Source organism: Ranitomeya imitator, chromosome 3 (assembly GCF_032444005.1).
Source record: "Ranitomeya imitator isolate aRanImi1 chromosome 3, aRanImi1.pri, whole genome shotgun sequence".
Classification (NCBI taxonomy): Eukaryota; Metazoa; Chordata; class Amphibia; order Anura; family Dendrobatidae; genus Ranitomeya; species Ranitomeya imitator.
The window spans coordinates 360,675,217-360,747,305 of record NC_091284.1 but is presented as its reverse complement, the minus strand read 5'-3'; positions in this window follow the sequence as shown (position 1 = coordinate 360,747,305).

Here is a 72,089-nt window from a genome sequence, read left to right as displayed (position 1 = left end):
AATCCACGAGTGTCCCACGACGATCTCCCGTGGAGAACGGCAGCATCAGCTGATGCGACCGCTCTCCAGGGGCTCCAGGAACACAATGACGGGGAGGAAGGTATCCTTCCGCACTGTATTCCTCTGCCGCTGTAAAAAAAATAGTCCCTAGTCTCACTTTTAGCATTGCTGTGTGAGAAATTTTCCCACGCAGCAATTACCATAAAGTGAGACTTTGCACTATAGTAACCTCAGTGATGCACTGCAGGAGCCATTGTCTCCTGTCAGTGTGTCACTGAGGGTACTATAGAGCAGTGATATCAACCGATGTCACTGTTCTATAGGGGAGATCATCGTGGGACACTCGTTATTAATTGGACTACGGCGGACAGGTAGTATACTGTTTATTATTTTACGTTTTTTTCAGGCGCTGAAGCATGGTAAGTATGGTTAAATGAAGAATATTAAAATAGTTTTTTCCTGATGTGTGTGTTTTACTTCACAACGTGCGTCGGTACGTCGGCCCGACGCATATCGACGGACCCGTACTGACGCAAGTGTGAAAGAGGCCTTAATGAGCTTTGAATTTAAAAAAAAAAACGGCGTGGGCTCCCACGCAATTTTCTCCCGCAAAGAGGGGGAAAGTGGACGGCCGGAGGCCAATATTTGTAGCCTGCTATGGCATCAATAGCCTGCTATAGTTTTAGGCGCTCGCTCAAAACTCATTTGTTCAGAGCGGCCTATCACGTTCCCTTATCAAACTCATTTTATGTTTGTGTGTGTGTAGCCAATTCAGTATCTCCATCTACCCCCCACTCCCTGAAGATGGCTGGACCATCATTGTAAATGCATCATTGTAAATACACACCTGTACTTTGTATCTCCCCACCTCATTGTAGATTTTAAGCTCTCACGAGCAGGGTTGTCTTATTTTGTCTTATTTTACTTTATTACTGTATTGTTAACATTGTTACCTATGACTGTTGTGTTTGAAACTGTTAAACTGTAAAGCGCTGCGGAATATGTTGGTGCTATATAAATAAAGATTATTATTATTATTATTAATATCAGCCTGCAGCTGTCTGCATAGCCTTTACTGGCTATTAAAATAGGGGGGACCCCCCAAAAAAATGACGTGGGGTCTCCCTATATTTTATAGCCAGAAAGACTACGCAGACAGCTGGGCTGATATTCATAGCCTAGAGAGGGGTCATGGATATTGGCCTCCCCCCCCGCTACAAATACCAGTCCGCAGTCACCCCAGAAATGGCACATCTGTAAGATGCGCCAATTCCGGCACTTAGCCCCTCTCTTCCCACTCCCGTGTAGCAGTGGGATGTGGTTTAATAAGGGGTTAATGTCACCTTGCTATTGTAAGGTGACACTAAGCCGGGTTAATAATGGAGAGGCGTTAATAAGACGCCTCTCCATTATTAATACAATAGTAATAAAGGGTTAATAAAACAGACACACATTAGGAAAAAAGTATTTTAATATTTTTCATTTAACCAAACTTACCATACTTCAGCGCCTGCAAAAAAAGTAAAATAATAAACCGTATACTACCTGTCCGCCGTTGTCCAATTAATAACGAGTGTCCCACGACAATCTCCCCTATAGAACAGTGACATCGGGTGATGTCACTGCTCTGTAGGATCCTCAGTGACACACTGACAGGAGACAATGGCTCCTGCAGTGCATCACTGAGTTTACTATAGTTCAAAGTCTCACTTTATGGCAATTGCTGCGTGGGAAATTTTCTCAGACAGCAATGCCAAAAGTGAGACTAAAGACTATTTTTTTTACAGCAGCAGAGGAATAGAGTGCGGAAGGATACCTTCCTCCCATGATTGAGTTCCTGGAGCGCCTGGAGAGCGGTCGCATCAGCTGATGCTGCCGTTCTCCATGGGAGATCGACGTGGGACACTCGTGGACTTCTGCAGACAGGGAGTATATTGGTTGTTTGTTATTTTAATATTTTTTACAGGTGACACTGGCTTCGGGGATCAAAATGACAAGTAATGGTGAGTATGTACTCTATGTTTAATATACTGTATATGTATGTATTGTATGTAATGTATGAATGTACTGTATGTAGTATGCATGTAGTATGTATGTAGTATGTATGTATGTTGTATGTATGTATGTATGTATGTAGTATGCATGCAGTATGTATGTAGTATGCATGTTTTTCTTATTTTTTTTTCATTCAACACATTAGCCGGATGATGGGACTACTACTGTCCCATAATTGGCTAATGAGTCAATCACTGTCACTGTAGCAGGCATCGTCCGATGGGACTTGTAGTCCCATCGGACGATGCCTGCACACACGCACAGACCCCCGGCAGCCTGCACAGACCCCCGGCAGCCCGACAAAGCCCCGGCAGGCCCACACAGACCTCCGGCAGGCCAGTACAGACCCCCGGCAGGCCAGTACAGACTCCCGGCAGGCCCGCACAGACCCCCGACAGGCCTGCACAGACCCCTGGCAGCCCGCACAGACCCCCGGCAGCCCGCACAGACCCCCGGCAGGCCCGCTCAGACCCCTGGAAGCCTGCACAGAGCCCCGGCAGGCACGCACAGACCCCCGGCAGCCCACACACCCCCCGCAGCCCACACAGACCCCAGGCAGGCCCGTATAGACCCCTGGCAGCCCGCACAGACCCACGGCAGGCACACACAGTCCCCTGGCAGCCCGAACAGACCCCCGAGAGGCCCAGACAGATCACCGGCAGGTCCGCACAGATCCCGACCACACACACAGACACGCACAGTGTTCGCCCACACACCGCCCACACTCTTCCCCCCTCCGGAACAGGATGTAGAAGGACAGAAAGGGCTTATTTACATTCCGATATTTGTGTCCCATTGACTTGCATTGGTATCGGGTATCGGTATCGGCGATATCCGATATTTTTTGGATATCGGCCGATCCAATCCGATATTTTTTGGATATCGGCCGATCCAATCCGATACCGATACTTCTGGATATCGGAAGGTATCGCTCAACAGTAATATTGATAGAACTTTGTAAGAACCATTGAGATCATGGCTCTGTTAAAGTCCCCCGAGATTACAGTTAACAAGTTTGGGTGCTTTGTCTGAATGCGGTCTAACACCCCAGACAATACTTCCCCAGCCGCCTCTTGGTTTGCGGATGGAGGTATACACACGACTACTGTAATGCAAATGGAGAATTCCCTAGGTAGATAATAGGGCCTGAGGCCAACTGCTAAGAGTTCAATGTTTTGACTGCAGTGACTTTCCTTAACAGTAATATGACGCTTATTGCACAACCTGTTATTAATGTATAATATCACCTCACCACCCTTTTTCCTACCACACTTAGCTTCGTCTATATCAGCCCGGACCATATGAAACCCTGGAATCGAGACACTTGAATCAGGGACCTCCCCATGTAACCAGGTTTCTGTAAAGCACATGAGACTGCATTATTTGAACTCCATCTGGGTTTTACACAGAGCTAGCAGTTCATCCGTCTTATTTCCCAGTGGGGGTACATTACTCATGATAATGGATGGGACTGCTGATTTAAACCTTCTCCTGGACTTCACCTTTTTTCCTGCTTGGCAGCCTCTGAAAGGTCTCCACACTTCACGGGGTACAAGTGGTATGGCCACGGCTGGAGTAGCCTTCATCCTGCTCAGCTCCAGAAGTCGATCCCTTGAATACACAACACATTTAGTGACAGACTTAAGGGCAACCAGCAGAACAGTGTCCCTGTCCTTTGCTCCACTCCGCGCTATATCTGACTGTTTCTAGTGTTCTCCTCTGTACATGGATGGCTGCATCAGTAGCTGTGTGTATTATGGAACTGTAGCTGGTAGTGGTTGCATTAGACACATGTCCATGGGTGCGTCGCATTACTGGTATCCATTTAGGAGTTGCATGTACCTGTAGGGAGATGTACGTAGTAGTGGCATATCCAGGTGGTGATCCAGCGCTGCGTGTCCAGAGGCAGTTGGTTGCATGGGTGAATGGTTTCCAACTTCCCACAATGGTCCGTCATACAGGAACAGTGCGATCCACAGAGTATAATCCATTCATCAATCTGTGGTTACAAATTAGGAGTCCATAAAGGTACCAAAGCCAGTAGAAAGTCCAAAAGAATGTCCAAAACAACAGACAACATACAGAAACAAAAGAGTAGCTGCTGTTGCAATGGGCTGCCAGTAGCACGGCGCAGCGAGACTGCAAACACTCTTGAATTGGAAGAATGCTTCCCGCTCGTTTATTTTAAACCTTTCCATGGGAATATTATATACATTTTAGAACTGTAATATGGAATAGAGAAAGGTGGTGAGGTGAGAAAAATCAGAAACAAGGTAATAATGATGATTTTTGAAATGCTCATAAATTAGTTTCTTTCTTTCTTCTCCTCTTTATCCCTTAGATGAACAGAAGATTGATTATGTCTTCTTCCTGATTTAGGCTCCCATCAGTTTTGGAATAGCTAAAAGCTTAGAATACCAGCAGAACATTTACCCTGACACCCTGGGTCTGTTGAAGACACTAATTCCACGCACTCTGAAAAGGTCTTGTGGAAAGATACAACTAATTAATTTCCATGCAGCAACATTGAAAAGGTTAACCTGATTTATTGAATGAGATTCCATCTCAAATGTGTTATGTGTATTGTTAAAAAGCTCCAATTACAGACTTTAATTTGTATCCCTCATGGAACTGTTATTTTAAAGACACCAGGCAGACCAGTACATATATTGTGAAACACAATAGTCCGTCACTGTGATTTAGACTTTCTTTGTTCATTTTGGGAAGGATAGTTATTATCCTTATTACTATAGTTCTACCCTGATTTAACTGTATGGTGTCACAAAAATGAGATGTACAAAGAAAAATGCATGGTTGTTACAGTGAAATATGTTGGTTGCCGTGTCGTTATGCGGGGGCTGCATGAATACTGCAGGGGTGGGTTAAGAGTAACCAGGACCCCGAGCAGTTTTAAAGGCATAGGCCCCCCAGGGACCTGATGTGTGACGTGACATGTCATGTGATCCCCAATTAGGCTACTTTCACACTAGCGTCGGAGGTTCCGACGCTAGCGGTGAATGCGCCACACAACGGAGGCAGCGGATGCATTTTTCCTGCGCATCCGCTGCCCCATTGTAAGGTGCGCGGAGGTGGGGGCGGAGTTCCAGCCGCGCATGCGCGGTCGGAAAAAGCAGTCCATCGGCAGCAAAAAACGTTACATGTAACGTTTTTTGCTCCCGGCGGTCCGCCACAACACGGCGCAACCGTCGCACGATGATTGCGACGTGTGTCAATGCTTCGCTAATGTTAGTCTATGGGGCAAAAACGCATCCTGCAAACAACTTTGCAGGATGCGTTTTTTTCCCCTAAACGATGCATTGCGACGTATTGAAAAAAACGCCAGTGTGAAAGTAGCTTAAATCATGTGATAGGTCATGCAAAATAAAGCAGGGGTGGAGGATTAATTTCCCCAGGGGCCAAATGACAAACTGTGACTATTGTGGAGTCCGAACCAATAGGCTGAAATTAATTCTGCTCAATATTATTATAATATTACAAAAAATATTAATAACTGTATGACTTATTATTGCGCAGAATTAAGTATGTTGACATCCCCCTATATACAGTATAATTCACCACATAGCCTTCTACATGCAATATGAACCCCCTCATAGCCCTCTCAATCAACAGCCAAAGCGATCAACCTATGCGACCCTTATACATGTAAACTATAACAAAAAAAACTTTAAAAAGTTCTCTGCTTGGCAAACTTCTTAATAACATTGCACACTGTTGAATCTGGGATATCAAGGTCTTTGGAGATGGCCTTATTCCCTTTGAAAGTCTTGAGTTTAAAAGATACCAAGATCTTCTGATCCAAAATGTCTTCAAACCCCACTATGAAGTGACAGTACTCGCATGGGTCTTAGGGCCTCTCCCTATATGCTGAACCCTGCCTATGCCGCAGAGGTTGGCACCCTAAGGTCATGACATGATAGTGCCACCCACGCTCAACATAAGCTATCCTTATATTTCCCTGGCCTGTCTAATGACATCAAGAGGGACATCAAGAGGGGGATCAGCCAGAATCCCGGTGCTCAGTATTTTAAACCACACATGTGTGGGGGACAAATCATCACTCCTGCCCCTGATACATGTACTCGGTGATGCACTGTACAAGCACTTAAGGTCGTACACAACACTTCCCCCTGTGCCTGCGCAGACCTGTAAAGATAGGGGTATTACCAACTTCTACTCATATTTTGCAGTGGGATAGGGCTATTCTAGCTATATGTATTACCCCTAAGTCATGAAGGTCATAAGATTATACATCAGCTCTAAGGATCTACTATAGAAAATGAACAACTGAGTCTTATGGTTTATTCTTAGTGACTAAATAAACATTTGATTGTTATTGTGCCCCTTTGATGTCATTAGACAGGCCAGGGAAATATAGAAATAGTCAACGTGGAGCCCCACTATCGTGACCCTAGGGCAGAGTTCAGCATAGAGGCAGAGGCCCTGTTTTCTAAACACCCATGCGGGTACCGTTACCTCGTAGTGGGATTTGTATCCCTAACAGACTGGAAAGTATTGGTATCTTTTAAAAGAGATCTTTTTGTGTGTTTACTTAGGGTATTTTTTTAACCCCTTTCTGACATATGATGTACTATCCCGTCGAGGTGGGGTGGGCCCATATGCCCACCGACGGGATAGTACGTCATACGCGATCGGCCGCGCTCACGGGGGGAGCGTGGCAGATCGCGGCCGGGTGTCAGCTGCCTATCGCAGCTGACATCTGGCACTATGTGCCAGGAGCACTCACGGACCGCCCTCGGCACATTAACCCCCGGCACACCACGATCAAACATGATCGCGGTGTGTCGGCGGTATAGGAAGCATCGCGCAGGGAGGGGGCTCCCTGCGGGCTTCCCTGAGACCACCGCAGCATCGCGTTGCTGCGGGGGTCTCTTACCTCTCGTCCCTGCTGCAAGCCCGGATCCAAAATGGCCACGGCATCCGGGTCCTGCAGGGAGGGAGGTGGCTTACCAAGTGCCTGCTCAGAGCAGGCGCTTGGTAAGCCTGCACTGCTGTAAGTCAGATCACTGATCTGACAGAGTGCTGTGCAAACTGTCAGATCAGCGATCTGTGATGTCCTCCCCTGGAAAAAAGTAAAAAAGTAAAAAAAAAAATTTCCACATGTGTAAAACAAACAAACAAAAAAAAAATTCCTAAATAAAGAAAAAAAAATATATTATTCCCATAAATACATTTCTTTATCTAAATAAAAAAAAAACAATAAAATACACATATTTAGTATCGCCGTGTCCGTAATGACCCAAGCTATAAAACTGTCCCACTAATTAACCCCTTCAGTAAACACCATAAGAAAAAAAAAAAAAAAACGAGGCAAAAAAACCCTCTTAATTATCATACCGCCGACCAAAAAGTGTAATAACACGTGATAAAAAAGACATATATAAATAACCATCGTACTGCTGAAAACGATATCTTCTCCCGCAAAAAACGAGCCACCATACAGCATCATCAGCAAAAAAATAAAAAAGTTATAGTCCTGAGAATAAAGCGATGCCAAAATAATTATTTTTTCTATAAAATAGTTTTTATCGTATAAAAGCGCCAAAACATAAAAAAGATATAAATGAGGTATCACTGTAAACGTACTGACCCGAAGAATAAAATTGCTTTATCAATTTTACCAAATGCGGAACGGTATAAACACCTCCCCCAAAAGAAATTCATGAATAGCTGGTTTTTGGTCATTCTGCCTCACAAAAATCGGAATAAAAAGCGAACAAAAAACGTCATGTGCCCAAAAATATTACCAATAAAAACGACAACTCGTCCCGCAAAAAACAAGACCTCACATGACTCTGTGGACTCAAATATGGAAAAATTATAGCTCTCAAAATGTGGTAACGCAAAAAATATTTTTTGCAATAGAAAGCGTCTTTCAGTGTGTGACGGCTGCCAATCATAAAAATCCGCTAAATAACCCACTATAAAAGTAAATCAAACCCCCCTTCATCACCCCCTTAGTTAGGGAAAAATTAAAAAATTAAAAAAATGTATTTATTTCCATTTTCCCTTTAGGGTTAGGGTTAGGGTTAGGGCTAGGGTTAGGGCTTGGGTTAGGGCTAAGGTTAGGGCTAGGGTTAGGGTTAGGGCTAGGGTTAGGGTTTGGGATAGGGTTAGGGCTAGGGTTAGGGCTAGGGTTAGGGTTGGGTCTAGGGTGAAGGCTACAGTTAGGGTTGAGGCTAAATGTAGGGTTGGGGCTAAAGTTAGAGTTAGGGTTTGGATTACATTTACGGTTGGGAATAGGGTTGGGATTAGGGTAGGGGTGTGTCTGGGTTAGAGGTGTGGTTAGGGTTACCATTGGGATTAGGGTTAGGGGTGTGTTTGGATTAGGGTTTCAGTTATAATTGGTGGGTTTCCACTGTTTAGGCACATCAGGGGCTCTCCAAACGCGACATGGCGTCCGATCTCAATTCCAGCCAATTCTGCATTGAAAAAGTAAAACAGTGCTCCTTCCTTTCCAAGCTCTCCCATGTGCCCAAACAGGGGTTCACCCCAACATATGGGGTATCAGCGTACTCAGGACAAATTGGACAACAACTTTTGGGGTCCAATTTCTCCTGTTACCCTTGGGAAAATACAAAACTGGGGGCTAAAAAATAATTTTTGTGGGAATAAAACAGCTCTGCGTTATAAACTGTAGTGAAACACTTGGGGGTTCAAAGTTCTCACAGCACATCTAGATAAGTTTCTTGGGGGATCTAGTTTCTAATATGGGGTCACTTGTGGGGGGTTTCTACTGTTTAGGTACATTAGGGGCTCGGCAAACTCAATGTGACGCCTGCAGACCATGCCATCTAAGTCTGCATTTCAAATGGCGCTCCTTCCCTTCCAAGCCCTCCCATGCGCCCAAACGATGGTTCCCCCCCACATATGGGGTATCATCGTACTCAGGACAAATTGGACAACAGCATTTAGGGTCCAATTTCTCCTGTTACCCTGGCAAAAATACAAAACTGCGGGCTAAAAAATAATTTTTTGGGGAACATTTTTAATTATATTTTCATGGCTCTGTGTTATAAACTGTAGTGAAACACTTGGGGCTTCCAAGTTCTCACAACACATCTAGATAAGTTCCATAGGGGGTCCAGTTTCCAATATGGGGTCACTTGTAGGGGGTTTCTACTGTTTAGGTACATAAGGGGCTCTGCAAACGCAATGTGACGCCTGCAGACCAATCCATCTAAGTTTGCATTCCAAATGATGCTCCTTCCCTTTCCGAGCTCCGCCATGCGCTCAAACGGTGGTTCCCCGCCACATATCGGGTATCAGCGTACTCAGGACAAACTGGACAACAACATTTAGGGTCCAATTTCTCCTGTTACCCTTGGAAAAATACAAAACTGGGGGCTAAAAAATAATTTTTGTGGAAAAAAAATATTTTTTATTTGCACGGCTCTGCTTTACAAACTTCTGTGAAGCACTTGGTGGGTCAAAGTGCTCACCACACATCTAGATAAGTTCCTTAGGGGGTCTACTTTCCAAAATGGTGTCACTCGTGGGGGGTTTCTACTGTTTAGGTACATTAGAGGCTCTGCAAACGCAATGTGATGCCTGCAGACCATTCCATCTAAGTCTGCATTACAAATGGCGCTCCTTCCCTTCCGAGCCCTCCCATGCACCCAAACGGTGGTCCCCCCCACATATGGGGTATCAGCGTATTCAGGACAAATTGCACAACAACTTTTGGGGTCCAATTTCTCCTGTTGCCCTCAGGAAAATACAAAACTGGGGGCTAAAAAATAATTTTTGTGGGAAAAAATTTCTGTTTTATTTTTATGGCTCTACTTTACAAACTTCTGTAAAGCCCTTGGTGGGTCAAAGTGCTCACCACACATCTAGATAAGTTCCTTAGGGGGTCTACTTTCCAAAATGGTTTCACTTGTGGGGGGTTTCAATGTTTAGGCACATCAGTGGCTCTCCAAATGCAACATGGAGTCCCATCTCAATTCCTGTCAATTTTGCATTGAAAAGTCAAACGGTGCTCCTTCCCTTCCGAGCTCTCCCATGCACCCAAACAGTGGCTTACCCCCACATATGGTGTATCATCATACTCAGGACAAATTGTACAACAACTTTTGGGGTTCAATTTCTTCTCTTACCCTTGGGAAAATAAAGAATTGGGGGGAAAAGATAATTTATGTGAAAAAATATGATTTTTTACTTTAACGGTTCTGCATTATAAACTTCTGTGAAGCACTTGGTTGTTCAAGGTGCTCACCACACATCTAGATAAGTTCCTTAGGGGGTCTAGTTTCCAAAATGGTGTCACTTGTGGGGGATTTCAATGTTTAGGCATATCAGTGGCTCTCCAAACGCAACATGGCGTCCCATCTCAATTCCTGTCAATTTTGCATTTAAAAGTCAAATGGCGCTCCTTCGCTTCCGAGCTCTGTCATACGCCCAAACAGTGGTTTACTATCACATATGGGGTATCGGCGTACTCCGGACAAATTGTACAACAACTTTTGGGGTCCATTTTCTCCTGTTACCCTTGGTAAAAAAAAAACAAATTGGAGCTGAATAAATGTTTTGAGAAAAAAATTTAAATGTTCATTTTTATTTAAACATTCCAAAAATTCCTGTGAAACACCTGAAGGGTTAATAAACTTCTTGAATGTGGTTTTGAGCATCTTGTGGGGTGCAGTTTTTAGAATGGTGTCACACTTGGGTATTTTCTATCATATAGACCCCTCAAAATGACTTCAAATGAGATGTGGTCCCTAAAAAAAAAATGGTGTTGTAAAAATGAGAAATTGCTGGTCAACTTTTAACCCTTATAACTCCCTAACAAAAAAAATTTTGGTTCCAAAATTGTGCTGATGTAAAGTAGACATGTGGGAAATGTTACTTATTAAGTATTATGTGTGACATATCTCTGTCATTTAATTGCATAAAAATTTAAATTTGGAAAATTGTAAAATTTTCAAAATTTTCGCCAAATTTCTGCTTTTTTTTCACAAATAAACGCAGGTAATATCAAAGAAATTTTTTTCAACTATCATGAAGTACAATATGTCATGAGAAAACGATGTCAGAATCACTGGGATCCGTTGAAGCGTTCCAGAGTTATAACCTCATAAAGGGACAGTGGTCAGAATTGTAAACATTGGCCTGGTCATTAACGTGCAAACCACCCTTGGGGGTAAAGGGGTTAAATATAACTATTACAGATAATATTTTATAAGGGGAAACATCAGTCTTTTATGTCCTCTTACTGAATCTATACTGGAAGTTATGTACTGATAAGTTTAGAAACATGGCAAGCTTTCTGGTAGGCCCCATCAATACTTCACCTTAGCTAGAAGATGCAGGCTTGGTATTCTCCACCAGCAATAATCCCCTGGGTAATAGCAATACCACATCCTTAAAAAAATCTTTTCAGTGATTTATTTATACAGTACAAAAACAATGTGAGAGCATGGGGGAAATACATGCATTACTAAACTACATCAAAAATAATATAGTACCTTCATACCTTTGACTAAATATTAACATGTCTCCCAGGGTGAATAATCAAACATTTCTAGCCACATGGTTAAAAGAATCCATTGCCTAATCAGTGAGAATTATGAGGATTGTCATTGAGGAAGAAAAGGTAAATCTAGAGAGCTCATATAAACATTTGAATGAACTAATTGAGGAGATTCTGAAATTCAAATCAGACCTTGAATTTAGGTGTGAAGGAATTCTCCTGGGTTCAGTGAAAAAATACCAAAAACACACTTAAAGAAAAGAAAGCAATTAGTTCCTCAGGGATCTGGGTGAGGTTAAAAATAATACAGCATATCATTTTGGGTCAAAAGAAATGGATAATTATAACATGACGTATCACCATCTGATATCGGTACATCTGAAACAGAAAGGTCGGAACCCAATAGAAGGTGGAAACCAAGGGCAAGAGGAGATGGATGGACAGAATGAAATGGGAGTTGTTCCAGAAACCACCATTACAGTACCTCTATGCAAAATGGCTCAGAAGGTGCGTCTACTCCTCCATTTTCCTTTGGACCATCCTCATCATCTTTTTTAGAACAGACAGGACGAGGGGGGTACAACCTGAGTAGGAGATAATGGGATCTAATAGGATTATCAATCTTAACGCACATATGTTGACTTCCGATGAGTTGTGAGTTCTCCAAAAAGGTCTGCATTTTGTTCCCACAGTGAACTATAATCTTTTCAGTGGGTGAAGGACATTAATCTATTTGGCAGCAGACTTAAATGCCATTAATTTTTAAAAAATCACAACAAGGAATAATGTCAAAAATTGGGTATTGAAGAGGAGGACTCGGAGGAAGGCCAGACCCTTGTGGATTTGATGAATGTGGATATCAAGGATAGGGGGAATGTTCTGTTCATGTATCTACAAAAGAAGATTGTCAAAATGCCTTATTTTCTTGGATCTAAACAGTATTGATATTTTTTTAAAGTAGTCGAAGAAGAACTGATTAAGATCCAATCACCAAATCAATTTTTTGAATCGAGCCCCACTGTTTGTGAGACAGACGCCGTAAGAGAGGTAGAAAATAACAACATTCTGATCATTAAACCATCAGATAAAGGGGGCAGTTTGGTCATCCTTTCACAACACAAACTATCTTGAGATGTGTAGTTTTATCCTCCTTGATAAATCTACCAATGAGACCCTAATTAAAGATCCAACTCCAATTTTTTCTGATATACTTATGGAAATACTTGAAGGGGGTTTGAATCTCAGTGTCGTCTCAAAGAACGAGTTTGAATTCATGGCCCCAAGGACAACAACAATTCCTACCTTTTACTCTCTGCCTAAGAACCACAAGGGTCTGGAATGGTTAAGAGACAGACTCATAGTGTCAGGGGTGAACTCAGTTTCTCAGAACACAGGTGTCTATATTGACAGGATATTCCTACCATTCTTGACTTCACTGCTCTCCTACATGAGAGACAAATCAGATCCATTATCAAAGATAAAGGGTATTACAGTGGAACCAGATACTTTGTGGACATTAACTACATTCACTAATCAGAAGGCAACCAATAACTTACTCCGATGGGACAGCCACCAACCTGCCCCTCTTAAAAAAGGAATACCTAAGGGACAGTACCTCCGAATTAAGGAGAAACTGCTCAACAACAGAGTGTGATTTTCATAGACAAACATGAGACTAGAAAGACAGATTCATGGATAGGAGTTGTTCCAGAGAGACACTTGATCCAGCATTCCGGCATGCCCTAGGCCAGAAAAGACAGTCACTACTACAACATGAAAAGAAGAATGAAACTAAGGAATTAATGCATATTGTGGGCACCTTTGACAATCAGACAGATATAATATACCGGATTATTAAAAAACATTGAGGCATTCTGGGAGCAGAATCTAAACAATAACACAAACACGAACAATACAAACGTGCTCAAGTGAACCAGTGCTCAAGATAAAAAATTAGATCAGTCTTACCAATTTGGACGGACACATGAGAGGAGTTGAAACGCGTAGGAAGAAGATATACATTTAGGGCTACATTGTTTGGTTGGTGGATCCCCATAGCAGGGCACACTTGGGGACTGTCCTTGTTAGGACAGGAGCTCTTCTAAGGGTTTACAGGGAATACAGTGGTATTGTATCCTTCCCTACCCTTGGCCTTTAGCACTGGGAACTACTACCCTTGTGAACTTTGAGGGATCCTCTCATGTGTCCGTCCAAATTGGTAAGACTGATCCAATTTTTTATCTTGAGCACTGGTTCACTTGAGCACGTTTGTATTGTTCGTGTATGTGTTATTGTTTAGATTCGAGTTTTTACCCATGTTCATTAAAGGTTATGTTTTAACTTAGTGGATATCCTCCATAGCTATTTGCAATATTTGTCCTGAGGGTACAGACAGGGCTGTTTTTTGTATACAGGCCTTTGCTTGTCTTGCATTCTGGGAGCAGATCCAGACTTGAAAGATATTTTCCCTGTGAATCCAAATTTCACATATAGGAAGGGGCAATCTATAAAAGATCGGTTGGTGCATAGTCTCTATACAAGACTGAAAAGAAAAGGAACCTGGTTAGATCAAAAAGTTAGTAGGACAATTTAGGTATGGTGACTGCTCTTTCTGCAGCTGGGATAGGCTGTGCAAGAGATTCACCGGTAGGTCTCCTGAAAGAACTTACCTTATGAATGATTTTTGCTAACTGTATAACAACGGGGGTGGTACACATGGCTACCTGCGGCATTGTAGGGAAACAAATTCCAGATGATTTCACTGCATTCAAACAGGCAATGCTCTCTTTCAAATCTGCCCTCACCTCTGCTAAACAGGCCTACTTAACAACCCTTGTATCTTCCCTATCCTCCAACCCCAAACAGTTATTCAAAACTTTTAACTCCCTCTTCCATCCACCACTTCTCTCTCCAACCTCCCTCATCTCTGCTGAGGACTTTGCCACACACTTCAAAAATAAGATTGACGAAACAAGGCAAGCCCTTTATTGTTCAACCACCACAACCCCTTTGTATACAGACCAATGCCCAAAACCCACCTCCCTGTCCAACATCACTGAAGGGGAGCTTAATGGTATCCTCTCCAAATCACACCTCACCACTTTTGCACTAGACCCATCTCATCCCACCTCCCCCCAACCTCACCTCCACACTTATCCCAACCTTAACCCATCTCTTCCACCTATCACTAACTTCTGGTACCTTCTCTTCTGCTTTCAAACATGCCACAATCATGCCTATCCTTAAAAAGCCAACCCTAGACCCATGTCGAGTTATCGCCCGATATCGCTGCTCCCTCTCGCTTCCAAACTCTTGGAGCAGCACATTCACGCTGAACTTTCCTCCCACCTCTCCTCTAACTTGCTCTTTGACAATCTACAATCTAGTTTCAGTCCCCATCATTCCACTGAGACTGCCCTGACCAAAATTACTAACGACCTTCTTACTGCCAAAGCTAATGGACAATACTCTATACTCCTCCATCTAGACCTGTCCTCTGCTTTCGACACAGTTGACCACGGCCTTCTACTGCAAATCCTCTAATCCTTAGGAATCAAAGTCCTCGCCCTATCCTGGATCTCCTCATACCTTTCGAACCGCATATTCAGCATCTCCCACTCCCACACTACCTCCTCATCCCACACCCTCTCTGTTGGAGTCTCCCAAGGCTCTGTTCTAGGACCTTTACTCTTCTCAATCTATACACTTGGCCTGGGACAACTCATAAACTCCCATGGATTCCAATACCACCTCTATGCTGATGACACTCAGATCTACCTCTCTGGCCCAGACATCACATCTCTGCTATCCAGAATCCCAGAGTGTCTATCAGCCATAACCTCCTTCTTCTCCTCTCACTTCTTCAAACTCAATGTGGACAAATCTGAACTCATCATATTTCCTCCATCTCACAGATCTTCCTCACCTGATATATCTATCACCATTAATGACATCACACTTTCCCCCCGTACCGGAAGTCCGCTGCCTCGGAGAAACCATTGACTCTGCCCTGTCCCTCAAACCGAACATCCAAGCTCTTTCCACTTCCTGTGGCCTCATGCTCAAAATTATCTCCAGAATCTGTCCTTTCCTCAATCCTTAATCTACTAAAATGCTTGTGCATGCCCTCATCATCTTCCGCCTCGACTACTGCAATATCCTTTTCTGTTGCCTCTCTGCTAACACTCTCGCATCTCTCCAGTCCATCCTTATCTCTGCTGCCCGGCTAATTCATCTCTCTCCTCGCTACTCCACCGCTTCTCCCCTCTGCAAATCTCTTCACTGGCTTACATTCCCTCAGCATATTCAGTTCAAATTACTAATAATGACCTACAAAGCCATCCATAACCAGTCTCCTCCATATATCTCTGAACTAATCTCCCGATATCTTCCCTCACATAATCTCTGGTCCCCCAAGACCTCCTTCTCTCCTCCACACTTATTTGCGCCTCACCTCATCGCCTCCAAGACTTCTCCCGAATATTCCCTACCCTATGATGGCTGGACCATCATTGTAAATACATCATTGTAAATACACACCTGTGCTTTGTATCTCCCCCACCTCATTGTAGATTGTAAGCTCTCACGAGCAGGGTCGTCTTATTTTGCTTTATTGTATTGTTAACGTTGTTACCTATGACTGTTGTGTTTGAAACTGTTAAACTGTAAAGTGCTGCGGAATATGTTGGCGCTATATAAATAAAGATTATTATTATTATTATTATTATTATTATTATCCTCTGGAATTCTGTGCCCCAACACTTTCGACTATCAACCACATTCGGATCCTTCAGACGAAACCTGAAAACCCACATCTTCAAAAGATACTACAGCCTGCAAAGACCCCACTGCCTCCTCACTACCACTGGAGCTACCCCCTCACCAACACCGGAGCTGCCGCAACCCCCAGCCTATTGTCTCCTTCCCTACCATCCTGTAGAATGTAAGCCCACAAGGGCAGGGTCCTTGCCCTCTGTATCAGTTTGTCATTGTTATGTTCACATTACGTTATAGGCATCCGTTAGATGGACTACGTTACACCACGGCATAACGTGGTGTAACATAGTCCGTTAACTCCGCCATTAAGTCCTATGTCGGACGCATCGCTAGCGCATGCCCACAATGGTCATGCGCTATTGATGTACCGTCATTGAGTGACGGACCCTGGAACACGGGCTGCAGAATTTCCGGGTCCATCACTGTTAATGCAGATAGAGCATCTACTAAGAAAGGTAAGAGAAGAGACTATGCATATTGGCCGCACATCCAAAAATACAATTAAGTTACAAAAGTGCAAAAATTTATTGAAAAAAAGACAGAATACACAATAAGAATAAAAACATGTTAAAATACAATAAACACACCACTGGTCCCATAGTGAATAATTATATACATATGACCCAAAATATGATGACAAATAACAAAGAGGCAAATATGCACCACTCATATATTGTTGAAACTGTATAAATCAGTGTATGAAAACGACCCAGGGTGTAGAAAATAAAACACCAAAAATACTGCACACATGTATGGGTGAAGCATGGCTCAATACTTGTATAACCAGGACATGGCAATATGTAAATGTAAATAAATCAATCAAATCTGGACGTCCCCAGGGAACAGAGTGCCCCTATATAAATGAAGAGGCAAATACTAACTGTGGGGCCCCAATAAGCCTATTAGAGAGCAAAAAGAGGTGAGTATAACACTCCCAAAGCGACAAATATCAGAAGGAGCGTTTGCTGTTAAGAAAGCAGCGCTATCAGAGCGGTAAAAGAATGAGCCTGTTAAACAATGTGAGGGACATTTAGAAGCACATGCCCCGCATGTACTGATAGAATAGAGGCCTATAGCACAAAGATAGGCCAAGAGGCCAAAGGTGTATCACCCAGTAAGGTCGTCCAGTATGTGGCACCGTCGGCCGTCAGGAAGTCAGCGGGTAAGGAAAATAGTCCTGGGACCCAGGAGGTGTGGGAAGAGCCCCACGCGTATCGCTGCTAGGCGCAGCTTAGTCAGGGGAAGTGTTTTATTTTCTACACCCTGGGTCGTCTTCATACACTGATTTATACAGTTTCAACAATATATGAGTGGTGCATATTTGCCTCTTTGTTATTTGTCATCATATTTTGGGTCGTATGTATATAATTATTCACTATGGGACCAGTGGTGTGTTTATTGTATTTTTATTCTTATTGTGTATTCTGTCTTTTTTTCAATACATTTTTGCACTTTTGTAACTTAATTGTATTTTTGGGTGTGCGCCCTATATGCATAGTCTCGTCTCTTACCTTTCTTACATGTTCCCTTGCTATGCATTGAGTGGCAATATTTGTTGTTTTGAATACTATTGGTTTTTCGCCCAGTTGTGGTGCTCCCTGGCTCAAATCCTTCTCTCTGATAGAGCATCTACTAACGCTATCTGTGCTAGCGCGATGACATGTCGGCACTTGCGTTAACAGCAGCCAGTTAATGCATGTGTTGAACAGGCTGCTGTTAACGCAATGTGAACATAGCCTTAGTTTGCTTTCTGTAAGGGATGTCTGTAATTTGTATGTAACCCCTCCTCATGCACAGCACCATGGAATCAATGGTGTTATATAAATAAATAAAAATAATAATAATAATAATAATAATAATAATATTAATAATAATAAATGCTCATTGATTTATGTAAGGAAAGCCAAGAGGGAATTCAGGAAGCATATCAGTGAACATATTGATGACATTTGGAACTGTAGTGAAACCCCTAGTGCAAGACATGCAATGGAATTCCATGGATGAGAAATAAGAACATTTATTTTTTGTGTATTGCAGCTTTTCAGACAAAATGTAAGAAAAGGGGATTAGAATAGACTGATACTACAGAAGGAGTGTCAGTGGATTTTTCAACAGGGTTCTTTGACACCTAAAGGACCTAATGAACAGTTATCCTTTGGCTGTTTTATATGAACAGCCACCTTGCCATCAGTGGCGTAGGAAGGGGGGTGCGGGGGGGGCGGTCCGCCCCGGGCGGCACAATGCAGGGGGCGGCCGGCGCTGCAGGGGAAGAAAGAAAAAAAAAAAAAAAAAAGACGCCCCTTTAAATCTTCGGGCGGCGCCGTCCGCCGCCACGACCAGGCTCCCCCCACCCCCGGGCCCCCGCCCCCCGCCCCCCGCCCCCCGCTCTAATACTCACCTCTCCTGGTTCCTGCGGCAGCTGCAGTGTCCTCTGACTCTGCGACGTCTCAGAGCAGAGGGCGCGATGACGTCACTACTGTGCGCGCCGCTCAGCCTCTCTGTCCTGAGCGTCGCAGAGCCGGAGAGACGCTGACTGCACCGGACCTGCGCTAGGAACGGTAGAGGTGAGGATTTTACTTTTTTTTTTTTTTCTTTATGTCTGACTCTGTCTGGGGGCAATGCTGGACACACTGGGGCAATACTGGAGACCATGGGGCAGATTGCTGGACACACTGGGGCAATACTGGAGACCATGGGGCAGAATGCTGGACACACTGGGGCAATACTGGAGACCATGGGGCAGATTGCTGGACACACTGGGGCAATACTGGAGACCATGGGGCAGATTGCTGGACACACTGGGGCAATACTGGAGACCATGGGGCAGAATGCTGGACACACTGGGGCAATACAGGAGACTATGGGGCAGATTGCTGGACACACTGGGGCAATACTGGAGACCATGGGGCAGAATGCTGGACACACTGGGGCAATACTGGAGACCATGGGGCAGAATGCTGGACACACTGGGGCAATACTGGAGACCATGGGGCAGATTGCTGGACACACTGGGGCAATACTGGAGACCATGGGGCAGAATGCTGGACACACTGGGGCAATGCAGGAGACTATGGGGCAGATTGCTGGACACACTGGGGCAATACTGGAGACCATGGGGCAGAATGCTGGACACACTGGGGCAATATTGGAGACCATGGGGCAGAATGCTGGACACACTGGGGCAATACAGGGGACTATGGGGCAGATTGCTGGACACACTGGGGCAATACTGGAGACCATGGGGCAGAATGCTGGACACACTGGGGCAATACTGGAGACCATGGGGCAGAATGCTGGACACACTGGGGCAATACAGGAGACTATGGGGCAGATTGCTGGACACACTGGGGCAATACTGGAGACCATGGGGCAGAATGCTGGACACACTGGGGCAATACTGGAGACCATGGGGCAGAATGCTGGACACACTGGGGCAATACAGGAGACTATGGGGCAGATTGCTGGACACACTGAATACTGGAGACCATGGGGCAGATTTCAGGACACATTGAGGCAATGCTGGAGACCCTGGGGCAGACTTCTGGACATACTGGGGCAATACTGGAGACCATGGGGCAGATTGCTGGACACACCGGGGCAATACTGGAGACCATGGGGCAGATTGCTGGACACACTGGGGCAATACTGGAGACCATGGGGCAGATTGCTGGACACACTGGGGCAATACTGGAGACCATGGGGCAGAATGCTGGACACACTGGGGCAATACAGGAGACTATGGGGCAGATTTCTGGACACACTGGGGCAATACTGGAGACCATGGGGCAGAATGCTGGACACACTGGGGCAATACTGGAGACCATGGGGCAGAATGCTGGACACACTGGGGCAATACAGGAGACTATGGGGCAGATTGCTGGACACACTGAATACTGGAGACCATGGGGCAGATTTCAGGACACATTGAGGCAATGCTGGAGACCCTGGGGCAGACTTCTGGACATACTGGGGCAATACTGGAGACCATGGGGCAGATTGCTGGACACACCGGGGCAATACTGGAGACCATGGGGCAGATTGCTGGACACACTGGGGCAATACTGGAGACCATGGGGCAGATTGCTGGACACACTGGGGCAATACTGGAGACCATGGGGCAGAATGCTGGACACACTGGGGCAATACTGGAGACCATGGGGCAGAATGCTGGACACACTGGGGCAATACAGGAGACCATGGGGCAGATTGCTGGACACACTGGGGCAATACTGGAGACCCTGGGGCAGATTTCTGGACACATTGAGGCAATGCTGGAGACCCTGGGGCAGACTTCTGGACACACTGGGGCAATGCTGGACACTGGGGCAGATTGCTGGACACACTGGGGGTAATATGCTGGACACACTGGGGCAATGCTGGACACTGGGGGTAATATGCTGGACACACTGGGGGTAATATGCTGGACACACTGGGGAAGACTGCTGGACACTGGGGCAGATTGCTGGACACACTGGGGGCAGTGCTGGACATACTGGGGCAGATTGCTGGACACACTGGGGGTAATATGCTGGACACACTGGGGCAGATTGCTGGACAACATGGGGGTAATATGCTGGACACACTGGGGCAGATTGCTGGACACACTGGGGGCAGGACTTGAGGCATGGGCAGAATGTAGATACGGGGCATGATTGGAGACATGGGGCAGGATTGGATCATGGGGCAGGACGGATACGATGGAGGCTGGTGGGGCAGGATGGGGAGATCATATGGGGTAGAATGGATACTCATGAGGGCAGGATGCGAGAACATATGGCTGGAGCCAGGAATGAGATAAACGGGGGTAGGGTGAGGAATAGTGTTACCATAGGGGCTAATTAAGGGATATTATTACTGCAGTGATGTATTTATTTTATTTTTTGAGTATACTGTTTTAAATGGGGGGCAGGCCTGTTACTGTGCAGAGTGACACTATATCACCTTTTTTCCTTCATGTAATGTAATGTAGAAGTTGTGAAAAATTAAGTAATGTGTTCTGCAAGTGGAGCTCGAGATAACTGTGTTATTTCCTGCAGAAACGAGTCCTGGCTGGAAGGAATGATGGCGGTCTGTGCTGGATGAAAGATGAAGGACTTCACCTAGAGACGTCACTGGTGAGTCAGTGTTGCCTATACACTGACACTATACACTGTATACTATATAGAGGTCCTGTGTATAATGTCACCAGTGATCTCTGTATTACCTCTACACAGACACTGCATACTAAGTACAGATCTCCTGTGAATACTGGCATTATGGTGATAGTATTGTGGGTTTTTTTTTATTACTGATCAGTATTGTAGTATTCAGTCACTATGTGGTGGTAATATGTGGTCTGGAAATGGTGTTGTGGTATTTGTCCCTTGTATGTAGTATTATTCGGTCACTATGTGGCCTGGTCATGATGTGGTGGTATTAAGTCACAGGTTTGGCATGTGGGGGTGACACCATTAGGCCCAGTTTAAGTTCTACAAAACAGGAAAACCATTTTTGGTAACCTTTGTGTGTATTGAGCCGGGGGAGGGGGGGGGGGGGGCGCCAAACTCGGGAACAGCCCCGGGCGGCAAAAGCTCTAGCTACGCCTCTGCTTGCCATACTAGATCTCTATTCTTGTGGGATCAAATAATTCTGTCCTAGATTAATCTCATTCACTGTATCTTTAAGGAGGTTTTCCGTTATCAATATACTCGCAATTAAACCATCTTGCTGTAGTCATGTACCTTAAAGACTATAGGAGATTATTCGACATCTGCCTATAATTAAAAACAATAAATTAATAATTATGTAAATATGGAAAACCATAGTATGTTTGGATAAAGTTTAATCCCATGATGGTTTGGAAAGCTCTAATAAACATTGCTGATCCTATATTAGACTTATGACCTTCATGATTTAGGGGTAACACATATATACTTGAACTGTGCAGGAAATACCTCAATCTGTATGTAGGAGTTCACTTCATGTCTGCGCAGGCATGGGGGGAAGTGTTGTTTATGAACTTAAGGCTGCCGTCACACTAGCAGCATTTGGTCAGTATTTTACATCAGTATTTGTAAGCCAAAACCAGGAGTGGGTGATAAATACAGAAGTGGTGACATGTTTCTATTATACTTTTCCTCTAATTGTTCAACTCCTGGTTTTGGCTTACAAAAACTGATGGAAAATACTGACCAAATACTGCTAGTGTGACGGCAGTCTAAGTGCTACATACAGTTTGAGCCGCCCACATAGCTACCTATATACAGTATAAACCCCACATAGCTCCATATATAGTATGAGCCCCCATATAGCTACCTAGATCTAGTATGAGCACTGACATAACCTCCTATATACAGTATAAGCCTCACGTAGGTCCCTATATACAAATGAGCCCCCATATAGTCTCCTATACACAGTATGAGCCCCCACATAGCCTCCTATATACAGTATGAGCCCCCACATAGCTTCCTATATGCAGTATAAGCTCGCCCATAGCCTCCTATATGCAATATGAGCCTGCACATAGCCTCCCATATGCAGTATGAGCCTGCACGTAGCCACCTATAAACAGTTTGAGCCCCTATATAGCCTCCTGTATACAGTGTGATCCCCCATATAGCCTCCTAAATATAGTATAAACCCACACATAGGCTCCTGTATACAGTATGAACCCCCATATAGTCTCCTAAATAGCCCCCCGTGGAAGCATTGACAGCAAAACGTGCGTCGGGGCCTCTTCTATGCTCGGTATCTAGGTCGGTATTACCTCCATTATCATTTAATATTTGCTGGTATACCTATTCTGGGTGTTGGGGATTTTTGTATATTTATTATAAATTCTATCTATTACATACAGTGGGGCAAAAAAGTATTTAGTCAGTCAGCAATAGTGCAAGTTCCACCACTTAAAAAAATGAGAGGCGTCTGTAATTTACATCATAGGTAGACCTCAACTATGGGAGACAAACTGAGAAAAAAAAATCCAGAAAATCACATTGTCTGTTTTTTTAACAATTTATTTGCATATTATGGTGGAAAATAAGTATTTGGTCAGAAACAAAATTTCATCTCAATACTTTGTAATATATCCTTTGTTGGCAATGACAGAGGTCAAACGTTTTCTGTAAGTCTTCACAAGGTTGCCACACACTGTTGTTGGTATGTTGGCCCATTCCTCCATGCAGATCTCCTCTAGAGCAGTGATGTTTTTGGCTTTTCGCTTGGCAACACGGACTTTCAACTCCCTCCAAAGGTTTTCTATAGGGTTGAGATCTGGAGACTGGCTAGGCCACTCCAGGACCTTGAAATGCTTCTTACGAAGCCACTCCTTCGTTGCCCTGGCGGTGTGCTTTGGATCATTGTCATGTTGAAAGACCCAGCCACGTTTCATCTTCAATGCCCTTGCTGATGGAAGGAGGTTTGCACTCAAAATCTCACGATACATGGCCCCATTCATTCTTTCATGTACCCGGATCAGTCGTCCTGGCCCCTTTGCAGAGAAACAGCCCCAAAGCATGATGTTTCCACCACCATGCTTTACAGTAGGTATGGTGTTTGATGGATGCAACTCAGTATTCTTTTTCCTCCAAACACGACAAGTTGTGTTTCTACCAAACAGTTCCAGTTTGGTTTCATCAGACCATAGGACATTCTCCCAAAACTCCTCTGGATCATCCAAATGCTCTCTAGCAAACTTCAGATGGGCCAGGTCATGTACTGGCTTAAGCAGTGGGACACGTCTGGCACTGCAGGATCTGAGTCCATGGTGGCGTAGTGTGTTACTTATGGTAGGCCTTGTTACATTGGTCCCAGCTCTCTGCAGTTCATTCACTAGGTCCCCCCGCGTGGTTCTGGGATTTTTGCTCACCGTTCTTGTGATCATTCTGACCCCACGGGGTGGGATTTTGCATGGAGCCCCAGATCGAGGGAGATTATCAGTGGTCTTGTATGTCTTCCATTTTCTAATTATTGCTCCCACTGTTGATTTCTTCACTCCAAGCTGGTTGGCTATTGCAGATTCAGTCTTCCCAGCCTGGTGCAGGGCTACAATTTTGTTTCTGGTGTCCTTTGACAGCTCTTTGGTCTTCACCATAGTGGAGTTTGGAGTCAGACTGTTTGAGGGTGTGCACAGGTGTCTTTTTATACTGATAACAAGTTTAAACAGGTGCCATTACTACAGGTAATGAGTGGAGGAAAGAGGAGACTCTTAAAGAAGAAGTTACAGGTCTGTGAGAGCCAGAAATCTTGATTGTTTGTTTCTGACCAAATACTTATTTTCCACCATAATATGCAAATAAATTGTTAAAAAAACAGACAATGTGATTTTCTGGATTTTTTTTTCTCAGTTTGTCTCCCATAGTTGAGGTCTACCTATGATGTAAATTTCAAACGCCTCTCATCTTTTTAAGTGGTGGAACTTGCACTATTGCTGACTGACTAAATACTTTTTTGCCCCACTGTAGGTGTGTTATGGATTGGTTCTATATATTATGAGCATATTGATTGACGCTATATACTATTATCAATTACCCACAGTGGTTGTGCATTTGCGTATCCTTATAGGCCACCACATTTAACCCTTGTACATATCAAACTTTGTTTCCCCTCGCCTTTTTGGTTTATCTGTTTTGAACGTATATTATGTGTATACCCCCTTATACTTGTATTGTATATTATATATTTTGCTGAGCATAGCACATTGGTGTCACTATCCCTGCCATTATTGCTTTTTGTTATAGGTTTTAATGGTTACTATTTGTATTAATTCTTAATAAAGATATTATATTTTATCATACTTCGCTCTGTGATTCACTTTTTTGTTTTTGGGAAACATATTGCATATGATGTGATAGTGCTATATATATATTTTTGGCCGTTGTTTGGTAAATATAGTAAGAGACTGCACATAGTGTTAGGGCTAGCGGAAAGCACCAAATAATAAGATAGATTAAGGTGTGTTCGCAGCCCGGGGTTCACCGTGCAGAGATGGAACCTGCTGCCAAGTAATGACGGACTATATGGCGGTACAATGTGAATACAAATACGGGTTAACTTCACCCTGTGTGAAGGAAGCGAACCCTGTTAAGTCACAGGGCCACGGTACCGCACACAAGAGCGCAAGCAAGGAGTCACCAAGCTCAGTCCCAAGACTTGGGATCCGAGTCCGACTAGACTACTTGCTCTCGACACCGCTAAGGGGGTGTCAGCGTAACCAAAGTAATAATAACAGATGCACGAGAGTGCATGCGGTGCCGCACTGGTGGACGCCACTAACCACCCAGGCTTGGGTCAGGAAAGCGCTGTAAAAGCGCACGGTGCCGCACTGGCGGTCACAGCAATAAGACGCTGTATGGTGTGTAACGTGCTGGTAGCGGAGTCGGGCGCTAGGTAGCAATCACCCACCTTCCGCGAACAGTCATCCAATAGGGAGGGGATTTTAATGAAAGATTTTCACTCACAACACACGCACGTTTACAAATGTACACTAGCGCATGGCCGTGCGGTCATTCGCAGCTTATATAGCTGCAGCACGTTGAGGACCTTCCAATAAAGGACCAATGGGAACTGCTGCAGCATCTGAGCATGTGACCCTCGATCTCCAATGGGAGATCTCACCCTGGGCATGCTCAGAAGGGAAAAAGCAGGACTTAGATCCCAAAAGCGTCTGCTCGCGGCAGCCCAGCACTGGCTTCAATGGCAGAAGCAGGCAAAGCAGCAGTAATCCTATGCACAGAGTGAGACTGAGCAAGACGCTGGGAACGACGTCTCCGCTGAGCAGACTCCATTGCGGCTGGAGAAGAATGGGAGACCGCAGCAGAGATGGTTCGAGATTGCCCCTGTGCAGAGGTGGGAACTCGACACCTAACACATTGCCTCCTTTATACACATCAAAGAAGGAAAGGTATCCAGCAGTAGATACATCGGTGAAAAATTATTTAAAAACAAAATTCTTTAATAAATAGCATGGTAAAAATGATGGCATAAAACCAATAACTTAGAAAAAAAAGCAAGTAACCCGGGAAACTCATCGTCTTACGCGTTTCAAACATACGGGTTGTTAATCATAGTTCAGAGTGTTCAACAGAAAATACCCAAAAGTGACACCATTCCAAAAACTGCACCCCTCAAGGTGTGCAAATCCACATTCAAGAAGTTTATTAACCCTTCAGGTGCTTCACGAGAACTAAAGCAATGTGGAAGGAAAAATTTAACATTTAACTTTTTTCACAAAAAAATTAATTTGGAACCAATCTTTTTTAATTTTCACAAGTGTGTCAGGAGAAAATGAACCACAAAATTTGTTGTGCAATTTCTCCTGAGTACGAAAATACCCTGTGTGTGCGGGAAAGCCACTGTTTGGGTGCATGGCAGTGCTCAGAAAGGACCGTTTGACTTTTTGAATTGGCTGGAATCAATGGTGGCGCCATTTCGCATTTGGAGACCACCTGATATACCTAAACAGTGGAACCCACCAATTCTAACTTCAATCCTGACCGCAACACACCCCTAACACTAATCCCAACCCTAACCACAACCCTAACCACAAACCTGACATTAACACAACCCTAACCTTAATCCCAACTATAACCGTAATCCCAACCATAACCACAACCCTGACTTTAGCCCAACCCTGACTTTAGCCCAACCCTAACCCTAGCCCCAGCCCTAATCCTAGTCCAACCCTAACCTTAACTTTTGCCCAACCCTAATTTTAGCCCAACCCTATCTTTAGTCCAACTCTAACTTTAGCCCAACTCTAACCCTAATGGAAAAAAATGGAAATAAATACTTTTTTTAGTTTATTATTTTTACCTAACTAAGGGGGTGATAAAGAGGGGTTTGATTTAGTATTTTTTTTATTTGATCACTGTGAAAGGGTCTATCACAATAATCAAAATGAAGTAATAGGAAACATTTCCTATTGTTGCCAGGTGCCGGCCGGCAGATCTCATTGGGCACACTGCGCATGCGCCCACCATTTTCTTCCCGGAAGAAGATGCCAGTGGCTCAGGGGACTTCAAAGGGGGATGCAGGGTCTCCAGAGGTACTGGAGGTCGATCGGGGGACCCGATTTCTCTTTCCTCTGATGTGCGATCTCATCAGAGGAGTAGAAACTAAATGGGAAATCTGACTTTTTTTTGCGGTCACGGTTATTCCAGTAATAACGGCGATCGCAACACTGGGTAAGGCGTTGAAAAGCAGTTGCTGAAGCATAATTACCCTTAACTGTCACCATTAAAAGGCTCAGTGGTTGTTAAGGAGTCAAATACAGTATAGGGGAACACGCATAAAAGAAATTCAGCAAACATGCAATAATCAGAGAACATGTATGTCTATGTCTCAGAATAACCTACTTGTGGGGATAGTGAAAAAAAAAACCTGTTTACAATGTATCTCTATGTAGAGTTGTGCTCATAAGTTTACATACCCCGGCAGAATTTTTGCTTTCTTCGCCTTTTTCGGAGAATATTAATGATAACAACAAAACTTTTCTCCACTCATGGTTAGTGGTTGGGTGAAGCCATTTATTGTCAAACTACTGTTTTCTCTTTTAAAATTACGATGACAACTCAAAACATCCAAATGACCCTGATCAAATGTTTACATACCCTGATGATTTTGGCCTGATAACATGCACAGAAGTTGACACAAATGGGTTTGAATGGCTTCTAAAGGTAACATCCTCACCTGTGACCGGTTTACGTGTAATCAGTGTGTGTGCATAAAGGCTGAGTGAGATTCTAGGATCCAGACAGACTCTTGAACAAAGTTACTTCTGAAAGATATATTGTCAGTTTGCTTCAGTGTTCTGTACATAATGATCTCCCTAATCACAAATGAAAAAATTAAGTTTGTCAGTGTGCTGTCTTATTAAATGCATTGTTGGTTGCTACTGGGTTACCATACATTTTTCTGGCTAGCTCCAAAGGGATTCTATTACGTACACATTTCTCAGCACGTGACATGGAGTGCGCCTGCAAGGGTCAATTTATTTCCTCTCAATCAATCCATCACTTTACCTCTGTTCTAGGCAATAGAGTGAGCATAAATCACACCCCAACACATTCAGCATACCACGTTTTCTTACGCTGCCCCCACTCATCAAAAACATGGAGTGATGAGTCCCCCAAATCTATGTTACTGTCAGACAATCAAAAAAGGTTACACACTCTCTTAAAGGGCTATTGCATTCTACTAGAGCCTACCAGGTCAAACTTATTAAAGATTTTAAACTTTAATATAAATATATGCAGTGCATACAATAAATATATATAAAAAAGGAGAAATAAAACGACACACAAATATGCAAGACTGTTATCAAATAAAAAGGAAGAAGCATCAGAAATGTCTTAACGTTTCCATCTACAGTAATCGTCTGTTTTCCCGAGGGGGAGAAATGAATCATGTATTGCATCAGCCCTTAGGCTGCCTTCACATGTGAAGACTTCTTCTTTGTGTAACCCAGCTTTTTATAGCCCTGATCATAGGCTCATATTTCCAGGATGACTTAGATTGGACTATTTAATCGATGCTGTCTGTGAATGGGCAATGAGCAATGTTGTGCCTTTTCAAATACTTGTGTCTTACTGTACAGACAATAGGAAATCTTAATTTCTAGTGCAGACCATTTACTAATCCCCCTCTAAGCTCAGAATCCAGGAGCTAAAGTGTCAAGATTGACAATGACCTCCAGCAAAAGCCCCTTTGTGCTTACAATACTGGTATCTGCAGTTTGACCGTTTTGTCAACTAAATGTAACGCTACTGCTGTTGTGATATTCCTTAATGATTCACTGGTCAACAGCATTTTTGGTGCCAAAGATATTTCATCGAATTTAGGGTAACTTTGGGGTGCTGATTCTGAATATGTCATCAGTTTTGCCAGATTGGCTCAAGTTTTTGAGATTTTTCGTAAAATGTGTAAAAAAAAAAGACGTAATTTGCTACACGCGCATTAACTTTATTGATATTGTCATGAATACAATAAATTTAACAAAGTAAATGTTGATTTTAGTTTATTTTAACTAGTTTTAGAAAGTAATCTTCAAAAATAAACAAGACATGAAAGATAGGAGTCATTTAATCGCTGGAAAAGCGCTTTTTATATGATTTTCTTCTATGTGAGCTATTCGGGCAGTCACGCTGTAGATTCCAGCAGTAATCAGCCATCATATGTCTGTCCCATCTGCCTTGGTACCTTTCCTCCATCACCATAATATCCTGATGAAATCTCTCCCCTTGTTCTTCGCTAAAATCTCCAAGGTTTTCTGGAAATCTGTCCAAGTGACTGTGAAGATAATGCAATTTAATGCTCATGTGTACACCCAGATTTCTAAATCTCAATAGCATGTTTTGTACCAGTTCTTCATAATTGTCTGCCTTTTGATTTCCCAAGAAGTTCTTCACTACCAACACAAAACTACACCACGCAGCAGCTTCAATGTCATTCATTTCCTTAGGAAAATTTGAATCTTTAATGAGTTTCCGAATTTGAGGACCATCAAAGATTCCTGCCTTCAGTTTTTCGCTACTAAGACCAGGGAAAGATCTGCAGATGTACATGAAGCAATTACCATCTTTGTCTAATGCCTTGACGAACTGCTTCATTAATCCTAACTTTATGTGAAGTGGTGGTAGAATGATTTTTTTCCCTGTCCACCAAAGGTTCGTTCACTATGTTTGATGCTCCTACTGTCAAGGTGTCCCTTGAAGGCCAATTCAGTTTCTCCCAGTGCTGATGTTTTGCTCTACTATCCCACATGCAGATGAAGCAAGGATACTTTGTGCATCCACTTTGCTGTCCAAGTAAAAAGTTGACCATTTTTAAATCAACACATATCAGCCACGAATGTTCATGGTAGCACAGTTTCTCCAAGACCATTTTGACATTTTTGTATTGTTCTGCAAGTTTAGTTGAGTGAGCTACTGGAAGAGATGCACACTGATTGCCATTGTTCAACAAAACACATTTCAAACTCCTTTTAGAACTATCTATGAAAAGCCTCCAGTCTTCAGGACGATATACTTGTAAACCCATTTGCAGCATCAGGCCAGGAATATCCTTACAATATACAAGTAGGTCATCTTCACAGAAAAATTGAAGAAGTGCTTCTTCTCTGGTCCTGTAAGATGTAATTTTAGTTCCAGGCGTCAGACAATTTTTTTCACTTAGCCTTGAAGCTAAAAGTTCGGATGCACTTTTTGAGAGGTTGAGGTCTCTTATTAGATCGTTGAGCTCTCCTTGGGTAAATTGCGTAGGTGTTCTGAAACTTCCTTCATATTCTAGTTCACTTCCAGAACTGATGTTTAGCTCCATACCCTGCATTTCATCATCATCAGGTGGGGGAAGGTCAGGTAACATGGTAAACACAGGTACAGGCACATCTTCACAATGAGGGACAGGCCTTCTTGCAGATTCCATGTTAGGATACTCCCATTTTCGTTTCTTATGCTTATTGAATCCTTGCACTTGCACTGCACAGAAATAACAGTCATCATGATGATTTTTTTGCTCTCTCCACACCATTGGAACACCAAATTTGAAGCTTTTTCTTTGTCCTTTGCTCCATTTTCGTAATAATTCGATACATGCTTTGCACACTATGTGTGGTGCCCAAAACTTGTCTTGGTCCCCAAGCATAACCCCAAAATAGGCAAAATACACTTTTTTTTATGAAGTCTGTTATGTTTCTTCTATGTTTTGGCAGTGTGTATTCACCACAAATGTAACAGAATGAGTCTGGATCGTTAAGACAACTTCTTCTTGATGAGTTCATGCTTTTCACTGGAAAACAGACAACAACATAAAGTTAGTGCAAAAATCAAGCTATGAACAAACTTTTAGAACACTAATTAACACAAAACTATATTGAGAACTGCTCAGTTCAAGTACTAATCCAAAGAAATTAATGAGATGATGCGTCGCATTTACCAACAAGTGCTATAAATAAGATACCAAAAATCTCAAAAACTTGAGCCAATCTGGCAAAACTGATAGCATATTCAGAATCAGCACCCCAAAAATACCCCAAATTCATTAAAATATTTTGGACACCAGAAAAAAAAAATTTTTTTGTTGACCTGTGATATATTTCCTTCACAGGTTGGATACAGTCCTACAAGACCTTCGTGTTAAAAATTACTTTTCAGGGCAATTGGCGGCTTTACAGTATTGCAATTTGTTGCATATTGATTAGCTGTGAAGAAATGTGTTGAGCCGCATGAATTTGAATGATCTCTAATCCTAATAATGACCAAAACACAGTTAATTGTCTGGATGCAGTTTTTACATTTGGAAACTTTAGGACCCAAATGTGGGTTAAATCTATGTAAAAATTCAGATTTAAGACAAAAATCTAGGCAGTGATTTAAAGTTATATAAAATGTACGAATATGCCTAACGTACAACCTAGAAATGCAATGTCACAGTTATCTCGGAGACCTAGTGCTCTCATGTAAAATACATGGGCTCTGAAACTTTTCTAATGATCTCTCATTTGCTCTTTTTACACCTCAACTCCCATGTTAGGGATGTATATAGCACACGGATGGAAGGTACAGGACGAATAATATACTAATAGGCTGGCAAACTGCATTGAAAGGTGTTCTACACACATCTCTTGCTGAAAAACTATACATTATTTAGCAAAAGTTTAAAATAAATACTTATTTCAGTGAATCAGAGCAGGTTTAACGCCAAGGCATTCTATATCAGTGTATGACCTTGGTTCACAATTATACAGACTAGAAATGGTATAAAATGGCCTGCATACATTTTTAATGCTTAACCCCTTCATAAATATATATATATATCTATATGTATAATTGCCTAAGGGTTTTTCCGTCTGTCTGTCTTTCTGTCTGTCTTTCTGTCTGTCTGTCTGTCCTGGAAATCCCGCCTCTCTGATTGGTCGAGGCCGCCAGGCCTCGACCAATCAGCGATGGGCACAGCATCGACGTAGAAATCCAGTGTCTCTGATTCAGCGTCGGGCACAGTATCGACGTAGATGTCATAATGGTTGCCATGGCGACGATGAAGTCATAAAGGTTGCCTCGACCAATCAGCGACGGGCACAGTCTGACGCGAATTCTGGAATCATCATTGTCCATATACTACGGGGACATGCATATTCTAGAATACCCGATGCGTTAGAATCGGGCCACAGTCTAGTATATATCTATAATTGTCTAAGGGTTTTTCCGTCTGTCTGTCTGTCTGTCTGTCTTCCTGTCTGTCTGTCTTTCTGTCTGTCTGTCTGTCCTGGAAATCCCGCCTCTCTGATCGGTCGAGGCCGCCAGGCCTCGACCAATCAGCAACGAGCACAGCAACGATGATGTCATAAAGGATGTAGATATCCCGCGTCTCTGATTGGTCGAGGCCGCCAGGCTTCGACCAATCAGCAACGGGCACAGCGACGATGATGTCATAAAGGACTTGGAAATCCCACGTTTCTGATTCAGCGACGGGCACAGTATCGACGTAGATGTCATAATGGTTGCCATGGCGACGATGATGTCATAAAGGTTGCCTCGACCAATCAGCGATGGGCACAGTCTGCCGCGAATTCTGGAATCATCATTGTCCATATACTACGGGGACATGCATATTCTAGAATACCCGATGCGTTAGAATCGGGCCACAATCTAGTATATATATATATATATCATGGAAGGAAAGGACTTCCCGACCGATGCAGTATATATACATCATGTCAATCATGCAAATTAATAAACACATGATAACATGAAGCTGCCTGCTGTTTCTGACTTCTGACAGCAGGGCATCAGGACTCAGCCATAAGGGGTTTAGCCGCCCCCCCAAAACTAGGATCTCTGTGATTGGCAGTTAAATTATGAACTGCAAATCACAATGATTTCAGCGTTGCAGCCAATAAAATCACCTGAAGCACTGAGGTCCACATATGATTGGTGCTGCAACAGCAATGTTAATAGGTTGGAGCCTAGCAATGGCAGCGACACCAGGCCCATCGCTGATTGGTGCGACCGGACGATGACGCCGATCGCACCAGTCAGTGTGCAGAAATGTGATCTGAACTCACAGTGACCACGCTACACTTCCTAATTCCAGATTGGGGATGAGAAGAGAGCAGACACTGTGCTGTTCTACTGCTGGATCTGCTGGGACTTGTGGTGCCACAGAAAAATTTTGCCTGTGCCATCACTGCTACCTATAAGAAGAAAGAAGACGGTCCTGATGGTTTCCTGACTTCAACTTTTTCCTCATCCACCAAAATCCCCTTCTCATCCCTTTTTTCCCCCTTTTCCTCTTCTTCTTCTCTCCCTAACCCCTTCCCCACCCTCCTTCTGCCAACAAGCGCTTATCAATACATGATTTCTGATCAGTACCTGATATTAGCAGTTTTTTTTGTTCGTGCATTCTGAAGCTGCCTAGCCTGATCAGTGATGCAAATTACTGATCAGCACTCATGCTCACTTTTTCCAGGATTTTTTTTTTTCACCTGCTCCCCTTAAACCACCTCTATGTGTCATTCTACAACCGCCGAGCTGCTGATAAGATGCACAAAACTGATCGGCACCTGGGCTGGCTTTTGGTTAGGAGATTTTTTATTCCTGTCTAATTTTTTAGCCCCTTTTTGAACCACATTCGTGATTGCGTCCTACAACTGTTGAGCGCTGGTTGGTGACGGACTTCACTGTTTCGTATCCGGTTGTTTTATTTTTTGTGTGAATTGAATAAAAAGTAATTTAGGTTAGCTGATATAGCTAGATTAGGGACAATAAAAATATACCATAGTAATCAGTGTCTATTACAGTATTTTTTACTGAACTTAGTTGAGGGCACTCAGTAATTGTTTTTTCTATTTCACCAAATTTTTATGTTCTCCCTTGTATATTTTCCTAGATTATAATTCTCTACTCTTTTTATTCTTTTTCAGATTTATTTTTCTATTCTTTCTCCTTTCTTCTGTTCTAAATTTAATTAAAAAAGTTTACACCAAACATTGACACACAAAAACCTAAATAAAATTTGATACACACACCTCACACGTGAAAAGATGTCTTGATCATCCCAATCACGGTATTCAGCCGAGGAGGTAAGCGCCTTTTTTGCCTCTGACGCTGATAGTGATGAAGAGAATCCCACTTTCATTTATTTTTCCTCCTCCTCCTCCTCTTCCTCTCGTGATACCGAACCACCACGCAGACTTCCTTAGGCTGGGTTCCCATTGGGTTATGGGACCGCGTTTAACGGACAGCGTTGCACGGCGAAATTAACGCCGTGCAACGCGTCCGTTAACGCGCCCATTGAAGGCAATGGGAACACGCTTCACTAGCGCGTGTCATGTTCGGCACGCGCTAGCGACGCGCCGGTGATTCCTGGCGCGCCGCGGACGCTGCTTGCAGCGTCCAAGGCGCGCCCGCGGTCCGTTCCCCGCTCTCGCAGATCGGGGATCTGCGAGAGCGGGGACGTTACCGCGACCCCGACCGCAGCCCCATAGAAAACATTGCGTTAGCGCAATCCGCTAGCGCTAGCGCTAAACGGATTGCACTAACGCAATGTGACCCTAGCCTTAGACAGAAAATTATCCAGCTCCCACCGTTAGTGAGCCTTTATGGACGTCACCTCCTGAAAATTACAGGCCACAGAATCCTGATTTTGTGGTGCAATATTGAATCTAATTTGCCACTACTGGCCTAACAGAAATTTACTTTTTCAAAGTCTTTTTCTCTGAAAATTTTTGTAGATCTTAGTGTCCCAGACAAATTTGTACTTGCAACAATTTTTATCCCAAAATCTCACTGCATCATTTGCCAGTTTGATCCCTGTACACTCAGTGGAAATTATGACGATTTGGGGCTTTGTTCTTCACATGGGGATAGTAAAGAAGCCAGAAATTTGGCAATATTGGAGTGTGGATGTTTCTTGCGACATTCATGTTATTCTTCTAATGTGTTGTACTTAATTCTGTGCACTATGTGTTCTATTGGGGCCTCTATGTGGGAGAAACAGGACAGAAAATGAGAGCAAGGATGAGATCTCATTGTACACACAATTACAGATTAAAAAAAACATTTACCCGTGACCAAACATTTCTGTGGTCCAGGACACAAGGTAAACAATATGAAAGTTGTCATATTAAAAAAGGCACTTTTAAATCACAAAAACATTGCAGGGTTTGGAATACAAGCTGAATAGAGTTTTTAATTCTCTCCATGTAAGCAGGTTACGGGATGCAGTGACGCAAGAACTTCAGAGCAAAGTTAACAATTTAATTAAATAGTAAAGATACTCCTCACAGGGAGATGAACAGTTAAATTTCAAATGATAAAGCAATAAGCAACAACAATGTGATAGCAGTCCATTCAATAAACTTATCGTGTTCGTGGCATCCTCGGCCGCAGATGATCCAATGAGGGTTGTAGTCCCAATGACGGCCGGTGCAATGTCCTCAGGGGGATCCTACACCTCACGGTTCGGTAATGGGCGGTCTCCAGTTTTACCCGTTCAGCCAATAGTCCATAAACTTGTGCAGTCAAAGTGAAGGGAGCTGCGTACAGTCTATTATCGAGGGGGGTCTGCGGTGTGCTGACTGGCAAAGAGGGCTACAACGAACAGTCCTGAACATGGCCCCCGTTCCTATGCCCGTGCATGGCACTGAGCTTAATGGAACCTATGGCTGTTCCTCTGCTGCTGGGCTCAGTGGCGTGCTCGTGTTTGGCCGACCGTGGTACATTGCGGTGCTGCTGCACACCAAGCGGAGCACACTGCGCACACACTTGCGCTGTCATTGCTGGTGGGAAACTGCCTGTCACTGCGTGCGCTTTTCTGATTTCCCTTGCTTCTGGGTGAAGAGGTCTGTCCAATCCCCTATTCTCTCCCCCAGGAAACCTGGGACGCAGCCTCAACAGTTCTGGACCCGGCAAAGTACAGATGCCTGCAGCCCAGTCTTCCTCCTTACATCCACACAGGATTAAATCTGTCAGGAGGATTTACGACTCACTTCAGAATCTGAGGAATCTGCTCCAAAAAAGTTGAGGGCACCAGGCCTCTGATCTTAATTGGATATTGGCACTATAAAACTTTCACACGACTAATCTAATCCAATTAAAGATTCATTCTCTGAGCTCAGTTTGTTTGTTTATTTACATGTTCATTTATTATATCATGCCTCTCTGTTTTTTATATTGTTTGTACATATATTTGTGTCTTCAGAAACTTTGTTATACCATGCCTGAGGAAGGAACCTAAGAAGTCCAAAATGCTTGCTTTGTAATATCATTTATTTTATTTTTGTTAGCCATTAAAAGGTATCATAAATACAAGATTATTTTCTTTTTCTCACTGAGAGCATTATTTTTTCAACTGACTAACACGGTACCAAACCACTTTTTTCTATTGACATTTTATATAACACTCCATGTTCTGCATGGCAATGCCCCGGAACCACTTTGATGCCATCCACAAATTTTTGCATTACAGTGATAATGCACAATGTTCTTTGCAGGATGACCCCAAATTTGACCGACTTTTCAAAGTTCAGATGGCCATTGATGACTTCAGCAACATGTTTCCTGAGGGGTATGTTCCTCAATGGGATATCTGTGTAGATGAGTCCCTAATACACGTCAAGACGTGGCTCAAATTCTGGCAATACCTGCCGAGTAAGAGGCCCAGTTACAAAATTAAACTCTATATTCTGTGCGAAGGTACCTTTAGGGTACACTCACAGGTTTAGGGTTTATGAAGGGAAGGACAACCTCCTGAATGCCCCCCTGTCTAGGGACTGAGTGGGAGAATTATGTGGGAATTGGTGCATCCACTGCTGGATCAAGGTTATCACATCTACGTAGATAACTTTAATACAAGCATTCCACTCTTCAAGTCCCTTTCTGCACGAGCTACCACAGAATGTGGTACTGTTCGTGAAAATCAGAGAGTCCTTTCTAAGACGTTAATTTGCTTAATCTGCCCCAGTGTCTCCAGCAATCATCTGCCCCAGTGTGTCCTCCAGCATTTCCCCCAGTGTGTCCAGCAATCTGCCCCAGTGTCTCCAGCATTGCCCCAGTGTCTACAGCATTACCTCAGTGTCTCCAGCAATCTGCCCCAGTGTGTCCTCCAGCATTGCCCCAGTGTCTCCAGCATTGCCCCAGTGTCTCCAGCATTGCCCCAGTGTCTCCAGCATTGCCCCAGTGTCTCCAGCAATCTGCCCCAGTGTGTCCTTCAGCCATTGCCCCAGTGTGTCCAGCAATCTGCCCCAGTGTCTCCAGCATTGCCCCAGTGTCTCCAGCATTGCCCCAGTGTCTCCAGCAATCATCTGCCCCAGTGTGTCCTCCAGCATTGCCCCATTGTCTCCAGCATTGCCCCAGTGTCTCCAGCATTGCCACAGTGTCTCCAGCAATCTGCCCCAGTGTGTCATCCAGCATTGCCCCAGTGTGTCCAGCAATCTGGCCCAGTGTGTCCAGCAATCTGCCCCAGTGTGTCCAGCATTGCCCCAGTGTGTCCAGCATTGCCCCAGTGTGTCCAGCATTGCCCCAGTCTGTCCTCCAGCATTGCCCCCAGTGTGTCCACCATTAGCTTATCAAAAAACAAAACAAAACAAAAAAAACAAACAGAGTCTCCTCACCTGACCAGCGCTCCAGGCGGCGAGCTCCCTCCATCAGCGCACACTCGCCGGTGACTGAAAATGACGTCAGACGCCGGCAACGTGTGCACTGCGGCCGACTTCAGCTGCCAGCCTCCAATTGGCTGGTGGCTGTTAACTATTGACGTGCAGGCGTGCGCCCGCACGTCAATAGGAAACTGCCACAGCACCGGATGGGGCCCGGTGAGCAGATGAGAAGGGGCCCGATGCAGCTCCCTCTCTCTGCCCACCAGGTCCGGGGGCACATAAATGCCGGCGGGCATTCACAGTCACACTCGGGCGGATTAGCAGAGGGTCAATCTGTGCGGTAGAGGTTGACCCTCTGATAATCCGCCCCTGGTTGTACCAGGGCAACATTTCCCCATTGAGGGCCATTAAACTGGAGAGAGAAGACACAAATAAGGTGCAAAATGTGTTACAGAAGGGGGTTATGAAAGGACACCATTTATCAGTGTGTTACATGCCCTGACAAACCTGTTCTGTGTATGAAAGACTGTTTCAGAGTACTCATCCATGGACTAATACACTTATTTCTGACTTTATCAACTCACATATGCCAACCCGAAGTACTGTACACAACTCATATAGCAACCTGATGTACTCTACACAACTCAGAAAGCCAACCTAATGCAATCTACACAACTCGTGTATGCCAACTTTATGCACTCTACACAATTCACAAATGTAACCTGATGCACTCTAAACAATTTATGCAAGCCAATCTGATGCCCTCTATACAACTCACGTAAGCAACCTGATGCAATCTACACAGCACATGTAAGCCAACATGATGCACTCTACACAACTCATGTAAGCCAAAGTGATGCACTTTACACAATAGAAAATTGCCACATTATAAAATTCATAATCCAGGAAAACACTAGATCAATTCCAACAAAGGGTCATTTGTGGGCGGTTTCTACTGTTTCGGTTCATCAAAGGCTCTCCAAATGTGACATAATGCCTGCAGACCATTACATCAAAGTCTGTGTTCCAAAACCTCAATCCCCCCTTTCTGTACCCAAACAGTAGTTTTCTGCCACATATGGGGAATCAGCGTATTCAGAATTGCACAATAATTTTTGTAGTTCATTTTCTCTTGTTACCCTTGTGAAAATAATAAAAATTGGGGGTAAAAGAACATATTTGTGTGAATGTGATTTCATATTTTCACGGCTTAATATTATTAGTGATGATCGAATAGTAAAAAATTTGGATTTGAGAAAATCAGCATGAAAATCCGTGTATTTGTACTGAATAACGAATCCAATGCAAGTCAATGGGAAAACCGAATATTTTTCTGCTGGACCCAACAAACAGATCTGGTGGTGTGAGAAAAAACCTGAAATGGATGGGAAAAAAGTTAAAACTAAATTGGAACAGCATCATAGATTTTTAAAAAGACCTACCAAAACCAAACAAAAAAACATTTTTTAAATAGAAAAATGCTAAGAAATAATATTTCCTTCATAATCATGTGTAAATATTGCAAAATGAAAAAAAAAAATTATATCTCCTCTTTATCAGTTCTCATGGAGCGATTTGGCTTTATTTTTTACTTTAACACTTGTGAGGGCTCTCACCCCTACATTTGGGAGGACCCTCCCTTATGCCAAATAGTTAGCAAGATAGTGGAATACCTATCACTTTACAATGCCATTTCAAACATGACCATTTGAATTTTGGGCATCACCCATCACACCACCATGTCCACCGCCATGTCTTTATGAGGCCCTCACTGACAATTCGCAGATTGTCAGGAGGTGCCATGAAACCTGAGTTTGGTAAGGGTCCTCAGGTGATCCTGTATCATACATTTGGGAGAGCTCTCACTCCAACATTCAGGAGGTCACTCCCTCATGCCAAAAAGTTAGCCAGATAGTGAAATACATATTCCCCATCACTTTACAATGCCAGCTAATACATGCCCATTTGAATTTTGGGCTTTGCCTGCCACAACCACCATGTCCACAGCCATATCAGTATGCAACCCCCACTGGCAATTAGCAGAGTGCCAGCAGGTGCTGTGAAACCTGAGTTTGGTAAGGGCCCTCAGGTGGCCCTGTATCATATATTTGGGAGAGCTCTCACTCCTACTTTCGGGAGGTCCCTCTTTCATGCTAAATGCACAGATAGTGGAATACATATTCCCCATCAATTTACAATGCCAACTAAAACTTGCCAATTTGAATTTTGGGCTTTGTTCACCACCACTATGTCCACCGCCATGTCCATCATCATGTCATTATGTGGCCCACACTAACAATTAGCAGAGTATAAGCAGTTGCCTTGAAACCTGAGTTTGGTAAGGGCCCTCAGGTGGTCGTGTATCATACCTTTGGAAGAGCTCTCACTCCCACATTCGGGAAGTCCCTTGCTCATGCCAAATAGTTAGCCAGATAGTGGAATACATATTTGCCATCACTTTACAATGCCAGCTAAAACATGCCCATTTGAATTTTGTGCTTTGCCCGCCACCACCACTATGTCCACCACCATGTCATTATGCGTCCCTCACTGACAATTTGCAGAGGGCCAGCAGATGCTGTGAAACCTACATTTTGTAAGCTCCACAGTTTCTTTTTGCCACCAAATCCCAGTGGAACAACTGTCAAAGTGGTTGAAACCACTGTAAGGGGAATACACAATGATAATAATAATAATGATACAGGAGTTGGGGGTGCTGTATGATCATTGTCAGTAAATTGTATTCTACCAGAAACCAAAAGCATTAGAATTAAATTGCGAATACAGTGTATGCAAGAGAGGGCCTGTATTGTGGTCAGTTTGTCAGGCCTAAAACCCATTTCAGGAACATGTACTGTAAAAGCCCCATTTTACTTGAAAGCAGTCTAAGGGGAAAGAGACAGGAGTGCCATTGTCCAATCTGCACAAGCCTATGCATTTTCTATTGGTTTCATAAATATCGTATTTTTATCTTGCGGTTGTGAGACTGGCACTAAGCCTGCAGAGATACACAAACGAGACTATCTCTAATTTTCATGAATCTACTGTTGTTGTGTGTAATAAAGCTGATATCTCAAAAAAAAAAAAAATATATATATATATATATATATTGCTAGATATATTGAATTTGTACATAACACCTCTGTGAGGGTACTTATCAAAAATAAAGCCAGGACATTTTTGTTCATAAACATAAAGCATTCAATATGAGAAGGGTTGATGTTAAGGGACGTGGATGTGGTGGTGTCTGCCAAGGCTGTGCTACAGATCAGAAGGTGACTGGATCTCATTCTAGCTTCCTGTCAAAATGTGGTCAGAGCGGTACACCACTGACAAACTGTGAAAAATTCTCACTGTGATCTGCTGTGAAGACACTGAGCTTGAACTGCAGTGACCTCGTCAATGACTTTTCCCATGGTCCAGAGGTAACTGTAGTTCAGCCCGGCAGGGAGCGCAGCCTCAGTGACGTCATTGAGGCTGTGCTCACAGCATCTCATTCACAAGTGGTTCTCAGCTTGGACAGTCACATCTTGGCACCGTCCAGGTTGAAAACTAATTCTCCCCCAGACATGGATTACAGCGTGGGACAGAACAACTGACAGGTATGGTATATTGTTGTTTTTTTATTTTTGTTTTATTACAGGAGATTGAGGGCTTTGGTAGAAATAGTCAAGTTCATAAGTGTGGTTTAATTGAGATTGTTAAAGGAGTCTGTGTCTTTCTTTCAATTAAAGGACTTTTTTCTGGGTGTCTGTGTTTCTGCCAATGTGACTATTGGGTTTGTAATGGGTGTCTTATTGACGCCTCTCCATTACTAACCTTGGGGTTTGATGTCACCAGACAAAGCAAAGGTTACATCAACGCCCCCAACTATTACCCCACTTGCCACCGCTACAGGGAAAGTGGGAAGAGTGAGGCTAAGTGCCAGAATTGGCGCATCTTAGAGATGCGCCTTTTCTGGGGCAGCTGATAGCTGATGTTTTTAGCCGGGGAGGAAGTATCCATGCCCCCTTCCTAGGCTAATAATATGAGCCCACAGCTGTCTGCATAGCTTTTGCTGGTTATTAATTATAGGGGGATCCAACGTTATTTTTATTGGGGGGTCTCCCTTTTTAGTAGCCAGTAAAGGCTAAGTATACAGTTGTGAGCTGATTTTAATAGCCTGGGAAGCCCCATGGGTATTATCCCCTTCCCAAGCTATAAACATCTACCCCCAGTCGTTGGCTTTCCCTCTGCTGGTTACGAAAATTGCACTGGGGCCCACGCACTTTTTTTCCAAAAAATAATCTTTTATTAATTAAATACATGTACAGTATTTTTCACACAAACTGTAGTAATTGTATTTATCACTGACATCTATATACTGTATCTACCCATTATATTTGTAGTTACTGTATGTAATCCATTTCTTCTATCTTTCTTCGGCTCCTGAAGTGATTTTACAGAACACGGAATTACCAGCTTTTCTTCTATCTATCTCTCTTTGCAATATAAATACATATACATGCTATATGTGTGTGTTACTGATATATATATATATATATATATATATATATATATATATATATATATATATATATATATATATATATATATATATATATATATATATATAGTGCCTGGCGAAACTATTCGGCCCCCTGGAACTTTTCAACCTTTTCCCACAATCATGCTTCACACATAAAGATACCAGATGCAAATTTTTGGTGTAGAAACAACAAGTGGAACACAATTGTTAAGTTGAATGAAATTTATTGGTTACTTGAAATTTTTCTTGAAAATCAAAAATTTAAAAGTGGGTCGTGCAATATTATTTGGCCCCTTTAACGTAATACTTTATTGCGCCACCTTTTGCTGCGATTACAGCTGCAAGTCGCTTGGGGTATGTCTCTATCAGTTTTGTACATCGAGAGACTGAAATTCTTACCCATGCTTCCTTGGCAAACAGATCGAGCTCAGTGAGGTTTGATGGAGATGGTTTGTGAGCAGCAGTTTTCAGCTCTTTCCACAGATTCTTGATTGGATTGGGGTCTGGACTTTGACTTGGCCATTCTAACACCTGAATATGTTTATTTGTGAACCATTCCATTGTAGATTTTGCTTTATGTTTGGAATCATTGTCTTGTTAGAAGACAAATCTCCGTCCCAGTCTCAGGTCTTTTGCAGACTCCAAGAATCGTCCTGAATTTGGCTCCATCCATCTTCCCATCAATTTTAACCATCTTCCCTGTCCCTGCTGAAGAAAAGCAGGCCCAACCCATGATGCTGCCACCACCATGTTTGACAGTGGGGATGGTGTGTTCAGGGTGATGAGCTGTGCTGCCTTTATGCCAAACATATTGTTTGGCATTGTTGCCAAAAAGTTCAATTTTGGTTTCATCTGACCAGAGCACCTTCTTCCACTTGTTTGGTGTGTCTCCCAGGTGGCTTGTTGCAAAGTTTAAACAACATTTTTATGGATATCTTTGAGAAATGGCTTTCTTCTTGCCACTCTTCCATAAAGGCTAGATTTGTGCAGTGTACGACTAATTGTTGTCCTATGCACAGACTGTTCCACCTCAGCTGTAGATTTCTGTAGTTCATCCAGAGTGATCATGTGCATCTTGGCTGCATCTCTGATCAGTCTTCTCCTTGTTTGAGATGAAAGTTTCGAGGGACGGCCGGGTCTTGGTAGATTTGCAGTGGTATGATACTCCTATTTCAATATGATGGCTTGCACAGTGCTCCTTGGGATGTTTAAAGTTTTGGAAATCATTTTGTATCCAAATCCGGCTTTAAAGGGAAGGTGCCATAAAAAAAAAATTTTTTTCAGAAATTGTAAAAATGTAAAGAATTAATGATTACATTTTCTTAAAAAATATTATCATTTGTTTATAATTTAGTAAAATATGAAAAATAATTTGAAAAGTTTTGGAATTTCCACTTTTCAACACTAGGGGGAGCAGCTGCTGAAATTTCAGAAAAACCTAGTGTACAAATAGCTCACATTACAGCACTGCAGTAATTATGGGCGGAGTCTGCTGACCTGTGTGATGTCTCCTCCCCTTCTGGGTGTTTGCTAAGGGATTAGAGAGGATGAGATTCAGGGACCCAGTGAGCAGCCATTTTGTTGGTGACTACAGAGTATGGCTGCCGTCACACTATCAGTATTTGGTCAGTATTTTACCTCAGTATTTGTAAGCCAAAACCAGGAGTGGAACAAATAGAGGAAAAGTATAATAGAAACATATGCACCACTTCTGCATTTATCACCCACTCCTGGATTTGGCTTACAAATACTGAGGTAAAATACTGACCAAATACTGAGCGTGGACGGCAAACCTTAGGCTACTTTCACACTAGCGATTTTGGCTGTACGGTGCAATGCGTCATTCAGGAGAAAAAACGCATCCTGCAAAGTTGTCTGCAGGATGCGTTTTTCCCCATAGACTAACATTACCGACGCATGTAACGTTTGTGCGTCGAGTCCACCATTTTCGACCGCGCATGCACGGCCGAAACTCCGCCCCCTCATGCCCAGACCTTACAATGGGGCAACGGAAGCGTCGCAAGACTGCTTCCGCTGCCCACGTCGGGCATTTCTTTCACAGCATGCGTCAGTACGACGCACTGTGAAAGGCCCGTACCGACGCTAGTGTGAAAGCAGCCTTATACTGACAAGTAGACAGTCACCATGGCAGGCAGCAAGGATTCTGGGAGATATGTGGTGGAGGGAGCAGGGTGACAGCAGCACAGAGTATTTCAGGAGAGCAGTGTGCTGGTCTATAGGGGCCCCCTGTTTGGTGCGCGGAGCAGCCAGGGATTATACATAGAGCGCTGTCTTATACACACCTGGATGGACCGTCTGCTCCACAGAAATCCAGGAAACATTTCTGAGGATTGATGGCCTGTTCTGATCCAGACTTTGCATGCAGACCCCATTCCCCTCCTCAGATCCTGTCCTGGCGATGTGTGAAAGCGAAGTGACAGGCACAGTCGGGGTGACGCTGGGAAGGAAATGTAGCCATATAGTAACAATAAAAATGAGACCCCTCTCTTCAGCTACCTCACCAGCCTTCCCCTGACTACACCTAACTGGAGGTCATGCTATCCCCTCTATTACCCCAGACCCGCGTGCAGGTGCTCAGCCAGAACCACCCTAGAATGGGTCCGCTTTCTGAATATAATACTGACATACAGATCACACATAATACTGCCATGTAGATCACACATAAAACCACCATATAATTCTCACATAATACTGCCACATAGATAGATCACACATAATCCCACAATACAGTTCTCATATAATCCCGTCATATAGTTCTTATATTATTGCACCATACTGATCAAACATAATACAACCATACATATTACATATAATACTGTCATATAGATCACACATAATGCCATCATACAGGTCACACATAATAATTAGCGTCATCAAGTGTGGTCTATATGGCAGCATTATGTAAAAAATATACATTATATGGTGGCATCATGTTTGATCTATATGGCAGCAGTATGCAAAAAATATATATATGGCAACATTACGTTCCGTCCATATTACAGTATTATGTAATAGATATATCTGGCGGCATTATGTATGACCTATATGGCAGTATTATGTAATAAATATATATGGCGGTATATTTATTATGTAAAGGCAGGAAAGTTGTGAGCTGTGCCCTTCTGTGACCCCCACAATTATTTATTTATTTTTTTTTTTTTGGGGGGGGGCAATTAGACCTTATGCTATGTCGCCCTATGATTTGTATGTACGCCCCTGGTGACGATCCTCACAGCTTGTCCTGAAAGACAGCAGGCTTGGGGTGTCGGTGAGATTGAGGTGGGTTTCAGGGAGCAGGAGATGGGTGTCAGGGGGCATGGGGTGGGTCAGTGAGCTTAGGGTGGGTGTCAGGGCTCAGTCTCAGTCTTTCCTCTTCTGCTCCCTGGATCACTAGTCTCAGACCACCTGCCCTCTGCTCTGCACTGTATAGTAGGACGATCAGGCAGGAGACCTGAGGAGCTGCAGGACTACAACACTTAGGAGCTCAGTCCTGGCATGCTGGGACTTGTAGTGACACAGCAGCTAGAGCTTGCTGAGTGTCATCACCCCCTGGGTCTGCTTCCTTGTGCCAACCATAGCCCAAATGTTAGAACACTATTACTGTGCCAACCATAGCCCACCTCTTTACACTGTGCAGACCTCCCACCTGATCCATAGGTGAAGCCCCCAGGCTGCTGCCTGCCTGCACACTGATCCCCCTGCACCATGCACAGCTGCAGGCAGGGAAGGGTTAACCATTACAGGCCAGCCTGGGTGCCGCCCCTTGTAACCAGGAGGGATCCCCTGCTGCAGAGAATCATGGGGCTTCAGACTCCAGGCTGCAATCTACAGGGACAGTCACTGTGTGGGGTGATGAAGTGTTGCCACAGATCAGTGCTGCACACATAACGCTCCATGTACAGGGAGACACACTGCTGCTGCTGGGGGATTTCCTGCCCCTGGACTGAGGGAGGAAGCTTTCAGCAACACAGGGCAGGTCGGCAGTGATCGCAGCCTATACTGTAATAAGTACAGGCTGTGATCACTGCTAATGCTGCAGATACTTACCCCAAACCCTCGCTCCCAGCAGCTTCTCCTCAACATCTTCTGTCCTCGCAGCCCACAGCAAACAAAATGGCCGCGATCTCCTCTCACAGCTCCTCTCACAGCTGTGACGTAGCAGCCCAGTGGGCGTCTCCAGGTCACAGCTGAGAGGCAAGAGAAGCGGCCTCAATGTAAGAGATGCGGTCGGGGTCCAACTGTTGGCTCCTATGTCCATGTGTGCCGTAAGTGAGGAGTGCAAGTGTCGTTCCCAGACACACACACCCCCACTAGTCAAAATGGCAGCCCCCAGTGGCACACACAAATGTCAATAAATAAAAAACTATTAAAGTAGTTAATTTAATTTTGTATTAAAAATAATTGATTGTATAATTATTAATACAAAAAGTAAAATCACGGCACCTTCCCTTTAAACTTCTCCACCACAGTATCACGGACCTGCCAGTTGTGTTCCTTGGTCTTCATGATGCTCTCTGTGCTTCAAACAGAACCCTGAGACTATCACAGAGCAGGTGCATTTATACGGAGACTTGATTACACACAGGTGGATTATATTTATCATCATTAGGCATTTAGGACAACATTGGATCATTCAGAGATCCACAATGAACTTCTGGAGTGAGTTTGCTGCACTGAAAGTAAAGGGGACGAATAATATTGCATGCCCCACTTTTCAGTTTTTGAATTTCCACAAAGATTTCAAATAACCAATAAATTTCATTCAACTGCACAATTGTGTTTCACTTGTTGATTCTTCCCCAAAAATTTACATTTGGCATCTTTATGTTTGAAGCATGATATGTGGGAAAAGGTTGAAAAGTTCCAGGGGGCCGAATACTTTCGCAAGGCACTGTATACACAGGTATTCTATGTGTATATATCTATTCTATCTTTTCTACTCTAACTTGTCACTCTGTAATTACACTGTACACAGCAGATGATTTGCCGGCTTTTAATCTATCTATCTATCTTATACAGCTATGGCAAAAATTAAGAGACCACTGCAAAATTTTCAGTTTTTCAGATTTTTCTCGTTATAGGTATATTTTTGAGTTAAAATGTGAATTGTTCTTTTATTCTATAAACTACTGACAACATGTCTCCGAAGTTCCAAGCAATACATTTTTTTGTTATTTTGACCATTTCTCATTTTCAAAAAAAAAAAAAAAAATGCTTCCAGACCTCCAATAATGCAAAAAAACAACCAACAAGTTCATAATTGTTTAGAAACAACAATGCTAATATTTTAGCTCAGAAACAGTTCAGAAATCAATATTTTGTGGAATAACCATGATTTTTAATCACAGCTTTCATGCGTCTTGGCATGCTTTCCACCAGTCTTTCACACTGCTTTTGGGTGACCTTATGCCACTCTTGGTACAAAAATGTAAGCAGTTCTTCTTTGTTTGATGACTTGTGACTATTCATCTTCCTCTTGATTACATTCCAGAGGTTTTCAATGGGGTTCAAGTCTGGAGATTGGGCTGCCCATGACAGAGATTTGATTTCATCCACACCTTGATTGACCAAGCTGTGTGCGCATTGTCCTGCTGGGAAATTCAGTCCTCAGAGAAGAAGAAGGGAAGCAAAAAAACGAAAACGCAAAAATGAAAATAGCTCTGATCATGAAGTGGCTAAACTCCTGATGTGAGATGAGGACATTTGAGGTTCACTGTAAGTTGATATTTAGATATAAATATTTTGATTGTAAAATAACATTTTTTGAATAAACCACTGCAATTGCTATTAATACAAAACTGATATTACAAACTATAGCAGCCAAAAATATAAAATATTTAAAAAGGATTTTAAATGTAAGCATTTATTGATGAGATTATCTGTTTGCAGAGAATAGCAGCTCAGTGGAGAATCCTTTTTGATACTACACATCTTAGAATGCTGACCTGGTTGTTATATGGAAGTGATTCTCTTCCTATATTTGTCATTTTGTTTTACTATTGACTTTTGCTGATGAGATTCTGTCATGCCCTATTACAATCCATGAGACTGTGTTGTGGGAGCATAATGCTTCAGAATTCTTTTATTAGAGAATGTAATTATTTAACTACCTGTGGAACCTTAATAGATTGTATCAGTAAATTAAAGCAACAAGCAAAACATGAAAGAGTTAAGCTGAAATCTACCATCCATAAGGTTTTTCTGCGTCAGCCATGGTGGAGTTGATGATGCTTATCTCATGACATTAATATGGCTCATTAAATTGTTAGCCCTACATCAAAAGGGTCAAATTTTCACAATGCTGCACAAAGCATATAGAAAAAATAACTGCACTGCATAATAAACATGGTCATCATTAATCTGAATTGGCATTTATGCTACATGTAATATGCTATTGATTATTCATTAAAATATAACTGATTTTAGGGCGGTTTTCTGAGCGTAAACAAATATTGTACAGTCTAAGGCTCATAATAAAAGTAAGGTATGTATCAATCTTCTTCATGGACAACTTAGCAGCAATCCCTGCTGCGGGATTCACACTTTATAGAACAAGATAGGTCTTCCATTTCTATATTGTCAGATCACTACATCTATGGCTTGAGGCTCTACAGTTTATATATACACATGCACAGAACCTTTAGCACACATGTATGCTAAGTATCCTATGCCACTATCAGTTTTTGGCGAATTATTGATGTTGCAGATTTTCTGCGCCATTTCTGCACCCATTAAATAAAATGGATTACTTGCATTTTTGTAAAAAATATGCAGCGTAAAAGCTCACCAAAACCTCATCGTGGAAGCATAGCCTTAATACTAACAAAACAGTCTGCTCACCTACAGTTGTGCTCAAAAGTTTACAAACCCCGGCAGAATTTTTGCTTTCTTGGTCTTTTTTCAGAGAATATGAATGATAATTCAAACACTTTTTCTCCACTCATGGTTAGTGGTTGGGTGAAGCCATTTATTGTCAAACGACTGTGTTTTCTCTTTTTAAATCATAATGACAACCCAAATGACCCCGATCAAAAGTTTACATACCATGGTGATTTTGGCCTGACAGCATGCACAGAAGTTGACAGAAATGAGTTTGAATGGCTACTAAAGGTAACATCCTCACCTGTGACCTGATTGCTTGTAATCAGTGAATGTGCATAAAAGCTGAGTGAGTTTCTGGGATCCAGACAGACTCTTGCATCTTTCATCCAGCCACTGATGTTTCTGGATTGTGAGTGATGAGGAAAGCAAAAAAATTTTCAACGGATCTATGGGAAAAGATAGTTGAACTGTATAAAACAGGAAAGGGATACAAAAAGATATCCAAGGAATTGATAATGCCAGTCAGCAGCGTTCAAACTGTGACTAACAAATGGAAAATCAGGGGCTTTGAAAAAACAAAACCACGGTCTAGCAGACCAGCAAAAATGTCATCCACAACTGCCAGGAAAATTATTCGGGATGCAAAGAAATATCCACAAATAACTTCAGCTGAAATACAAGACTCTGAAAACTAGTGGTGTGTCTGTTTCAAGATGCACAATAAGGAGGCACTTGAATAAAAATGTGCTGCATGGTTGAGTCGCCAGAAAAATGCCATTACTGTGCAAATGCCACAAAGTATCTCACCTACAATATGCAAAAAAAACAGACACAAGCCTCAAAACTTCTTGAGTAAGGTAATTTGGAGTAATGAGACCAAAATTGAACTTTTTGGCCAAAACCATAAACGTCACATTCAACAAGGCCTATGATGAAAGGAACACCATTCCTACTGTAAAGCACGGAGATGGATCACTGATGTTTTGGGGATGTGTGAGCTACAAAGGCACAGGAAACTTGGTCAATGTTGAAGGAAAGATGAATGCAGCATGTTATCAGCAAATACTGGAGGCAAATTTGTACTTATCAGCCCGAAAGCTGCGAATGGAACGTGCTTTGACGTTTTAATATGACAACGATCCAAAACACAGGGCCAAGTAGACCTGTCATTGGCTACAGCAGAACAAAGTGAAGGTTCTGGATTGACCATCTCAGTCTCCTGACCTCAATATCATTGAACCACAATGAGGAGATTCCAAGCGCGCAGTTCATGCTAGACAGCCTAGGAATTTACAGGAACTGGAGGCTTTCTGCCAAGAACAGTTGGAAGCTTTACCATCTGAAAAAATAAAGAACCTTATCCACAACTATCACAAAAGATTTCATTGTCATTGATGTTAGAGGGGGAAATACACGGTATTAAGAAATGGGGTATGTAAACTTTTGATCAGGGTCATTTGGATGTTTTGGATTGTCATTATGATTTAAAAAGATAAAACACAGTAGTTTGACAATAAATGGCTTCACCCAGCAACTAACCATGAATGGAGAAGAAAATGTTTGTTTTATCATTCATATTCTCTGAAAAAAGGCCAAGAAAGCAAAAATTCTGCTGGGGTATGTAAACTTTTGAGCACAACTGTATCTTCAATTAGTCCACATGGTTTCAGTCCTCAATAAATAGAAAAAGTACATAGCCAGAACCAGGACATAATAAAATCTTATTCAACCTTCAATAAAAACTTTTTAAAGTACACGGAGATACATATCTTCCTTTTGGCAAACAATTCATAGGGGAAAAACACTAACTTGGTTTATTCGTTTGTTACTCCAAATCATGTATAGCACCAAATAGGAAGGAGTCATGTATTTTTTCCCATAATCACGAGCAGTAAACAAACACAATATGATAATGTATACAATATTATAACATTGCAAAGTATGTAAACTTTCTCAGGATATGCTAAATATTAAAGACAAAGTAAATAAAACTTATAACAAAGAATTAAATCTCTTTAACCCCTTCATGACCCAGCCTATTTTGAATTTAAAGACCTTGCTGTTTTTTGCAATTCTGACCAGTGTCCATTTATGAGGTAATAACTCAGGAACGCTTCAACGGATCCTAGCGGTTCTGAGATTGTTTTTTCGTGACATATTGGGCTTCATGTTAGTGGTAAATTTAGGTCAATAAATTCTGCGTTTATTTGTGATAAAAACGGAAATTTGGCGAAAATTTCAAAAATTTCGCAATTTTCACATTTTGAATTTTTATTCTGTTAAACCAGAGAGTTATGTGACACAAAATAGTTAATAAATAACATTTCCCACATGTATACTTTACATCAGCACAATTTTGGAAACAAAATTTTTTTTTGCTAGGAAGTTATAAGGGTTAAAATTTGACCAGCGATTTCTCATTTTTACAATGAAATTTACAAAACCATTTTTTTTAGGGACCACCTCCCATTTGAAGTCAGTTTGAGGGGTCTATATGGCTGAAAATACCCAAAAGTGACACCATTCTAAAAACTGCACCCCTCAAGGTACTCAAAACCACATTCAAGAAGTTTATTAACCCTTCAGGTGCTTCACAGCAGCAGAAGCAACATGGAAGGAAAAAATGAACATTTAACTTTTTAGTCACAAAAATTATCTTTTAGCAACAATTTTTTTATTTTCCCAATGGTAAAAGGAGAAACTGAACCACGAAAGTTGTTGTCCAATTTGTCCTGAGTACGCTGATACCTCATATGTGGGGGTAAACCACTGTTTGGGCGCACGGCAGGGCTTGGAAGGGAAGGAGCGCCATTTGACTTTTTGAATGAAAAATTGGCTCCACTCTTTAGCGGACACCATGTCACATTTGGAGAGCCCCCGTGTGCCTAAAAGTTAGAGGTCCCCCATAAGTGACCCCATTTTGGAAACTAGACGCCCCAAGGAACTTATCTAGATGCATAGTGAGCACTTTGAACCCCCAGGTGCTTCACAAATTGATCCGTAAAAATGAAAAAGTACTTTTTTTTCACAAAAAAATTCTTTTAGCCTCAATTTTTTCATTTTCACATGGGCATCAGGATAAAATGGATCCTAAAATTTGTTGGGCAATTTCTCCTGAGTACACCAATACCTCACATGTGGGGGTAAACCACTGTTTGGGCACATGGTAAGGCTCGGAAGGGAAGGAGCGCCATTTGACTTTTTGAATGAAAAATTATCTCCATCGTTAGCGGACACCATGTCGCGTTTGGAGAGCCCCTGTGTGCCTAAACATTGGCGGTCCCCCACAAGTGACCCCATTTTAGAAACTAGACCCCCCAAGGAACTTATCTAGATGCCTAGTGAGCACTTTAAACAATCAGGTGCTTCACAAATTGATCTGTAAAAATGAAAAAGTACTTTTTTTTCACAAAAAATTCTTTTCGCCTCAATTTTTTCATTTTCACATGGGCAATAGGATAAAATGGATCATAAAATTTGTTGGGAAATTTCTCCCGAGTACGCCGATACCTCATATGTGGGGGTAATCCACTGTTTGGGCACACGGCAGGGCTCGGAAGGGAAGGCGCGCCATTTGACTTTTTGAATGGAAAATTAGCTCCAATTGTTAGCGGACACCATGTCGCGTTTGGAGAGCCCCTGTGTGCCTAAACATTGGAGCTCCCCCACAAGTGACCCCATTTTGGAAACTAGACCCCCCAAGGAACTTATCTAGATGCATATTGAGCACTTTAAACCCCCAGGTGCTTCACAGAAGTTTATAACGCAGAGCCATGAAAATAAAAAATAATTTTTCTTTCCTCAAAAATGATTTTTTAGCCTGGAATTTCCTATTTTGCCAAGGGTAATAGGAGAATTTGGACCCCAAATGTTGTTGTCCAGTTTATCCTGAGTATGCTGATACCCCATATGTGGGGGTAAACCACTGTTTGGGCGCACGGCAGGGCTCGGAAGGGAAGGCACGCCATTTGGCTTTTTAAATGGAAAATTAGCTCCAATCATTAGCGGACACCATGTCACGTTTGGAGAGCCCCTGTGTGCCTAAACATTGGAGATGCCCCAGAAATTACCCCATTTTGGAAACTAGACCCCCAAAGGAACTAATCTAGATGTGTGGTGAGGACTTTGAACCCCCAAGTGCTTCACAGAAGTTTATAACGCAGAGCTATGAAAAAAAAAAAAAAAATTATTTTCTCAAAAATGATCTTTTAGCCTGCAATTTTTTATTTTCCCAGGGGTAACAGGAGAAATTTGACCCCAAAAGTTGTTACAACAGAAACAGAAGTGAAAAGAGGGGAGGAGATATAAAAAGGTAATAATTTTATTGAAACAACAATTTTAAAAATTAATACAGGGCATTTAACAATAGGGAAGGGGAAAGGAAAAAAGGAAGCAAAAAGGGGGTTGAACCACCAAGCTGGAGAAAACGAAACTGCACTATACCTCAAGGGGTTAAAACAACTGAACCCAGTAATAATATGATGGTAGTACTAGTAGAAAATAAAGGAAACCAGATATCCTAATCCAAGGTAAATAACAATGTAGCACAAGGTATAACTCCCACAGGCATAAAGATATCCTATTACAAGATAACGTAACCCGGCATGAAGTGAGTATATGTCTCTCTCAAATACAAGGCAGTAAACGAACCTGCTAGTGTACTGGTGAATACTCCCACAGTCAAGTGCAACAGCGGGAAAAATGCCAAAAAAAGGATAAATATCAAGGGAATGGTTTACCTGTGATACAGATTAAATGCAGAGGTATCTGGTATAACTGGACAGTGCAGGTGCGGTTCCCATGCGCCCGACAAGCGCTGTTTCGCCGTAGCTTCTTCAATAGGGGCGAGGACAGGGTTAAGGAGGTGTGGGGGACTTTTATAGTGAGAGGGAATGGCGATGCATAGATCGGAAGTGTCCTAAGCCGGTTCAGATTGCGCACGTTGTGGGGCCGTCCCACCAAGCCAAGGGGACTTCCGAGTCTGCGCACCGTGACACGCAGTGGAACGCACTGCGGTCACGTGATCGCGCACCTCGGAAGTCAGTGGCGGGGTCACAGACCCCGCGCATGCGCAGTACAGCTAGGAGGCACGGTGGATGACAAGGAAGGTAGCGGGGAGTGTTCTGCGAGGGTTGAAGCTGCGCGTGCATCACGGGCCGTCCCACCATGCCAAAGGGACTCCCGAGCATGCGCATCGTGACACGCAGTGGAACACACTGCGGTCACGTGATTGGCGCCTCTCGGGAGTCAGGGGGGGAAGCGGACCCTGCGCGTGTGTAGTACCACTCCCAGGTACACCGAGGAGAAATAAAAGGAGGAACTGGGCATACGCATTAGAACAAATTGCCATATAGACCGAAATAAAGTGGAGGGGGGGACTATATAAGTGCAGGGCTAGCAGAAACAAGTAAGGTAATGGTAAATCGCCCTATAAAAGTGTATATAAGTATACATATCGAGGTATACACATGCATGTCAGAATACCCATACATATATGCACCTCCACATGCATAGAACAAGATCATAGATATGAAAAGAGGGGAGTGTAATGACTGTGGGTTATAAAGTGAAGTGAGGGGACAAAAAGGATGATGACCAGATATTAAGCCACCATAGAAGTGCCTATATGTATAAAAAATGGTATCTGAGGATGGTGTAAGGTATAGGTGGGGGGGACAAGAATAAAAATAATACCAATATGCCTATATTCCCAATATGACCATACTTGTGAATGTGTATGGGGAAGATAAACCGTACTAAAAAGACAATAATAGATAATGAAAGCTGTAAATCAATAAGGAGGTGAGATAAGACTAAACCCCAGTAACACTATATAAGGGAAGCTATAGAGAAATAGGTACGTGCGGTGGGACTACCCCCAGTAACACTATATAATAGTGTAAATACATAATTGTGAGAAAAACATAAGGGCTGTACACAGACCCGGAGGCATATACTATATTAAGAGGGTACCAGCCCAAGACAACACAGACATCGGTATATATGCAACTGTAATGATGACTATTATATAAGCGATACAAAACGATAATTATCAAAAGGATTATTGGGGATAAAGGGAGGCAAGGCGTGATGTGAGAAATACAAATAGTGTGATTTATAGTCCATATATCAAAAGCTGAAAGACTAATCCGCCCATTATTTTCAAAGGATGCAGTCACATGTGGGACATCCAGACTCCCTGCTGCAGAAGAGGAACCCAGTCAAGCGGAACAGGACATCCACCGAGATCCGAAACGATAAGCCAGAAGGACCAGGACAATAAAGTGCAACAACCGGAAACAACGCCACATACATGGATATTAGACTAGGGTATGAATATCACAATTAATACATATACTGACAAATAAAAAGCCCTTTGGGGAAATGCTAAAAACACTTAAAAAACGCAAAAATGAAAACATAATAAGAACACCTAAAAACCGGTCCTATAAATATAGAGGTATGCAGTTACAGAAAGGAATTGAAACCAAAGCTTTCATTGAGGCCACGTGGAGTGATCGTGCCAAGTCGATAAATCCACTTGCTTTCCAGTTGTGCCAAAGACTTGGCCGTATCCCCTCCACGTGTCCCCAAATTGACCTGGTCAATAGCCTTAAACAGTAATCCTTTGGGGTTACAGTTATGTTTAATTTTAAAATGACGCGGTAGGGTCTTTAGAAGGGAAAGGTCCTGAATACTTTTGGCCTTTTATATGTCCCTGACATGTTCACGTACCCGAAGTTTGACTTCCCGGGTGGTCATACCAATATATATTAAGCCGCAAGGGCATGTGGCGTGGTATATGACCCCGTGGGAGGAGCATGTGAGATGTTTTCGGATCTCCAGATTTCTAGATCCCTCGGCATTGGAAAAAAAGGACGCTTTTTTCATGTTGAGGCAGGCTTTGCAGATCCCACATGGAAAAAATCCCTGTTGTAATGGCTTTTGTTTAGATTCAGGAATGGGGTCATAATGGCTATGTACCAATAAGTCCCGTAAATTCCTACTCCTTCTTGCCACCATAGACGGACCCGGGGGAAGGACCTTTTGAAGGACAGGGTCAGTTAGAAGAATGTTCCAATGTTTTTTGAAAATTGTTTTAAGATCATTCCAATGATTGTTATACGTTGTAATTAATCTTACCTGATTCCCAGTTTCTTTTAACCTTTTGTTGGTTGGAGTATAACAAGTGGTCTCTAGGGATATTTGCAGCCCTTCTATAGCCTTTCCGAATGTTTCTTTTGCTATAACCCCGTTGAAGGAACCTGTCGGTAAGGTCTACTGCTTGTTTTTCAAAGTCTGAGTTCTCGGAGCAAATGCGTTTAGCTCTCAAGAACTGCCCTATTGGGATTCCTTTGATAATGGTGGGTAGGTGGGAGGAACTGGCATGTAACAAGGAGTTTGTTGCCGTAGGTTTTCGATATAGATCAGTACATATAATGCCATTGGATACCTTGATTTTTATGTCCAAAAATTCTAGGTCACGTCCAGATTTGTAGGTCAGGAAGATGTTACGGTTGTTGTTATTTAATTTAGACATTAGTTTTTGGAGATCCAAGGATGATCCCTCCCAAATAAACCACACGTCATCGATGTAACGCATCCACCCCTGGACCCATTGTATCTCTGGAATCCCATCCCCTTGAAAAATTTCCCTCTCCCAGGCTCCCTAAAAAAGATTCGCATAAGAGGGGGCACAAGAGGCCCCCATAGCGGTACCTTGGGTTTGCAGGTAGGTGTGTCTGTTGAAAGTAAAAATGTTGTGTGTTAAAATGAATTCCAACAGGGTGAGGATCAGGGGAATAATTGTTCTGTCCAAATCACTGGTTTGTAAGTACCACTCAACGGCTTTGAGGCCATCAGTATGCCTAATAGAAGTATCTCAGTGATCAAAATGCACTTTGGAACGTATCTGCCGGCCGGCAGATTCGGCGGGCGCACTGCGCATGCGCCTGCCATTTTGGAAGATGTATACCAAAAAAATAGACCAAACAGTATATGAGGCGTACCTCCAAAAGAATATATATCCAAAAAAGAAGGGAAGTAACAGACCAAAAATTAAAATATCAGAAATTTTATTCAATGTTATTAAAAGACAAAAATGCAATTCAACTATAAATTTAAACATAAACTAAGGGGAAACATGGCAGAATGAACCCACAGCAATCCGTACAGTTGAATATATATAACGGAATGAGGAAATTCCACCAACTCAATACACATGCATCAGCAGGCTCTGGACTACAGAGAAAAAAATGACCACAAAGTAGTGCAATAAAAGCCAATGGGATTGATCTCAAGGAGTCATATATAGTGTATGTAATCATATGTCTATGAATGACAAATGAGGGGAAACATGTCTCCTAAAAATTATTGAAGTAAACTGAGTAGGAACCATATGGTTAAATCTATGCACGGTGCCAAAGTGGCCAGAGGATAGCAAATAAAGTGTCAGTGCTTAGTGCAAATAACATTAAGGGCCATATACATCCATGTGGAAGCCAAATCAGGCGGGTCATACGTATATTATCACCATAGTGTGCATACCTGCTGAGGGGAGGACTTGCCGTGGGACAGGATGAACCCCGACGCGCGTTTCGCAACGTAGCTTCTTCCAGGGGGTCGTACAGGACCCCCTGGAAGAAGCTACGTTGCGAAACGCGCGTCGGGGTTCATCCTGTCCCACGGCAAGTCCTCCCCTCAGCAGGTATGCACACTATGGTGATAATATACGTATGACCCGCCTGATTTGGCTTCCACATGGATGTATATGGCCCTTAATGTTATTTGCACTAAGCACTGACACTTTATTTGCTATCCTCTGGCCACTTTGGCACCGTGCATAGATTTAACCATATGGTTCCTACTCAGTTTACTTCAATAATTTTTAGGAGACATGTTTCCCCTCATTTGTCATTCATAGACATATGATTACATACACTATATATGACTCCTTGAGATCAATCCCATTGGCTTTTATTGCACTACTTTGTGGTCATTTTTTTCTCTGTAGTCCAGAGCCTGCTGATGCATGTGTATTGAGTTGGTGGAATTTCCTCATTCCGTTATATATATTCAACTGTACGGATTGCTGTGGGTTCATTCTGCCATGTTTCCCCTTAGTTTACATTTTGGAAGATGGCGGCGCCCGGGGAGAAGACGGACGGACCCCGGCAGGATCGGTAAGTATGATGGGGTGGGGGAGAGCACGGGGGGGATCGGAGCATGGGGGGGTGGATCGGAGCGCGGGAGGGGTGGAACGGAGCACGGGGGGATGGAACGGAGCACGGGGGTGGTTGAACGGAGCACGGGGGGTGGAACGGAGCAGGTGGGGGGTGGATCGGAGTGCAGGGGGGGTGATTGGAGCACGGGAGGGTGATTGGAGCACGGGGGTGAGCGGACAAGAGCACGGGGGAGCGGAGCACAGGACGGAGGGGAGCCAGAGCAGTGTACCGGACAGATCGGAGGGCTGGGGGGGCGATCGGTGGGGTGGGGTGGGGGCACATTAGTGTTTCCAGCCATGGCCGATGATATTGCAGCATCGGCCATGGCTGGATTGTAATATTTCACCAGTTTTCATAGGTGAAATATTACAAATCGCTCTGATTGGCAGTTTCACTTTCAACAGCCAATCAGAGCGATCGTAGCCACGGGGGGGTGAAGCCACCCCCCTGGGCTAAACTACCACTCCCCCTGTCCCTGCAGATCGGGTGAAATGGGAGTTAACCCTTTCACCCGATCTGCAGGGACGCGATCTTTCCATGACGCAACATAGGCGTCATGGGTCGGATTGGCACCGACTTTCATGACGCCTACGTGGCGTCATGGGTCGGGAAGGGGTTAATAAGCAACATTAGAATCCAACATGTTTTTCTATTGAGGATATCTTCTGTCTCCACCCCAGTTACAGTAGCTTTATGAACCCTTTCTAAGGCATAGAACTAAAAACCAACTAGGTCTCCTCGATGATGTAATACACTGTGTGCAGAATTATTAGGCACGTTGTATTTTAGAGGATTATTTTTAATATTGATCAACAAATATGTTCTCAATCAACCCAAAAGACTCATAAATATCAAAGCTTAATATTTTTGGAAGTTGGAGTGGTTTTTTTTTAGATTTGGCTATCTTAGGAGGATATCTGTTTGTGCAGGTATCTATTACTGTGCTGAATTATTAGGCAACTTAATAAAAAACAAATATATTCCCATCTAACTTGTTTATTTTCACCAGGTAAACCAATATTAGAGCATGTGCACAAGTTGCGGATTTGTCTTAGGAATTTCTGCTGCAGATTCTTCCCTCTCTTGCCAGAAAATGCAGGTGCAGTTTTGTTGCGTTTTTGATGCGTTTTTTGATGCGTTTTTTCCATGCAGATTTGTATGCGTTTTTGAAAGCTAAAAAAAGATCTATTATTGACAAAAAAAAAAGATTTGTGATGTCATTTCTTGTCCAACCTCCTCTTTTACATTTGTCCAACCCACACTCCATGACACACAGATAGACAGACAGATAGACAGATAGAAAGAATGAGATAGATAGATAGATAGATAGATAGATAGATAGATAGATAGATAGATAGATAGATAGATAGATAGATAGAAGGAATGAGGCGGGCGTCACACTAGAGAGTTTTACAGACGTATGAGAGGCACGGACCAATGATTCTCTATGGGGCAGCTCCTATCTGCCGTATATTTCTCAGCCGCATTTTACGGGCATAGAAAATCGCAGTATGCTGTGTTTGTCAGCGTATTGTGCAAAAATTCCACCAATGAAAGTCTTGCCAACCTTGCCAACGGATTACATACAGAACACTGTTTTGGGAACATTTCTGCATATTGCGCCCGTAAAAAACGAACCACATTTTCCTACGCCAAGTGTGATGCCGGCCTGAGATAGATAGACAGATAGATAGAAGGAATGAGATGCATAGATGTAGATAGATATATGGATAGTTTGGCTTCTTTCACACTTGCGTCTTGTTACGTACGCTGCAATCCGTCGTTTTGGGAAAAAACGGATCCTGCAAATGTGCCCGCAGGATGCGTTTTTTTCCCATAGACTTGTATTGCTGACAGATTGCGACGTATGGCCATACGTTGCATCCGTCGAGCACTGGATACGTCATGTTTTGGCGGACAGTCGGCACAAAAAAAGTTCAAGGGAACGTTTTTTCGAACGTTGCATCCGCCATTTTCTACCATGCATGCACGGCCGGAACTCCGCCCCCTCCTCCCCGGACTTTAGAATGGGCAGCAGATCTGTTGAAAAACTGCATCCGCTGCCCACGTTGTGCATAATTTTCATAACGTGCATCGGTACGTCGCGCCGACGCTTAGCGACGGACCCGTACCGACGCAAGTGTGAAGGAAGTCTTAGGCTACTTTCACACAAGTTTGTTTCCGTCAGGCAGGATCCGGCGAATTTTTGAAAAAACGAATCCGTTGCAAATAGTGAAAAACTGATGCAACTGATCTATTTTTTTTTCTTTTAAAAATAGAGTGAACGGAAAATGTGCATGATTTGAATGGAAACATGCATGAAAAACCGAAATCGGAGGCCGGATTCATAATTTAACATCTCAGTTTCATAAGTTTTTCGCCGGATCCGTCGCTGTGCATTTTTTCACCTGACAGAAAAACCTTTTCTCTGTATGTGTTTTCCGCCCGGTGGAAAAAGCTTTTTTGACGGATCTGGCAAAAAACGGATGAAACATGTGGCCATCAGGTGCAATCCGGCGCTAATACAACTCTATGAGAAAAAACGGATCCAGCAGAAAAAAAACGGATAGTTTTTCTAATCTTGCCGGATTGTGCCTGACGGAAAAAACCTGAAAATACCTGTGAAAATAGCCAGAGAGATCTATGGATAGAAACATCTATGTATCTATAGATAGATATATCCATAGATAGGCCGATGTTGAATAATGAACATAACGGGAAAAAAACGGCGTGGGCTCCTGCGCAATTTTCTGCACCAGAGGAGAAAAGCCAACGGCCGGGGGCCAATATTTGTAGCCTGGGAAGGGGTTAATACCCATGGCCCCTCTCAGGCTATGAATTTCAGCCCGCAGCTGTCTGCGTAGCCTTTACTGGCTATTAAAATAGGGGGACCCCAAAAAAATGATGTGGGGTCCCCATATATTTTATAGCCAGAAAGGCTACGCAGACAGCTGCGGGCTGAAATTCAGAGCCTAGAGAGGGGCCATGGATATTGGCCCCCCAGCTACAAATACCAGCCTGCAGCCACCCCAGAAATGGTGCATCTTCAATTACAGCACTTAGCTCCTCTCTTCCCACTTCCGTGTAGCGGTGGGATATGGGGTAATAAGAGGTTAATGTCACCTTGCTATTGTAAGACGCCTATCCATTATTAATCCTACAGTAGTGAAAGAGTTAAAAAAAGACACAGCCAGAAAAAAGTATTTTATTATTCTTAATTTCACCGTACTTACCATACTTCAGCGCCTGCAAAAAACATAAAATAATAAACTGTATACTCCCTGTCCGACGCAGTCCAATTAATAACGAGTGTCCCACGATGATCTCTCCTATAGAACAGTGACATTGGGTGATGTCACTGCTCTATAGGATCTCCAGTGACACACTGACAGGAGAAAATGTCTCCCGCAGTGCATCACTGAAAGGTTACCTTAGTTCACTCGTCTCACTTTATGGCAAAAGCTGCGTGGGAAATTTCTCACACAACAATGCCAAAAGTGAGACTAGGGACTAGTGTTGAGCATTCCGATACCGCAAGTATCGGGTATCGGCCGATAATTGCGGTATCGGAATTCCGATACCGAATTCCGATACTTCCCGCGTATCGGATACCGGAATTGGAAGTTCCCAGAATTCAAACTGAACGCAGCAGCCAATGAGGAATGATTGGAAGTGTGGGCACATCCTGTTTAGCATGGTGGGCATGTAAGTACTGGCAAGGCTTGGATTGGCTGCTGAAATGATGTCACTCTGCACTATAAAAAACGCTGCCGCCATTTTGCGCTCACTCTGCTGTGATTTCAGTTAGGGACAGGACGCTGTGTTCTAACTGAGGGCCAGTCGAGCTAGCTAATTGCTTTATTTTCCTTTCCAAAGGCTAATTTAGCAAAACGCTGTGTGTTCTTCACTGTTCACCTTGCTCTTGCCTTGCAGCGCTGTTTTAACAGCGTTCTGCAAGGTCTCTGTGTGTGTGTGTGTGTGTGTGTGTGCAGCTCACTCTGTAGTCTGTGTGCAGCCATATACCCGGTTGTATTCAGCTCAGGGGGGGTTCACACTGCCTCACACAGTTGTCCTTTTTTGCTCTTAGTGCAGCCTGCTGCACATTTTTTCTCAAATTTCCTATTAGTGTTTTTCCACCAGTCTCCAGCTCTATTGTGGAAAAACACTACATAGGATAACCTAGAGGGGGGTTTTTGGGCCTTGCAGCGCCGTTTACGGCTGTCTGCACGGTCTCCGTGTGAGCCCAGCTCGCCCTGTAGTCTGTGTGCAGCCATAGCCGGTTGGATTCAGCTCAGGGTTCGTTACTGGCTCATACCTTGAGAAAAATTTTACTTTTTTTCAAATAGTGCAGCCTGTTTAAAATTTGAAAAAAAAAAATTCCTATTAGAGTCTTTCCACTCGCATCCAGCTAAATAGTGGAAAAACACTATATAGGATAACCTAGAGGAGGGTTTTTTGGCCTTGCAGCGCCGTTTACGGCTGTCTGCACGGTCTCCGTGTGAGCCCAGCTCGCCCTGTAGTCTGTGTGCAGCCATAGCCGTTTGGATTCAGCTCAGGGTTCGTTACTGGCTCATACCTAGAGAAAAATTTTACTTTTTTTCAAATAGTGCAGCCTGTTTAAAATTTGAAAAAAAAAAATTCCTATTAGTGTCTTTCCACTCGTATCCAGCTAAATAGTGGAAAAACACTATATAGGATAACCTAGAGGAGGGTTTTTTGGCCTTGCAGCGCCGTTTACGGCTGTCTGCACGGTCTCTGTGTGAGCGCAGCTCGCCCTGTAGTCTGTGTGCAGCCATAGCCGGTTGGATTCAGCTCAGGGTGCGTTACTGCCTCATACCTTGAAAAACAATTTCCTTTTTTTCAAATAGTGCAGCCAGTTTAAAATTTGAAAAAAAAAATTCCTATTAGTGTCTTTCCACTCGTATCCAGCTAAATAGTGGAAAAACACTATATAGGATAACCGAGAGGAGGGTTTTTTGGCCTTGCAGCGCCGTTTACGGCTGTCTGCACGGTCTCCGTGTGATTTAAACTAGCTCTGTAGCCCGATCTGCACCAAAAAAAAAGTTAAGTTCACCAAACACAACTTAACACTTGTGTAGGCCACATTTGAAAAATAATAAAGTTTAGTCCACAATTTACAACATTAGTGTTTCTTACACCTGTTAGGAGGAGCATTTCAGGAATAAGCACACTAAGGCCTTAGTACTTTTCTGCTTATCTTTCTCTGTCAACCAAGATGAAGAGGGCAGGGAGTAAGGCACGTGGGCGTGGGCGCGGAGCAGGGAGAGGAGCAGGGAGAGGACGTGGTGATTCTGTGCCTGCTGCGGGCGCCAGTGACTCGTCGTCACTCAGTTTCAGCAGGGAACAGTCCTTCATGCGCAGCTTTGTCGGAGAGCGCCGTGCACCGCTGCTACGTGAAGACCAAATTGAAGCCGTTGTAGGGTGGATGGCAGCTAACGCCTCGGCATCGACTTCAGTTAGTGCCACATCCTCTCAGGCACAGAGCACTGGAGAGCAGCCATCTGTCTCTTCACCACCTGCCAAATTGGCCAGGCAGTCAGAGAGCCCAGGACAGGAGCCGTCTCTACTTCTGTTCTCTGAATCTCTTGGCTTGGAAACAGGGGGCCAGCCAAGCAGCATTGGAGAAATGGAAGAAGAGGCAGCGTGCAGTGATGCCCAAAAGCTTTATCTCTCTGACTCTGAAGAGGCAGGTGGGCCAGTGCCTCCGGTGACCACAGCGCAGTACGCATCTGATGATGAAACTCAGGTGCCGCTTTCTGATGCGTACTGTGCTGCCGAGACTACCCAGGAGGAGCAGTTGGTGGCAGAGGGTAGTGGAGATGATGAGGTCCTTGACCCATCGTGGCGTGAGGAACAGGAAGGTGGTGGGAGCAGCTCTGAGGAAGAGCTTCCCCTTACGGGCCAAAGAGGGAGAGGGAGGGGGAAGACTGCGGAGCCTGTAGCCTCCACTTTGGCACCCGTTAGGAGCCTGTCTCTTTCCAAAGCCAAAAAGGGCGCTCCCAAGACTTGCAGTGCCTGGTCCTTTTTTGACACAGTTGCAGATGACATTTGTTTTGTCAAATGCAAGCTGTGTCATCAGAAAGTAAAAAGAGGTAAAAGTGTCAGCAACCTCAATACCACAAATATGTGGAAACATGTGCGGAACAGGCACGCGGTGGAGTTACAGAAACACAGTGAAGACGTAGGCCAACCAACAGCGGCAGCTACCACCTCTTCATCTCGTGTTGCCTCTTCCTCCACTGTTGTCCAGAGACCTAGTGTAATTCCACCCACAGCACCACCTTCCCAGTCATCCTCACACTCCCAGTCTACTCTACAGCCATCGGTAGTCCAGGCATGGGAGAAAAGGCGGGCATTCTCGGCCAACCACCCCTGAGCACAGGCTCTGAATGCAGGCATTGCCAAACTGTTGTCCCTGGAAATGCTCTCGTTCAGGCTGGTGGAGACTGACAGCTTCCGTGACTTGATGGCATTGGCAGTCCCACAGTACAAGGTGCCCAGCCGCTTTTACTTCAGCAGGCAGGCTGTCCCTGCCCTGCACAGGCATGTTGAGGCAAACATAAAACATGCGCTACTGAACGCCGTCAGTAGCAAGGTCCACCTCACCACCGATGCGTGGACCAGTCAGCATGGACAGGGGCGATATGTTTCCCTCACTGCCCATTGGGTTAATGTTGTTGAGCCAGGTACAGATCGTGCGAGTGGCGCAGGACGTGTCCTGCCCACTCCAAGGATTGCAGGAATCCAGTCTGTACGCATCGACTCCTCCTCTTACACCAGTTCCTCTGATTCCTCTCTGCAGGATCCGTCACAGTCCACCTCCACATGGACCCGTGAACGTTTACCTATGACCGACATGAGCACAGCCGTGGCCAAACGTCAGCAGGCCGTCTTGAAACTAGTTTCATTGGGGCATCGAAGCCACACAGCGTAGGAGCTCTGGAATGCCATCAAGCAGGAGAGCGATGTGTGGTTACTGCCAGCGAATCTCCAGCCAGGCATGGTAGTGTGTGACAATGGCCGAAATCTGGTGGCAGCTTTGGCCCTTGGCAACCTCACTCACATCCCATGTCTGGCACATGTGCTCAATTTGGTTGTGCAGAGTTTTCTGAGGGACTATCCGGATCTTGATGCCCTGCTGCACAAGGTCCGCCTAGAGTGTGCTCACTTGCGGCGTTCCAGCTTGGCCAGATCCCGCATTGCTGCTCTGCAGCGCCAATTCCGCCTTCCGGAACACCGCATCATATGTGACCTACCTACCCGGTGGAATTCCACGTTACATATGTTGGAGCGGTTGTGTGAGCAGCAGCAAGCAGTTATGGAGTACCAGCTGCATCAGGCGCAAAGAAGTCGCAGTCAGCGCCGATCAGACTTCACAACCACAGAGTGGGCCACTATGAAGGACGTCTGCCAGGTTTTGCATCCTTTTGATTATTCCACGCGGATGGCAAGTGCAGATGATGCACTAGTCAGCATGACTGTCCCCCTTATCTGCCTGCTTCAGCAAACTTTGCAAGGGTTAAGGGATGATGTGGTGGAAGAGGTGGAGGATGAGGAGTCACCTTTTCCATCAGCTTCTGGAGAGTCAGCGCCACGTGGTTCCTCACAAACGGGTACGCAGGGGCCAATTTGTGAGGAGGATGAGGAGGAGTCAATGGAGGAGGAAGAGCTCCGTCCAGAGGAGGGAGCGACACAATTGTCCAGTGGTCAGTGTGTACAGCGAGGGTGGGGTGATGACGAGCGGGCAGAGATCATGTCTCAAGCAGGGGACAGCGTTTCTGGGCCAGTTGGCACTCTGCAGCACATGGTGGATTTCATGCTGCAGTGCCTGAGAAACGACCGCCGCATCGACCACATTCTCAACATGCCTGATTATTGGGTGTTCACCCTCCTCGATCCTCGCTAACGGGACAACGTCCAAAACCTCATCCCTGCGTTGACCCGGGAGCGTAAATTGCGGGAGTACCACGACACACTGGTGAATTCCATCATCTTCTCCTGTCCAACTGAGAGGAGTGCTGCTAGTGCTTTACAAAGCAGCTCAGTGCGTCGAGGCAGTGGGGGAGGCTCTGCCCAAAGAGGGAGCAGAAGCAGTGCCTCTGCCCAAGGCAAGCCCAGTATGGCACAACTCTGGCACACTTTAGTGTGCCCGCCCCAAATGTCTACACCATCACCGGCGGCTCCAGTCAGCAGGAGGCAACGGTTCCGTCAGATGGTGACAGACTACATGGCTTGCCCTCTTACTGTACTCCCAGACGGCTCTTCCCCGTTCAAGTTTTGGGTCTCTAAGCTGGATACATGGCCAGAGCTAAGCCAGTATGCATTGGAGGTGCTGGCTTGCCCTGCGGCTAGTGTCTTATCGGAACGTGTCTTTAGTGCCGCAGGTGGTGTACTAACAGACCGTCGCATGCGACTATCCTCCGATAACGTTGACCGGCTTACTTTCCTGAAAATGAACCAGGCCTGGATCTCGCAGGAATTTGCCACTCCTCTGCCTGATTAAGTAATTGGGTGTCATCCAGGTCTCCTGCTGTGTTCATCTTTCTACCACCTGAACTGCTATTCCTGGGCTCCAACACCGCCAGTTGCGGCTCAGAAGTGCAGGCTGCACAGTAAAAACATACGACCCAGTGTTATTGGGTTTCAGTAACGTCAGCTGATCCCCAGCTGTGTAGCCGGCAATGTGTCCTGCGACCGCCACGCTGGCACAACAACCTAAATGTAAGGGAACCTGTCCCCCCCCCCGTCGTTTGTTACTGAAAGAGCCATCTTGTGCAGCAGTAATGCTGCACAAGGAAAAGGTAGCTCTTTTTTTTTAGCTCTTTGCACACGCAGAACTTAACACTTATAAAATGTGTTCACTGATACCGTTATACCGTCCCGGAGCTGGGACTTTCCTTCGTAATGTGACGCAGCACAGCCGTCATTCCTACCCCCTTGGTGCCATGCGCTGCCTCCTCAGCGTTGTTTTAAGCTGTCACGGAGCCTGCGCTGTTCTGTTATCCCTTGGGCATGCCCTATTTGCGCTGCCTGTCTTCTGACATAATTTGGTGTCAGGCTGGCTGCGCCTGTGCGGCCGCGCTGCCCGAGATCCCGCCTCGCAGTGTCTTCTGATTGAGTCACACTGCGGGCCTGGGATCTATGGGCATGCGCAGTGCATATCTTCCCCTCGGGCTCTCGCTCATTTCCCTCCGCCTTCTTTAGACTGTGCGCTGTCAGCTGATCCCTAGCATGCCACGGCCGTGACACCGCACAGTCTGAAGAAGAGGGAAGGAGGGGAGTGAGAGTCGAGGTTATGCACTGTGCATGCCCATGGTTCCAAGGCCCGCAGTGGGATTACGTTAGACGAGACTGCGAGGTGGGATCTGGAGCAGCGTGGATGCACAGGCACTGACAGCCTGACACCAAATTATGTCAGAAGACAGGCAGCGCTAATTGGGCATGTCCAAGGGCTAACAGAACAGCGCAGGCTCCGTGACAGCTTAAAACAACGCTGAGGAGGCAACGCACGGCATCAAGGGGATAGGAATGACAGCTGTGCTGTGTCCCATTACGAAGGAAATTCGCACCTCCGGAACGGTTTAACGGTATAAAGGGACACATTTTTAGTGTTTACTTCGGTGTTTGCAAGGAGCATAATTAAAAGAGCAACCTTTTCCTTTTGCATCCTTAGTGCTGCACAAGATGGCTCTTTCAGCTACAAACGTCTTGGGGGGGGGGGGTTAAAGGTTCCCTTTCAACTTGCTCCAATCAGGCTTCGGCCTACACTCTGTTCCTCTGCTCCTCCTGTTGTCCCTGGGCTCTAACACCGCCAGTTGGTGCCTGGAAGTGCTGTGTGCACAGTCAACAGTCGCTCCTCTGTTATTGGGGTTCAATAACGTCAGCTGATCCCCAGCTGTGTGTGCGGCAATACCTCCAATCTGCTCCTCCTGCTGTCCCTGGGCTCTAACACCGCCAGTTGGTGCCTGGAAGTGCTGTGTGCACAGTCAACAGTCGCTCCTCTGTTATTGGGGTTCAGTAACGTCAGCTGATCCCCAGCTGTGTGTGCGGCAATACCTCCAATCTGCTCCTCCTGCTGTCCCTGGGCTCTAACACCGCCAGTTGGTGCCTGGAAGTGCTGTGTGCACAGTCAACAGTCGCTCCTCTGTTATTGGGGTTCAGTAACGTCAGCTGATCCCCAGCTGTGTGTGCGGCAATATCTCCAATCTGCTCCTCCTGCTGTCCCTGGGCTCTAACACCGCCAGTTGGTGCCTGGAAGTGCTGTGTGCACAGTCAACAGTCGCTCCTCTGTTATTGGGGTTCAGTAACGTCAGCTGATCCCCAGCTGTGTGTGCGGCAATACCTCCAATCTGCTCCTCCTGCTGTCCCTGGGCTCTAACACCGCCAGTTGGTGCCTGGAAGTGCTGTGTGCACAGTCAACAGTCGCTCCACTGTTATTGGGGTTCAGTAACGTCAGCTGATCCCCAGCTGTGTATCCGGCAACGTGTCATGCGACCGCCACGCTGGCACAACTAAAATGTAAGGGGACCTGTCCCCCCCCCCCCTAGGCGTTTGTTACTGAAAGAGCCACCATGTGCAGCACTAATACTGCACAAGGGAAAGGTCGCTCTTGAAATTATGCTCCTTGCAAATGCTGAACTACACACTCATGTAATGTGTCCCCTCACACCGTCCAACCGTCCCGGAGGTGGGACTTTCCTTTGTAATGTGACGCAGCACAGCCGTCATTGCTACCCCCTTGGCACCGTGCGCTGCCTCCTTAGCGTTGTTTGATTCCGTCATGGACCCTGCGCTGTTATGTTATCCCTTGGCCATGTACAGTTTGCGCTGCCCGTCCTCTGACATCATTTGTTGTCGTCCTGGCTGCGCCTGTGCGTCCACGCTGCCCGAAATCACACCTCGCAGTGTCGTCTAATGTGATCCCACAGTGGGCCTGGTATCCATGGCCATGCGCAGTGCATATACTAGCCTCTCACTCCCCTTCTTCACGCTTCTTCAGACTAGGCGGCGTCAGCTGATCCCTAATAGCATGCCACGGCCGTGACGCCGCACAGTCTGAAGAAGCAGGAAGGAGGTGAGTGAGAGGCGATGATATGCACTGCGCATGCCCATGGATCCCTGGCCCGCAGTGGGACTACATTAGATGACACTGCAAGGTTGGATCTCGGGCAGCTTGGACGCACAGGCACTGCCAGCCTGACACCTACATGATGTCAGAAGACGGGCACCGCTAACTGTGCATGGCCAAGGGATAACATTACAGCGCGGGCTCCGTGACAGAACCAAACAACGTTGAGGAGGTGGCGCCCGGCACCAAGGGGGTTGGAATGACGGCTGTGCTGTGTCACATTACAAAGGAAAGTCCCACTTCCGGGATGGTTTGACGGTGTGAGGGGACACATTATATGAGTGTGTACTTCAGCGTTTGCAAGGAGCATAATTTTCGGAGCCACCATTTTCCATGTGCAGTATTACTGCTGTACAAGATGGCTCTTTCAGCAACAAATGCCTGGGGGGGGGGTTAAAGGTTCCCTTTCAACTTGCTCCACTGCAGGCTTCGGCCTACACTCTGCTCCTCTTTGATTCCCTGGGTTTCAACACTGTCAGTTGCCACCTGGAAGTGTTGTCTACACAGAAAAAACACTAGGTGATGTGTCAGTGGGGTTCAGCACCGCCAGCTGTTCCCCTGCTGTGTAGTCGGCAACGTGTCCAGCACAAGCCACGCTGGCACAACAGAACAAAAGCTGCCACCAGTGCAGGCTTCGGCCTACACTCTGCTCCTCTCCTCCTCCTGCTGACCCTGGGCTCAAACACCGCTAGTTTTTGCCCGGAAGTGCTAGCTGCACAGAGAAAAACACCAGCCAATGTGTTAGTGGGGTTCAGCAACGCCAGCTGTTCCCCTGCTGTGTAGCCGGCAACGTGACCTGCAAACGCCACGCAGGCACATGAACTGAAATTAAAGAGAACCTGGCCCCACCCCTCCAGGTGTTTCTATGTATAACAGCCACCTAGTACAGCAGTACTGCTGCATTTGTACAAGGTGGCTGACTTTTTCTCCTTGCCCACGTGGAACTCAACACGTACAAAATGTGTCTCATTGAGACCATTCCACTGTCCCTGAGGTGTGACTTTCCTTTCTAATGATACGCAGCACCCCCCTTGGTAGCGTTTCCCGTCTTTTGTCATCATGGTTAGCTGGCTGCGCCTGTGCATCCGCCCTGCTAGAAACAACGCCCCTCGTTGTCATATTTATTTTGTCAGCGAGGGTGTGGCTTATGGGCACGAGCAGTGCATATGTTCGCCTGTCTTAACTCATCTCCTTCCGCCTTCTTCAGACTGTGCGGCCTCCTGGCCGTGGTAGGCGATAAGGGATCAGCTGAGGCCGCCCAGTCTGGCGCAGGTGTAAGGACATGTGTGAGCGGCAAACCTATTTACTGCACAAGGCCACGAATCACAGCCACGCAGTGTGATTTTTTGAAAACACACTGTGGGTCTGGGATTCATGTCCATCGCTAACCGCAACGGCCGACATGAAATGAGGTCAGAAGACAGGAAGCGCTCACAGCGCATGGCCAAGGGATCACAATAGCGCAGACTCCTGTACAGCAAATAACAACGCTCAGGAATCTGCGCCCAGTACCTAGGTGCAAATTTTGACACCTGTGCTGCGTCTCCTTAAAAAGACAAGTCACGCCTCCACAACTGTTTGACAGTATAATGGGCTAAATAGTGTACGTGTTTTATTCAGCGTGTGCAAGGAGCAAACCAAATAGAGCAACCTTTTACTTGTGCAGCATTAATGCTGCACAAGGTGTGGCTCTTGTACCTTGCAACACCTGAGGGGGGTTAAAGGTAACCTTTGAAATTGGTTCAACTAGGCTTCGGCCTACACTCTGCTCCTCTCCTGCTGACCCTGGGCTCAAACACCGCTAGTTTTTGCCCGGAACTGCTAGCTGCACAGAGAAAAACACCAGTCAATGTGTTAGTGGGGTTCAGCACCGCCAGCTGTTCCCCTGCTGTGTAGTTGGCATCGTGTCCAGCACAAGCCACGCTGGCACAACTGACCAAAAGCTGCCACCAGTGCAGGCTTCGGCCTACACTCTGCTCCTCTCCTCCTCCTGCTGACCCTGGGCTCAAACACCGCCAGTTTCTGCCCGGAAGTGCTAGCTGCACAGAGAAAAACACCAGCCAATGTGTTAGTGGGGTTCAGCACCGCCAGCTGTTCCCCGCTGTGTAGCCGGCATCGTGTCCAGCACAAGCCACGCTGGCACAACTGACCAAAAGCTGCCACCAGTGCAGGCTTCGGCCTACACATTGCTCCTCTCCTCCTCCTGCTGACCCTGGGCTCTAACACCGCCAGTTTTTGCCCGGACATGCGAGCTGCACAGAGAAAAACACCAGTCAATGTGTCAGTGGGGTTCAGCAACGCCAGCTGTTCCCCTGCTGTGTAGCTTGCAACGTGACCTGCAAACGCCACGCAGGCACATGAACTGAAATTGAAGGGAGCCTGCCCCCCACCCCCAGGTGTTTCTATGTAAAACAGACACCTTGTACAGCAGT